The following is a 68,375-nucleotide window of genomic DNA, read 5'->3' as shown; positions in this document are numbered from 1 at the left end:
GCTGAGGCCCTAGAGCACCAGAGCGGCCCAAAGCCACATCCAACCTCTGACCAGCACACTCTCAAAGGGGTCGGCCAGATGGAGAAAAAGAGCAAACATAAGGTAGGACTGCCTGACGTCATGGCGGTCGAGCAGACTGGCCAACCACATTAGTGCTTCGAGAAAAAGGACGAAAAAAGGGTTGAGGGTACTACCTGATCCACCGTACAGACACCAACGACCTGACCAAATGCAAGGTCGTGCAGGGCATCATCGACAAGGAGCTTGGGGAACATAAACCTAGGCGCGATGACAATGGTGAGGATGGGGCCGACCCCAACCAATCGGCATTAGGATACCAGAAGGCTGACGACATGGTCCACCATATCTTTAGAGGTGCTACAGTGTATCTCCTAGCTCCTCGGCTAAGCCATTGGGGCAAATCGAGCTCCCGTCACCTTTGGCTCATTGAGTAACTTCTGGTCTGAAAATGTCCTGTTCGATGTGTAGGACTTCAGGACCACTTACAGCACAATCCTGGGGCGATTGGTGATGACCCAATTCATGGCCATTGCCCACTACGCATACCAGGTAATTAAGATCCCTGGACCGACATGGGCCATCACCGTTTTTGGCAACACAAAAATTACCCTACATTGCAACAAGAGGAGCCTCAACATGGTCGAGTTGACTCTTGAGTTGTAGCCCGAGAACACTAGGCCTAGTGGTTATCCGGTGAAGGTCCACGCCGTCACGAGTCCGAATGATCGGCTTTAGCCGGCTTCCCTAAACGACTTCGACCCATCCAAGACAGTCTAGATAGGGGCTAGCCTAGACCCTAAATAGGAACTCACACTCATCACTTTCCTCCGAGTGAACATGTATGTTTTTTCTTGAAGTCCGTCTGATATGCCCAGAGTCCCTATAGATGTGATCAAGCATAAATTGTTAGTGCGATCGGACGCGTGACTAAAGAAAAAGATGTGTCAGTTTGTGGTCGATTGAAAGGAAACACTTCATGAGGAGATCGAAAAGCTCTTGGAAGTAGGCTTCATTCGGGAGATGCAGTACCCAGAGTGGTTAGCTAACCTAGTCATAGTCCATAAACCTAATGGTAAGTGGAGGATGTGCGTCGACTTCACCGACCTCAACAAACATGCTCAAAAGATCTCTTCTCTCTCCCTCAGATTGACCAGATTGACTCAATCGCCGGTAGCGATCTGCTAAGCTTCTTAGATGCACACTTAGGGTACCATCAGATTAGCATGTATAAAGAGGATGAAGAGAAAACTGCTTTTGTAACGCCCTTCGGGTCTTTTGTTATAAACGCCTTTTAGTTTGAAGAGTGTTGGTACCTTTGAGCATAGCTTATTCTTCAACCACAGCTCGGTAGAAACATCAAGGTGTATGTGGATGATGTGGTTGTGAAGAGTAGGGCCAAGGACGACCTGGTCGCAGACCTCTAGGAAATGTTTGACAACCTTCAAAAATATTGCATGAAGCTGAACCCGAAGAAATGCACGTTCGGAGTATCATCAAAGAAGTTGCTCGGCTTCCTCGTGTCTAGCCGAGGAATAGAAGCGAACCCCAACAAGATCAGGATTGTCGACCAGATGAGATCCCCGACTAGGTTAAAGAAAGTTTAGAAACTAATAGGTTGTGTGGCAGCTTTGAGTAGGTTCGTCTCGAGGCTGGGAGAAAGGGGGTTGCCGCTCTTCAAATTTCTGAAGAAAAATGACCACTTCTAGTGGACGTCGGAGGCAGAGGCCCCTTTCCAAGATCTCAAAAGGTACCTCTCGTTGTCTCATGTACTAACTGCTCCTTGATCAGACGAGGAGCTCTTGCTCTATGTTGTAGCTGCCCCCTAGGTCGGAAGCGCTGTCCTGGTCGTTGAATGAAAAAGTTTTCAGTGATTAGTGTACTACATTAGTGAGGTCTTACATGATGCGCGATACCCACAAGCTCAGAAGCTGCTATACTCTATATTGATGGTCTCTCGCAAACTCAGACACTACTTTCAGGCCTACGAAATCAAGATAATCTCATCGCTCCCTATTAGAGACATTCTCCATAGCAGGGATGCGGCAAGAAGAACAACAAAGTGGACAATAGAGATCGGAGAGTTCGATATTCAGTTCGTCCCCCGAATGGCTATCAAGTCCCAAGCGTTGGTCGATTTTGTGGCTACGTGGTCATCCATTGAGCCCGAGCAGGATCAATGACCAGAGGTTTACGAGCACTGGACTATGCACTTTGGAGGATCGTTCACACTAAAGGGAGCGGGGGCTGGAGTTGTCTTGACTTCACCAATTGGAAACATCATCAGGTACATAGTTCAATTATGTTTTCCGGTCACTAACAATATTGCAGAATATGAAGTCCTCTTGTCTGAAATGTGAGTAACCTCCGCACTTGGGATTAAGCGCCTGCCAGTGATAGGGGACTCGCTACTGGTCGTTAACCAAGAGCAAAAGGAATTTCAATGCTTTGATCTGACGATAGGGGCATATCTTGCTGAAGTGAGAATGTTGGAGTGACGCTTTTATCGGTTTTGAAGTCAAGCATGTCCGTCATAAGGACAACTTCCTAGCCGATGAGCTGGCCCACCTAGCTTCTTCTCATGAACCTATCCTGGTGGGAGTCTTTGAAGAAAGACTCACAGGACCATCCACCGTGGTCTCGGGTCAAGGTGAAGGGGATGCTCTACATGGAAATGGAGCACCGGAGGCATCACCTTTTGAGGCAACGTCTCCTTTTGTGCGGTTGACCTCAGGTGACCATCATGTGGTCGTCTTGCTTTATTCGGGTATGACCTGGATGGATCATATATTGGACTACCTTCAGAATCAAGCAGTCCCTGATGATGATACGTCAGTAGAAAAGGTCACGTGATAAGCCCGCAGATACTCCCTAGTAGTGGGACTCCTCTACTGCAATGAGAACGATGGTTTTTTACCGAAATGCATCACTCAAGAAGAAGGGATCACAATGCTCTATGATATCCATGGAGGCATATATGATAGCCACGTTTCATACCACACACTGGTCAAAAAAGTGTCTGGCAAGGATTCTATTGGCCCACTGTCCTCCAGGATGCTTACGAGCTGTTGAAATGGTGCGAGTCATGTCAATACCATGGATAACATACCAACCTAAGCATTGCAAACCATACCACTCTCTTGGCCTTACGCTGTCTGTGAGTTGATATCATGAGGTTGTTCCCTAAAGCCCCAGGAGGTTTTGAATTCTTGTTTGTGGTAGTTAACAAATTCAATAAGTGGATTGAAGCAGAGCCTGTCAGGAAGATCACCGCCACAGCAGGGATCAAGTTCATACGGGGGTTGGTAGTGCGATTTGATAGTCCAAATTGCATAATTATAGATAACATGACTTATTTCGCTAGCAGTACTTTCTGAGACTACTACGAAGAGATCAGGACCAAGGTTTACTTTGCATTGGTGGCACACCCCCAAAACAATGGATAGGTCAAAAGGGCAAATGGGATAATACTGTAAGGGATCAAAACCCGGGTCTTCGATTGGCTTAAGAGCTATTCAAGACACTGGGTGGACGAGCTCCCCATAGTACTCTGGTCGCTGCGAACGACCCCCATTAGGGCTATGGCCGAAACTCTTTTTTTCCTGGTCTTTGGTAAAAAAGCAATGCTCCACTCTAAAATTACCATTCAATCTCCCAGAGTGGCTAGCTACTCGAATGACAACCAGGTGGCGCGACAAGAGGATGGCATTAACCTGATCAAAGAATTTCGCAATCGTACTCTAATTCAAGCAGCTCGATATCACCATAGCCTCAGACGCTATCACGACCACAAGGTGCGGGCGCGGATACTGGTCGTAGGTGACCTCGTCCTAAGCAAATCCAAAATGAGGCAGGCCGAAATAAGCTCTCCCCCAAGTGTGAGGGGCCCTACAAGGTGGTCGATGTTACCCGACCTAGTGTGATCAAGTTAGCCATGGAGGATGGCTGTGAATTGTACAACTCTTGAAACATAGCCCAGTTGAGCAAGTTCTATGTGTATGGTTACTCGAAGATGAGCCTGTTTTTCTATTTTGTACGATCTTCTGGATGAGCGTGGAACATGGCTTGTAAGTTTTTCTGATTCAAACACCAGACTCTCTATTATGCAGAATTTTCCAGAAAGGATCAGTCTCCCACCAGCTGGTAAGTTTTTCGATTCTAATGCTTGACTGCATGGTCGGTAGCTTGTTTGCCAATCAGGTGCTCGGGACCAAGAGCAGTTTAGTTATTTTCCTCTTTTGTTGTGCTGCTAGTTACTTTGCTAATTCGTTCATATGGTGAGTACCAAACCATTTGAGTGGGGATTCAAATTGCCATTCACGCAGTTTCAATGATATGGGCAGCTGGGGGGGGGGGGCAACGACCACGAAGCCACAAGCACTAAACTGGGTCAAGCGCTGGTCACCATCGAAGGAGTTGTCGTGCCAAGGATTGTCCTATGCGCCGCGAACCTAACTAGCGTGCGGTATAGAAAGCCTTGGCCCCCCTAAATGTAACAAGCATTCATAACCTACTCGCAACATGTACACAGGGAAAGTTTACATTGATGCAGGTCCTTGTATTGCAAAATAACTGTTTGGGTAATACCCGGGGGCTGTTTCTAATGGTTTTATTCAGTATCCCTAGGATTTGAATATGCCCTTCTACAGGTCAAACCGGATGGACCAAAGCAGAGACTAAGTTGCAAAAAGAAATGACCCCGTAAGGTCATGAAGCTCCTGTATAGTCTTCTGGACGCCCACAAAGCCTTCAGAGATTGCCGGAACAACGTCCAGGTCAGGGAAGTGCTCGCTGACAAAAGTGAAGGCAAGGCATGAACCATGGATTATGGTCGCAAACAAGTGGACGCTGATGTTCTCACGTAGCATCTGCTTGAGCGCACCCACCTTGTCAGGACCCATCTAATTTGTATTCGAATTAATCATTAGGACGATCATTTAATAAGATGAGAGCTAGCACATGCCCATCTCTCGACGCACCACGTGTAACACACATCTCATCATAACAATCATAACCCCCAATGATTAAACCAAATCCAATTCCGGTAGTCCCGGTGTGTGTGCTTTGGTAATTACCAAGAAAGCTATTACCAACACATACCTTTACTAACATGAATATCACACCATCATGATTAAACTAGAGTTCAAAAGATTACAAGTTGATACATTAGATATAAGATAGGGTATTAACAAGCGTAAACATACACAAATCGCAGCAGAAAACATCTAAAGAAACAAAACTGGTGGCACCATTTGCCCACAAGGCAACCGACCGGGGTTAGAGTTAGTATAACAACTGCTCACCACCACACCGCTCTTGGTGGTCAAGTTCAGCAACCCTCAAGTTGATGAAGTAGCAGTGCACTAGGTTTGGTGCATTGAACATGTTGCATGCGTCATGCAACGACTCCGTCTCACCATCCACTGGGTCGTTGCATGGGCAGATGGGCTATACGCTCCAGTGCTAACTATACAATGGTGCCCCTTCACTTTGGTTGACCTACATGCAACCTCCGCACTGCGCTGCCTCCGTGTCGAGCCTCTGCTTCGCAGCAAGGCCTCCGCGTTGCTCCCCTGGATCGGGCCTCCACATCAGCGAGGCCTCCGAGCTGAGCCTTTGGACTGGGCCTCCACATTGCGCTATGCCCCCGAATCGGGCCACCTCACCTCCGCAGCGGGGCCCATGCGTGGGGCATCCGGATGAGTTTTGGCTAGCCCCGAGGATGGCTCGTCCGCACCTTGTATCAGGTCACGTCATGCGAGACAAGCCCACCTCCGGTCTAGGTACCTCTGCCTCTCTGATTCAATTTGCAAAAAAATTGTGCGTGGTAGGTGGGTGTCAAACCCAGGACCTGGCATGGCAAGGCCTCAAGAAGGATTCCCATGACAAATAGGATTACCTCTCACTTGTGATTACTGCTATGGATATTTCCTACCTAACCCAATCTTACGTACATAACAATAGCATGCTACTAAGCACTTCTATTAGCACACACGAATTATACGCCTGCTTGTTAGCTTAACTAGTCTAGCACATTCTCACCCCAGCAGGTGGCTTTTCATAGAAAAAATAAAAAAACCTACAATGACGGCATGAGCAATTCCATCACAGTGGCACTTGCTTTGCACCTCGTAGGCTATAAGCCTCGGTCGTATGATGCACTGCCCCGACAGCCCCGTGTCAGCGAAACCCCACGATGATGGCGTGAGTAATCCCATCACAGTGGAACGGCTCTGCACCACACACCTTGAAGGCCACATGTCTCGGTCGTGTCGATCAAGAAACACTCCACACCTCAATGGCCACATGCATCGGTCACGTTGAGCAATAAACACTCCCCACCTCGAAGGCCGCAGGCCTCGATCATGTCAAGCAATAAACACTCCGCACCTTAAAGGGCATGGGTCTTGAACACGTCGAGCAATAAACACTTTGCACCTCAAAGTCCACATGCCTCAATCGTGCTGAACCCTACACTCTCCATAACTCAAAGGCCATAGGTCTCGATCGTATCCGGTCCCACATCCCCGCTGTACGAGGGCAATGTGCTACGATCGCGTTGAGACCAAGCGTCGGAGGTCATGGGCGTCACATCCTAAATTCTTAATCACGCAATTAAGCATAATCATGCTTCTTAAGCATTATGTTTAATTTTACGTAATGGTAATTCAGAACGCTAATGCACTTCATTAAAAGTCCATTGGATGAGAGAAGGAAATTCGGGAGAGACAAGAGTGGAATTCGCAGTCAAAACGAACTCCTTTCTCTAACACGTGGGCCCCACACCTCACCCACTCCCTCTCTCAAGTGGGCAGCACCCCACCTGGCCTCTCTCTCTCCTCCTCTCACTCTCAACGTCCCCACCCGAGTTGCAAGAGCAGTAGCAGCTCCCCTCCCTCCCCCTCAAGCTCACTCTCTCCTTCTCTCTCAAAATCTGACCTCAAGAGAAGGATTCGAGGTGAGTATGTGGTACCTACGTGATCACGAGCTCATAAGTTACTCATACATCTAATTCATTTTCGTTTTCCCGAAGGATTCGAGCCGATTTTGATGATTTTTGGTGATTAGGGTTGAAACGTGAAGAACACCGGAATTCTTCGTCTCCCGAGCGTTTCCTCCATTCCTCGGCGATCACCTAACTCCACAAGCATCTTAGGTAAGTCCCTTAGGCTTCCTATGGCATGAATTCGTGATTTGGGTGGTCAATTTTGAAATAGAGCAAAGTTCATGAGTTTTGAAGTTTTGGAACAAAATGAGAATTTAGATAAGATTTGAGTTGGGAATCAAGTTGCTAGATTGATGAGTGAATTCTAGACTCCATAAACTATCTTAAACATGTTCCCCTTTGGATTGGAGAGGATTGCAAATCGACTTGGCAAAGTTTTTCCCCAAAATGGAGCTTTTCTGGACAGTTCGGAAGTTCCGAACAATTTTTCGGAGGTTCCACAGTCTGGAACTTCCGTAGAAATTCGCAGATCTTCCACAAAAGTCCGGAACTTCCGTAGAAATCTGCGGAACTTCCGTAGTTACTATTCATCAGGCGGTCCAAAAGTTGTAAACTTCATAAAAAATTCTCCGTAGCTCCAAAAATTATGAAACCAATTTTGCTAGTCTCCTTATGACTTGTTCTATCTAGGAAAATTATTTCCCTGCATTATGTGGCATTTTTAGGCATTTCTTCATATGCATCTTGTGGCATACATTGTTACATTTCATTCATGCTTATCATTGCGCGTGTTACGTTTCATAGAGCACGCCGATCCGTTGATCTCGGAGGCCCAGGACGATCCTGACGCGCCCCACCTATTTGAGCCAGTGCATCAAGGCAAGCAACTAAGCATATTAATCCATCTTGTGTAATTAGATAAGTCTAAAATTGATGAAATATACTTATGTATGTATGCATATTTAGTGAGTTAGTGTCGGGTAACAATGAGTAGAACCTATGCCGATTGCATTCTTCTACTTTGAATACTTGTGTATTTACATTCCTTGTAGCTTTAAGATGTTTTCAATGTCTAGGTATGAGTTCGACTTATATGTTTAGCCATGCTTAGGTCATTCGGTAGAAGTCGAACCACGGCGCATCCTGTTGTTCGCGAGTATAGGACCTTCTTATGATTATATACACTTGTTGAGGTTGAGATGGTTGTATGAGTGGTGAGTATGAGACGAGGTGTGGGCGGTGCTAGGAGGTGTTTTGTCGTGCCCAGATGTGGAGTTCCCCTGGGTAGGTCGGTAGAGGAAACCAAACATCATAGACCGCTTTGCGCCGGTTAAGCAACGATCATCGGTGTTGTTGGTTTTAGCACTTACCTTACTCACCACATGCCGATCTAATGGTAAGGTGAGCCGAATACCTTCGCAGCTGTGGCTTTTTGAGCGTGGACATCGACGGTGTGAGCGGGCGGGCTTGTAGCGATACTAGTTTGCTCCGGGAGTAGTTCTAGTACCGCCGCACCGAGCGATGCATGATCCAAACGGTTGGAGCTGGTTGGGAAAGGTTGTCACGAGTACCCCCTTGTGTGCACTTTGGCCAGTGGCACAAGCTGAATGGTCCTCGTGTTGTGTGGGTCCAGAAGTATCCCCCTGCAGGGTGTATAAATGGTTCGAACTGCCGCGCTCTCAGTCATGAGCATACTTCTGTCCATCTGCATCGGTTGTAGATTTTTGGGTATGATTTGTGGTTCGGTATGTGGGAGATGGTGATGTTGGTTCTTGTTACTTATTGATACACATGTTGGTTACAGTTCACTTGTTTAGTTGTTAGTTGCAGGGTAGTTTTCATATGTTTTGGTTAAGTTTCAGTTGCTCACACATATGTCTAGGATGCTTAGTGCATATGTTTTACCTAACATATGGCTCATCTTTGCTAATGATCAATGCATAATCCTTGGAGTTGAGCTATGTATATGTGCTCTATATGGTTTAAGTCTTGCGAGTACCTTCGTACTCATGTCTACGCTTTCAGGTACTCCTGCTGCCGAGGAATAGGCTATTTTTGGCTATTTCGTGCCTACCGATCTTGGTGGCGGGCAAGAGTAGTGCGTCCTACTCTAAAAGTGGTATTTTTGAGACGATGCCTAAGGGCATGTGGCGTTGTTCTCTTTTGTTGTTTATAAGTTTAACTTTCCGCTGCGTAGTTCTTTTGTGGTTAGGAGTTGAGGGGTTTTGTCTCCTCCTAGCTCGTTTTTGTTGTAAATTATTGAAATCAGTTGCATGCTTAATACTTGTAATATAAATGTTTATTACTCGCTCTTTATTAAGCTATGTTGTGATGTATATGTTGGAAGGCATGTGTTCCGATCCTTGGGCACAAAACACGTGCCGGGACTATCAGAGCGGTATTCTGTTTAATCGCTGAAGTCATAATCATGTCAGTGATCGACTTAGTGATTAATTAGAATACTGTTTAGACAGTTCCTCACAATGGGCCTAGGACCAAAAAGTTCACAATCACCACCTCGGAGTTTCTAAGTTACTAAATAGTCACACCCGCCGCTTGCTTGCTAGCACCGAGCGCGAGGGAGCTAGGGGTGGTGGAATATCGACAACAAAATAGAGCACCGATAAATGAACACAGTAGAAAAACAAGTGTTTTGGTCCCTTACCAAGTCACTATCGACTCTCACCAAAGGAGTCTGGATGGCTTGCCTCCATCGACTCTCACTCTACCGCCTTTCACTCATGCTGAGGGAATCCAAACATCACACCTTCGCTGATGATGCCCTATCTCCATCGAGCCCCACCACAACGATGCTTCGGTTGGTGCGACTCCGTCAAGCTACACCACCATCACCCTCGGTATGCGACTCCATCGAGCTCTACCTCCGGAGTCATTGAGGGGGTCCCGGTGGTCTGACTCCATCGAGCCCCGCTGTAGTGATGCTTCGGCTGGTGCAACTCCATCGAGCTACACCACCGACACCCTTGGTGTGCGACTCCATCAAGCTCTACCTTCGGAGTTGCCGAGGGGATCTCGGTGCCCTGTCTCCGTTGAGCCCCATCATAACAACTATCGAGCTATGCCACCGACACCCTCGATAGGCAACTCCGTCGAGCTCGACCTCCGAAGTAGCCGAGGGGGTCCCGGTGCCCTGCCTTAGTCGAGCCCCACCCCAATGACACTTCAGGTGGTGTGACTCCATGAAGCTACGCCACCGTCACCCTCGGCGTGTGACTCCATTGAGCTCTACCTCCAAAGTCGCTTAGGGGGTCCCGGTGGCCTAAGTCCGTCGAGCTCTACCTTCAGAGTCATTGAGGGTGTCCCGGTGGCCTAACTCCATCGAGCTTTACCTCCGAAGTCACTTAGGGGGTCCAGGTGTTCTGACATCGTCGAGCCCTGCCATAGCGACGCTTTGGGTGGTGCGCTCCATCGAGCTATACCATCGACACCCTCGATGTGTGACTCCATCGAGCTCTACCTCTAGAGTTGCTAAGGGGGTCTCGGTGGCCTGACTCCTTCGAGCCCCACAGCAGCGATGCTTCGAGTGGTGCAGCTTCGTTGAGCAACGCCACCGGCACCCTTTGCGTGCCACTCCGTCAAGCTCAACCTCTGGAACCGCCAAGTCGGTCATGTGCCTTATCTTCGTCGAGCCCCATCACAATGATGCTTCGGGTGGTGCGACTCCATCGAGCTACGCCACCGTCACCCTCGGCGTGTGACTCCATCGAGCTTTACCTTTGGACTTGTTGAGGGGGTCCTGTTTCCCTATCTCCGTCGAGCCCCGCCTCACAGCGACGCTTTGGGTGGTGTGACTTCGTTGAGCCTCGTCGCCGCCACTTGCAGCCATCGCCGAGAGGGTCGTGGCGCCATGTAGCCCCTCAACTCCGCCGTTGACTTCGCCTCTGGATTGCATCACGTCCATCGAGCCTCATTGTAGCCGCTTGAGGTAGTCACCGAGGGGGTCACGGTGCCAAGCTGCCCTTTGGCACCGCCATCGACTTCATCTCCGACCACCTACACGGCGCTCCAGACCATGTCACCCTCATTGAACCTCATCACTGCCGCTTGCGGTAGCCGCTAAGAGGGTCGCGGCGCCAAGCCAACCTTTAGCAGCACCATCGACTTCATCTCCAGCCACCTACGCGGGGCTCTGGACCATGTCACCCCCATTGAACCTCGCCGCTGCCGCTTGCGATAGCCACCGAGGGGGTCGCGGCGTCAAGCCACCCTTCGACACTACCGTCGACTTCACCTCCGACCACCTATGCGGGGCTCCGGACCATGTCACCTCCGTCGAGCCTTGTTGCTGCCACTTGTGGCCACCACCAAGAGGGCCGCGGCACCATGCCATCCCTTGGCTCGGCTGTCGACTTCACCTCCGGCCACCACCATGGGCCTCTAGACCATGTCACATCTGTCGAGCCTCGTCACCGCCGCTTGCGGTAGTCACCGAGGGGGTCGTGGTGCCAAGCTGCCCTTCAGCACCGCTGTTGACTTCGCCTCCGGCCACATATGCGGGGCTCCGAACCATGTCACCTCCATCAAACTTCATCGCCGCCACTTACGGTAGCTACCGAGGGGGTCGTGACACCAAGCCGCCCTTCGAAACTACCATTGACTCCGCCTCCGGACCATGTCACCTCAGTGGAGCCTTCGGCACCGCCATTGACTTCATCTCCAGCCACCACCTCCGGGCTTCTGGCCTCGCTATCGACCTGCCGTCCGGATCTAGCCATGGTGCTCTAGATGATGTCGCCTCAGTCGAACCTCCTCACCATCTACTCCACGTCTAGCCTATGCCGCCAGGCTTCGGACGACTTTGCCTTTGCCGAGCCCCCTCCTCTGTCGGCTCCGTTTCGTGTACCTACCGCATCGCTTCAGACTGCACGCACCATCCGACCTCGCCACCACCATCTTGGCTGCTAGCGGTGGGTTCCGCCACTGGGATCATGGCATGTGACCTCAGCGAACCTTGCGGCTCTCGCTCCTAGCCAAAGGCATTTACACTGCAATGACAGAAAGCCACCTAAGATATCCTAACTTCGATGGGGCTGAAGCTAATTCTATGTGCATCCGCGAGGCCCCTCAGAACCTCAGAACTAGCATATAAGAGGGTGCTATTGGGGAAAATGCCCCAGACCATAGATACCCTGACGGTGTACGGTGGTATACAATGACGACTATAATTCTCAAAATGATATAGCCCATGTAAAAGAACAAAATGGCAAACAATAGCCTCATATGTACATAATTGTAACATAATTTTGAGAGTAGATGGTAACTTACTCTGCCGCTTCTCTCTATAAAATGAGCCCTAGGCAGAGAAGACCTTATTTTTTCCACTCATTCCCACAACTCTCTTCCTCTCTCTCTCTCCTTTTGGTTCTTGGTTCATCTCCAAGCTTGAACCCACTCCAGTGAAACGAGCTCTGGCCGTGCTCTGTATAAGGCTATTTTTCATGCCACAAAAGGAATGAAATGGCTCCTTTCTTGCCACTTGAACACATTGCAGTGTCATCTTTTCTGCAAAATGCCAGTTTCTTTTCCTGGAGCAATATGATAATGCAGCTTTGAACCTTTAGGAGTTCCGAGTGCCACACCCATCCTGCAACAGTTATCAACCGCATAAAGCTTCCATTTCTTCATACCACATTTCTCTAAAGCAGAGGTAGGGATGTCAATAAAGAACCGATCCTCCCACGAACTCATATAGGGATGGGGACAAGAAGTCGCTCATCATCCCCACTCCCCACTATATCCCCGAAATCTCTCACACACACACACACACACACACACACACACATATATATATATATATATATATATATATATATATATATATATATATATATATATATATATATACACGTTTTTCTTAGTATATAAATGTGTAAACATTACATTACGTAGAGTAAATAATAAATTACTCATATTTTTTCGTCTAACCTACAATGTTATCAATATTGTATTAATTATCCTCGTATGCATCATAAATTACTTATTTATATTATGTACATATTGTTAATATATAGAAATAATCAAATATAATTTAATTTTACATCTTCATTGAGAATCCAATCCTCGCAAAATTCCCGATGGAGATGGAAAAATTTTCCCCTAATAACTAAATAAGGATAAGGTTGAGGAAGCATTTCCGACGGGGATTGATCCATTGCCCTAATAGCCAGTCTTGTGTTTCCCACGTCAGGATAAGACCCATCTGGGGTAACAAGCACCGCTCCAGTGTATGCTAGCCCAGCAGCCTTTGCTGCACCATGATAATGGAACAGACCCCAGCTGAAATAATCTGAAACGTTAACAAATGTCCAAAATTCTTTGGAAACCACACCATTATCCAGCACACTGAAGTAAAATGTACCAGGGTTGCTAGCTTTTCTCACACGATACTTTCTGCGCCTCCAAACCAGCTTCCCTTCCAGAGTTTTGACCTGAAAAACAGGCTCATACCAAAATGAACCTTTAGCTTTCCCTCTGTAGAATAATTGGTACTGACATGGGAATTGATCATATGCTGGATTTTGTCCAGCTGCAACTCGCCAACTCCATTCGATGCTGTCTAGCCAACCAATAAACAGGTCTTCTGCAACTTCATGGCTTAGCTTTTGTTCTCTGAACATGGTTAGCGGTGTTACACTGAGTTTACTAGGTATGTCGGCATTGAGGTCCAGGCAATTTTCTTCTGCAAAACACAGAGAGAAAAGGCCTCTAGATGCGGACTTTAATATGATGCAATGCAGCGATAGTTGCAGACTTGATCAGTGGGAGAGGAGGAATTCATACACTGAAGGGCCTTCCTACAGTTAGGGTAGAACAAACAATTAAGTATTTGTGGACCACAGTTTTTTAACATAAAACTTAGGGTAGAAAGGCCTTTTGCTCTTAGATTTTTCAGCATTGCAATTGGCCTTATGTATGCATTAACCACAACAAGCAAGCAAAATCTAATGTCATCTGAATTGCGTCTTTCCCAGGCATTAGATATTGTCTTCAGAACTTCAGCTGATTCCTTTACGCCACTTGGTTTACCAATATTGGCTAGCTTGCCAAACATGTCCTGCTCTCCAGTGTATTGAACATATGTACCACCTAGCTTGTTTACTAAGGATAGAGACGACTGAAAGCAGATTACATTAGAAATTGTTAGACTATATTTAGACGTGATCACTCTCCTAATCTTCCCGGTCATTGTTTCCATAAGCTGGTTGTTAAGATATGGAAGGGTTTGGCCTATATATGTAACCTCTGGTAAATCAATCAATCATCGCGTGAATTATCTCTCGCTTTCATGGTATCAACGAGCGGTTCGCTCCTGCGACCCTCGCTTCCGCACCTCTAACAATCGCCGCCGGCCTCGTTCGTCCCTACCGCCGCCGCCCCTCTCTCTTCCGGCGTGCTCTCTCTTCTTCTCACCATAGCCTCCGCTTCCCAGGGGCCATCTCATGCCGCCGCTCTGGAAAACGCCGCCATCAAGGCGGAGCGTGCCGATCTCGCCCGTCTCCAGGCCGCCAAGGCGGACGCCACCCTCATCAACGCGGCCGAGGACGCCGTCACACGCCTGGAGGATCTCCGCGCCGCCCGGGCGCAGCTCGACGCCGACTTGAAAGCCGCCCAAGCCGCGGTCGTCCAGGCATATGCGGCGGCCCAGGCACACGCCGCCACCACTGCGCTCCATGCCCAGGCGGTGGCTATCTCCAACATCAAGGCCGCGATCCCCATCGTCCTCGATCTCGCCTTGACGAACTATACCAAGTGGAAGGCCCTGTTCCTCAACACCCTTGGTAAATATGAGCTGACCGACCACGTCTTGGTTGAAATTGATGACGACACCGCCGCCGATCCATATTGGGCGCGTATGGATTGCACTGTGAAATCCTGGATTTTCAGCATCATCACGTCGGAACTGATGGAGGTCGTTCACACCGGCACGCCGTCTGCCCGCGAGATGTGGCAGAACATTGAGGAACAATTCATCGGCAATAAGGAAACGCACGTCCTCATGCTCGACAGCCAGTTCCGTACTTTTGTACAGGGCACTCTCACCATCACCGAGTATTGCCGCAAACTCAAAAGTATGGCGGATGGCCTGGCTGATCTCGGGCACCCGGTGGAGGATCGCACCCTCGTTCTCTCCGTTCTTCGCGGTTTGAACGAGCGCTTTGAGTACATGGTGGCCCTCATCAAACGCCAGCGCCCGTTCCTGTCCTTTGTCACCGTGCGCTCCGATCTCGAGCTGGAGGAGATCAACATGCTGTCCAAGGCGCCCTCACAAGCCCTTGTCGCTGCAGCCCCTCCACGGACGACGACACCCGCAACGCCTGCTGGTGGCAGCGCCCCTTCGACTGCTGCTGCTGCTACCTCGCCTTCCGCGGCGTCTCCCTCTGGCAGCGTGGCCCACCACCTTTAACCTGATGACTGGGACGTTCCAGGTGTGGCCCGGCTACAACTCGGGCGTTCTCGGCGCTCGTCCACGCGCCCCTGGTGCCGGCGCTCCCACTGGTCATGCGCTGACTGCGCAGGGCACACACGGCGCTGCACCCGTCTTCGGTCTTCCGGGTGCGCCCCCTAGCTATGGCGCGCCAGGCGCGCCGACCCCCGGTTTTGGTGCTTGGACGCCTTCCCCGCTTGCTCCGTATTGGGATTAGCAGGCACTTGCTAATTCCTTCAGCACCATGACGCTTACTCCCCCACCGTCTAGTGAATGGTACATGGACTCTGGGGCCGATGCTCACATGAAGTCTTCGTCTGGTAACCTCTCCTCCTCTTCTCCCCCTTCATCGAATTGTCCTCCTAATATTATTGTCGGTAACGGGTCACTGTTGCCCGTTATCTCCACTGACCATACTAGTTTTTCTGCCGAGCACCCTTTATATCTTCATAATGTTCTTGTTTCTCCTAACATTATTAAAAATCTCATATCCGTTCGACAATTTACCACTGACAATTTTTGTTCTGTCGAGTTTGATCCCTTTGGCCTCTCTGTAAAGGATTTGGCAACCAGGAACGAAATCGTCCGCTGTAACAGCTCGGGGCGGCTCTACTCCTTCCATGTCCCGCCTCGTGCGCTCCTGGCTGCCACCACTCCTAGCACCCTCTGGCATCAGCGTCTTGGTCATTTAGGTGTCGAAGCTTTATCTCATTTAGTTCCATGCAATAAACGTGAGCTAGAACCCTTATGTCATGCATGCCAGCTTGGTCACCATGCACGACAACCTTTTGCTACATCCAATTCGCGTGCCATCAAGAACTTTGATTTAATACATTGTGATTTGTGGACATCACCTATGCCTAGCATTTCTGGCTATAAATATTATCTCATCATTCTTGACGACTGCTCACATTTTACATGGACTTTTCCCCTTCGGCTAAAATCAGACACCTTTCAGACCATCTCACATTTTTTTGCTTATGTTGCTACACAGTTTGGCACCACTGTAAAAACTGTCCAGTGCGACAACGGGTGAGAGTTTGACAACTTGACCTCGCGTCATTTTTTTCTCACCAAGGGCGTTACCTTGCGCATGTCATGTCCTCACACCTCACCCCAAAACGGTAAAGCCGAGCGCATTATCCGTACTTACTAACAATATCATGCGCTCTCTTATGTTTCAGGCTAGCATTCCTTCACCATATTGGGCTGAGGCGCTCAGCACAGCTACGTATCTTCTGAATTTGTACCCAACCAAAACACTGAATTTTTCCACCCCTTTTTCGCTTTATTCGGTGTCCCACCCACCTATGATCATCTCCGTGTTTTCGGGTGTAAATGCTATCGCTTTCAGAAATGTCTTTACTATTATTCATAAGCAATTGCACAGTTTCCTGACTTGTTATTGCAACATTGACTAGCATATCGCAGCATGATAACTCTTTCCTGAGGTCATCATGCTCAATCGAGTTGTCTGTGAATACAAACATTTCAAATCCCTCATCGACCCACTTCAGCCTACTAGCCTAAAAGAAACAAACCAGTCAGATGCACGCTGAAAGGCGGTAAACTGATACGGTCAAATTCTAGATATTAAAGAAGGCATATTCATAGAGAATAAACTGATATAAGCCCTTTCTCAGAAACATAAAGTTATTGCACTTAATTGTATCAAGAGAAGCAAGCAAAATACTGCAGACAGTGGCGTCAAGTTCAGAAGAATTGCATCAAATGATCAACAAGTACAGCTTAACAACAGTTGCAGTGCATACTAACACTTACGTGCGTGAACCAAGTGGTTCATAAAACAATACAATATGCTTGAGAAAAGTAGTAAATGAGGCAAAGACAACTACACATTAGCAACTTCGAAAACGAAATTATGTTCGTGTTCAGATAGTCAGACAATACTAGTTGCATATCCAAAATCGCAAGTATGGACAATCTAGCAGATAGTAACGTCCTCGTACCAACAAGACATCTTCACTTATCCAGCTATTCCAAATTAATTAACACATACAAGTCCGCCAAGCGCTACATATAATGTCCTGCAATACCGTACAAGCATTGGATAGCGTTAGAGTTCCATCCAAAAAAAAAAAGAGATAGCGTTGGAGTTGGACTGATGGGTTCAAAGCGGGGGCCTACCGTGTGGCGCATGATTTCTTCTTAGGACGTACACTTAATCGGGCTGACACTATCTTCTTCTACCACGGAGATGATGTGTACAGTCCTCACCAACGTTGTATCCTGTCCAGCGCCACCACCTCCTCGATCCCCGCGGGGGGGGGGGGCTGCGCGCGGTGGCTCAGGAGAGCACGAGCAGGCCATGCCAGAGCCACGCCCGTGGAAAGTGACGGTGCGCGACGAGGCGAGCACAGGAGACGGTCCACAGAGGCAGCGGTGGCGGGAGGGCTGGAAGAGGCGAGAGGCGGCGGAAACGGAAGCGGCAGCGGAGGCGGGGAGACCGGTCGCCATGGGAGGACGTGCCTGGGGGGACTCGAGTCCCAGGACCCTTCCCTCGGGACCAGGCTCGGTCGGGCCCTTATATGATAAAAAAGAACGGACGGGCTGGATAGTAATGCCCACACCCGCCCTCCATTAGAGCGGGGAAACCACGAGAATTCCCCAATCCGCCGCCACCAAATTCAAATCTCTTCACCAATTCCTCCCCTCCGCACCACCTGAGAGGCTGAGCGCTTGAGCCTGGGACCCAGCGATCGCCATGGCATCGGCGACGCTCTTCCTCGCCCTCCAGTGCGTGCAGTGCGCCACCCTGCAGGTGCGCGCGGCGCCGCCAAACCCCTCCTCCGCAAAACCCCATTCTGTTTGGTTAACCACTGATCTCTGATCCAGCTCTGTTTCTCGGTATCGTTTCGGTGATGTCAGGTGAAGCAGCAGCAGCAGAAGAAGAGCAGCAACAAGTGGGTGTGCGTGGTGTGCAACCAGCGCCAGTCCGTGCTCCGCGTCCACGCCCGGGGCTACCGCGCCGCTGACCTCCGCCGCTTCGTGCAGGACGCCAACATGTCCCGCGGCCGCCGCGAGTTCGCCCCTTTGGCCGAGGCGGCGGCGGCGGCCGAGGAGGAGCGGGATGAGATTCCCAGGGGGGAGAGGCGGATGGACTGGTCCGAGTACCTGGACAGTCCGAGGGAGCAGCGTGATGGCTGGGGCGGCGTAGATGGAGGTATGCTTGAAACGTGTTTTATGTAATGCCGCTGTTCATTTCAGGCGCTGGACGGTTTTGCTGAGGTTGAATATTGGATGATTGATGCTGTGCAATCAGGGTGCGATTACATGTAATGTGATTGGGGCTAGAATGAATTGGCAGAATTGCAAGCTTGTACGGTACACATTGTCGTTCAAGGCTGAATTGGGGCCTCACTAAGAAGCTGAAATTTCTGTATATCTGTAGTGGAAGCGTCTAAGGTATTGCAGTCTGAGATGCCTTGAGTTACTAGAGCAAGCCATAGATACTTGTGCCACGACTAGCATGTTGATGGCACCTTTTACAAGTTTTACAAGTTTGAGGTGTAGTTAAGGGACCTTTTGACTCTCAACATAGATCTACTAATGCTGTCAAACCATTATTCTAATACAGTTACCTCAATACTGCATCTAATTGCTTGATAGTTCATTGTTATTAGTTGTGGAGGTGGAGCCCAACAGTTTAATTGCTGCATTATGTATTCAGATGATGTTGTATAGTCTGTGCTTCTGAGAGCTGTAAGGCTTGAAATTTTGTTGTCTTCAGATTTTTGGACGTGTAATGGCCAAAATTGCAATGCATTGTCTTAACTGTTTTCTCGTCCAAATGTAGAAACAGATACAGGGATTGAAGTGACAACTGAACTGCCTCAAGAAAGGCCTAAAATTCGGCCTCCCAAAGCCCAACTGGGTGTAGCAGGAAAGAGACCCAAGCCATCAACAAATCCCACTTTATCCAAGAGGCAGCGGATTGAGCAAGTACCAAGTCCCTGGTCTGCGACTACTACTGCTGAAGGTAATACATGCAAATCCTAATCAGATTGTTACACTTGGACTTGTTCATGGCCGAATTATGAAAGTTGAAAGCATCCACACTTATTTTTGTTCAGCACAAAGATCAAAATGGAGCAAGTATTTGGACCCAATCTTCTCTGGAGAGAGAAATGGTTCGGAGAGCTCTGAGCAGCACTGGACTGAAACTGATCAATATGCCGCTACTGAAGTAGTAGTGGATGAGGAGGTACACCCTGATTTCATCTGATCCCGTATTGGATTGGAATGCGGAACACCTGTTTTGGTAGCAGGTAGTTTGATAGAGATGCAATGTGCTGTTAGATATTCTTTAGTATGACGTGATCTCCAGAGTAGATTGAGTTGAAGGAACAAAAACTGAATAGAAATTAGGATAAGCAATAAGTTGTCGAAACAATTGTTCCTTTGACGGATGCCGGGCACTTGTTAACGAAAATGATGTTTTCATCACATCTTGATATCTTGCTCTTTCCTCACCCAACTCCCATCTTTTGAGTTTCAGCTGCGTATGTATGTTCTTCACAAAAGAAAACATACATATGTATGTTGCAATGATAGCCTTATCGTAACTAGAGATCTTACAGAATGCTTCATACTAGTTTTGGTGAAACCTTTTTTTTTTTGGCTGAATAGATGAGTTCGACCACCTGTTACCTCAGTTAACAAAGTATCACATCACTCCTCCATTCGACTTCCTATAGCATGAATATGATGTGTTAACTCTAAGTTGTTGGCCAACAGTTTTTAGTTAGTTTCTTAACTGTCCTCTATGATGTTGTTAAAGTTGATTAGTCCTTTATTTGGAAACACGAGGAAAAAAAACTCTATTTCAATAGACAAATTGCTGCAGAATTCTTTATTGGAAGTATGAATATGATATTCTAACGTAGAAGATTTTGTTGGATGTATAGGAGGTTAAGCTTCTTTCATCTTTGTCTATGAATGAATGTTCCACGTCGAATTGATTTTTTCTTCACAAGAATACTCGCATTACAGACGCTTGCAATGATCAAATTTGAAATTGGTAGATTCCTGATTTTTTACCTTTTTAATAAAAAAACATGACGAAAAGGCATCATCGTACCACCTTCATGTTGATGAGATTGGAATGCACAAAACTTCAGAACCTGAAGCAACAACGAAACAAACAGAAAGATAACAGGGAAAGCGAAAACGGCAGGCAAAGTTACATCAACAGGATTGATGGGAATGAAGCGTGAAGATACATTAGTGCTAATGTAAAAATCTGTAGCTAGTCATTTTTAGCATAGCGCATGGTGCATCACCCTGAGGCAGAGCCAAATAATATTCTATCCTACTAGTCTCTAGACTAGCTCACTGAATCCGAATCAAGTGAATGAAGATGTTACTCCAGGGCAGCTAAGTTTTGCTGCAACTCGCTTAGTTAATTTGTTGCCGCACCTTTATAGCGTAGCTTATAGAAATATACAAGAATGAACAATGGATCATTATGGTAGGGCAGTGAGTGCAAGAGAAATACAAAATCGCATACTTTAGCTGACCAATTTCTGTGTTACTAAAAGAGAAAAGAAATAGCTTTATGTCTCTTTCAATCCAGTTTTATTTCCTTTTCATCATTAGCCCTCTTTTGCACCTTATAAAGTATAATCCAGAGAGATCGCACATAGTCTCCCTTACTTGGCAACACCATGCTTGTCCTGAGCCCTATCAGGGCATGAACAGAAGATAGAATGCTCGTTGCTCTTATGTCATTTTGAGCTATAGGGCCTTTGGTTAGCATGAATTCTTTAGAGCTTAGGTACACATCTGTCAAATTCCATAAGAGCAGAAGTAGTAGTAGCTTATGCACTTTGCCCCGTCGATTAGCACTGGCAAGCACAAGTTGTGCGTGTGCGTTGGCATGCTTTGAAGTGCGCCTTTAAAGCGATGAAGCGCCGGCGGGCCGTGGTATATATTCCCGTTTGATGCTGAGCAGTTGACGGCGACGTCCCAGCTGCATTTCTTCCATCGCATGTGGTAGTACCCGCCATGTCTTCATGTGCTTGTTTACAGTCTCCGCCTTTCCGGAGCAATTTGTATTTGGCCTTCTCTGTGTCATCACGCGATCCGGGTGGGTTTGGTGGTAACAGACTGACTGGAAATATCTCTGCACCATCTGAACCTCGAAAATGTCGGTTCTCTAATGTCAGAATCGCAGGGATCAGGAGACCCAGTTTGGTTGCTGCACTTTCTTGTGGTTGCTTGCATAGAATGTGAGGTGGTTGGGTTGAGTAAATTTCTATTCTGCAGCTAGAGTCACTTGACCATGTGGGCACAGCACAACGACGACAGTATAGGTCGCAGTAGATTTGTTTTTAAGCCGGTTGCAGTAGATCTTGATCGCCGTGTTGGTACCTATCTTGCGAGAGATCTGAACCGACGCAACAATTGCAAATATCTTCTGTGTCCTGCAGTTGAAATGCTGAATCTGCGGTGCGTAACCGTGCCAAAGTACACCACATAGTAACGTCATGCTAAATTGCTACTTGAATTTGATATGTCTAATTCTAAAATTTTGCTCTTCATTTTTGCTCTGAACTAAGCTCATGCCCTCGCATCCTCGTGCCCCGTACGTAACCCTCCGCTGGCCTGTCAATTTCTTTTCTTTCCCTTTTTGTTTCGACGGCCGGTTCAAGTGCTGAGGAAAATTACATACAATTGACAAAGCAAAAGGCCGCAGATATGGTAATGCGGCCTTCACTTGGTAGTGCTGTAGGGTAGACGTACGGTCAGAATCAATGGCGGGGTACAATCATGGCGCGGCGGTTGGGGCCAGATCCCGCCCTCATTATCGGCTCACCGCACAGATAACCGTGCGAATTGGGTAACCCGTATCGGTTTGCCAGTGCCAGGCGGGCAGTGGCTCAGGAAGTAAATTTTATAAAAATCTATCAACAAATATTCTTACAAAATCTTATTTATATCATATATCTCGTGATCTAATATTTAGATTAAAGATATGAGAGAAAATGGACATGTATTATCTGAGATGAGAGAATCTTTTGTAGAATAGAATTTTATAGAATTTGTTTCGGTAGCCCAAGCCGCAAGCTGGTGCCACGTCGGAGAGCCGTCGTCCCATCTGGGTTGGGTTGGTGGTTGGCCGGGTCAGGCCGGTCCAGGCCCTTCCCTTGGTTTACCTGGCCGGTGTAATTATTGGGTACGTTAATCCGTCGAGCGCTAGGCAATGGTTTGGTTGGGTAAGCTCGTTATCCTGGAGTTGCGAGCAGAACAAGGGAAAGTGAGGTGCTTCCGTTGCCGCCGCTACCTGCTCTGGGATTTTCTTTTGGGGTGGACGTGATGTTGACCGGACATGGCACTCATTATCCTGGCTGATGCTTTTTATTATCGTTAAGGCCCGTTCGCGACGAGGTGCACGCGCCACCGGCCACGCGCATTATCTCGGTGCATAGCAACATCCCTGTGCTTAACAACAGTATACTACTGCTTTGCATGTTAGAATCCTAGCAAAGTCTAGGCTTGCCTAGCCAAGCAAGGGGCCATGGATACCCTTCTGTATATATTTTGTTTGGCACAGATTTAAGATTTTTTAAGCTAATATATATCTTTTTTGTTACAACTTTCAATTTAAGATTTTTTTAAGTTAGATTTGACTAGCCCTAATAAATCTTGAACCTAAAACTATAGGTAAATTGAAAATATTTAGTTGAGTCATCTGATTTTTATTTTAATCTAAAAATAAAAATTTAAACTATTTTATTTTATTATACAAACCGCCACGTCATAAATGTTAGAGGAGTACCAAGGTCCATAATATACCGGCTTGGGTGTCTCTGTCTCCACTCTCCAGTTTCGCTTGCCCTTGCTGGCAATGGCTAAAGCCTAGCCTCGCCAAGCTAGACAGAGCTAGTTTGGTTTTTCGCTGTAGACGAAATCGGAAGACGAAGGCAGGGACAAAACTGGAACAGGATATTCTAAGCCATGCCGTAACCGTAGGCAGGTGCACAGACAGCAGTCGAAGGACTCCACGAAGCAGGTCAAATTAACCACTCGTACTCCAGCTCCTATGAGTGGTAAATCCTATCCTCTTGCAGCGCGGATTAAGATGCTAACCTAAACCCTCGAGGGGGACCACCCCCGACCCCCGCTTCTGCTCTTTTCGCACCAGCCGCACGGAGCCGCAACAAAGCATGGGCCTCGCTGACACGCGGTCCCGTGGACCGGTTCGCGCATGTACTACCTCCGAGGGGGGGACAGCTAGCTCGTCTGGAAAAGCCGAAAAGGCCACGCCTCGCAGCGTTCCCAAACGTCTTTCACTCGGCGCGCAAGTTATCTCTCCCACGGACATGTGGTCCCAGGGTTTTTTTGGCCCTACTGCTCGGTTTCACGATGGCGGGCGCGCAGCGGATGGCTGTGTGCGTTGCCGTTGCGGTGCGGGCCCCGTTCGCTGGCTCGCAGTCACTTGCTGCTGCCCCTCCGCTTTGCTCTCTCCCCACTGCCTTTTTCCGCCAGGCGCCAGCTACAGCAAAATGCCTCCGGCTCTGTCTCTCCAATGGACTGGAGGTTGGTGGCTTGAAGGGTAGGTAAGTAGGGAGTGGGGAGACGAGGAGAGGTGTTTCGCCTAGCCGCAAGTGTGCTTCCTCCTCCGGTTGTTGGCCGGGGCGCGTCGCGACGCCGCTGTTTCAGGTTTCCGAGCTGCATATTATGTTTGTGTTTGCGCTAATTACGTGCTAGATTGTGCCGTTAGCGCTTGGTTCGTGGCTTTTTGTGAAGCGGTAGCCAGATCCATGCGTGTTCCGTTCATCAGGGCTCCGTTCTCTTTGGCTGTTGGTGATTTCTTCTTATGGCTTGAGCTTTGCTTGCTCTGGTTTGTGCCTTCCTTTTTTTGCCACTGCATTTGGGTTGTGCGCTGCGGCAGCCACTCTCTCGTGGTGGGTTGGACAGCTCGTGTTTTTTTTGCGATCTTTTCAGCTTTGCATCACTTTGGAAGCTGGTACTGTTACTGATGTAAGCTTGTTAGACTACGCTCTGTTTGGCGAAATTATGGTTATTCCAGTTTGTTGTTTCTATTTTTCTTTTGGAAAAAAGAGAGCTCTGGTTGCGGTATAGTGGTATAGATCTGTATACTTATGAGCTCCTCAATTACAGGTTCCAGAATTTGCAGTGCTTGACGGTTTAGGCCTGCTACTATGGGTAAGTCACCAGCGAAGTGGATCAAGTCTGTGCTCTTGGGGAAGAAATCAACCAAATCCGGTTCTACCAACGTAAATGAGTCGGTAAGAACTTCTATAATCTGGATATGTTGTTAGGGGGTAGTCTTCCCTGAGGTTTTACAGTTGATTTGTGCGATTCTCGCTGAGAACTCCATACATGCACTGAAGTGAGCTTTTGCAATGCTACTTACTACCTTTTTTTTCTGGTCCAGCTTTGGGGTTAATGCCACTTGTTGATAACTTGAATACACACAGGCTCATCCAGTTTATATTTTCGATGAAGTAAACAGCGCTGCAAAAACTGAATTTATCATATACTAGTTGCTTACTGGATTGCACACACAAAAATTACAAACTGGCACCTTTCCTTGTAGTTTTCATTTTGATTTATCCATATTATAGCTAGGCATGTGCGCCAATCGTCCAAGACATCAACTGTTGTATCATATTTTGCTAGAAGGCTGCAATTAACAATGGATATTCAGCCGGGGAGGAGCTTGCATTTTCTGAGAATTCTCCTGTGATTTCCGAGCCAGTACTTGTTAATACCCACAAAAATGGAGCTGTTTCAGCTAATGGGAAGGCTGAACATTCCAATTTGCCAAGCGATCGGGCAGGACAACAAGATGTGCAGAACCAAAGCATTGTTGAGTCCAAAACATCAGGTCCTGGGCAACTGGGAGAAGAACAAGCCGCAGTGAAGGCACAGGCGGCCTTTCGAGGTTACCTGGTAATACTATTTTTTCATACACTGGTCCAATATTGTTCCGGCAACTTTTCTGATGCATCGCATCACTCTGCCATGTTACTCCTAACTTCAGCCATTCCTTTTATGGAATCACTCATTTATTATTATTTTTTAAAGGAAATAACAACGCGCATCCTAAATAAATTTGTGTGCTGAGTGGTGGATTTGTGCCTCATCATTAAGTAGTGGATGCAACTTTAGCACTTTGGCAGCTGTTTTTGGGAGGTTGCAAAAGCACCCGTCATAGTGTTCTAGAATCCCAATTCTATCCATATTGACAGTTTGTGCATTTGGAATCCTTCATATCCTCAAAACTAGTATTATATAAGGTTTTGTTCGTGTAATTGTAATTCAGTTGCCATTCTGCAATGTACTCTTTTCAAGTTTATTACCATAGCACAGTGCTAACGTTGCCATGGTTGTTCTGCAGGCGCGAAGGTCATTCCGTGCATTAAAAGGTATCATAAGACTTCAGGCACTGATTCGTGGGCATCTTGTAAGGAGGCAGGCTGTTTCAACCCTTCGTACAACATGGCTGATTGTGAAGTTTCAGGCTCTAGTTCGGGGAAGAAATGTTAGACTCTTTAGTTCTGACATGCAATTCAATTTGAAGTTTGGCCAACATAAATACAGGGTGAGTACAATTTGTTGAGCATGCGTTTATATTTTGTTTGCATCCTTCCTCTTGTTCCTCAGTGGTGATTGCGCTAACTAAATTATGTATTCGTCATATGGTCCTATGCAATGTTTGCTGTTTCGTATCTTTCTATGAGCAAAAAAATGACAAATGTTAGGAAATCAGCTATCAGCGGAAGCAATGGTTGGATCTATTGAGATGATGCACGCGGTCACAGACGATACCATAGGCATGATATTTGTTAACGAGGTTCAGCCGAAGCAAATATCTCCGAAGCATAATTACGGACGCTCCTCCCCAACTAGCAACATTGGCTGCTTCCCGAGGTTTCTAGCAGACTCACTACCCCCTGCGAACCTGTCGCTATGTCATCATGGTTACAAACAGCAGCCCTCCTCTCATATTTATAAGGAGGTCTGGTTATAGCAATCCTAATAGGATTCTACCTTGAGACCTACTAGAATTCCATCATATACTGCTAATACAACTCAAAGTCTTATATGTAACCAACTCCGTACAGTTATTCTACACATATACAACAACTCCATATTGGTGAATAATTTGCCACCTTGAAGCCGTCATGCGCGAACCTTCATGTACACCGAACTTGAGTTGTCGTCTTTGCCGCTCAACGAGAGCTGCTCGATGAGTTTCACTCAAATCCACGCCTTCCAGAGACAATGCTACCCCTGTAACTTCAAACCCATGACTTCACCTATAACTGAGCACATTTCTTTTCTATCAACACAGCCTCTTTAAGCGAAATCAAATTCGTCCTTAGCTTTAACACATGCCTGACTCCCTGAAGCACACAACTCCATTATAGATCTTGATTTTGATAGTACTTTACTCCAGCAGCATAGCAGCCTGCACCGTCGTATAAGTAGATACAACCAAAATCACCAAACTTCATGAAGAAAATCTACTCCATGTTTGGCGTCACATGAAAAAGCCAACTGAATCCGATATACACGCTCCCAATTGACTGCTTCTTGATATTGAGAACTTTATTATTGCTTTCCGAGTCACACATAGAAATTGCCACACAGCATTGTTCTTTCACCTGATTGTTTAGGTTACGATTTTCCGATGTCTTACACCATAACCTTCTGCAGTCCTAAACCAACTAGATTACTCCAGTTGCAAGTAGAGAACATATCTATTTCCAATTCAACCCTTGATGCATCTTCACGCCTATCAATCCACACTTCAGAAACCCATGCACACAACTTGAATCGATCCGTGCTCTTACTGATTTGGAAGCATGCAAGCCCCCTCCAATGCAAACCTACATCCTGAGCTTGTGTCATGTGTTGTCACGCAACAGAGAATAACCACTATCGGTCCTCACTCTCCTATGTCGTTGTTGTCAGTCTCTTCATCTCTGCTACTCGTAGTATAACTGACATTTCGCCACCAACCTGTCCGCCCTGCACCACGGTATGTTCACCCTCCAAGTGAACTGTTTACTAGCCTTCCCTGGAGTGTTTGCTATGTGCCCGCAAACTGTTCGGTCATCACTGTTGAACTCTTATCAGTCGCCATACGCATCACGACCAAACACCATCGACAGCCCATGCTCATCACCGAGCACCGCAACACTAGCCTGAGGTCATGCCAACCGGTCGATTGTCTCTCCTCCTTTGATAGTTGTAATATTCATCAGCGTATGTGATCTCCTATCGCGCTCCAGCACCTACGCAGCTCGTGTCTGCGACCTCCTGTAGCACTCCAACACATGTGCACCTAGTGCATGTCCGCACGACACACCTATCACTTGTACGCCAATACATCCGATCGCTCTCAAGCCCCGTCGACAACCATGTCGTACGCATATGGCGAAGTAGACCCGCTCGATCGCCGTCCGTTGTTCACCATCAACCGTCGCAAGTATCGGTTCACGAACAACCCGATTGCAATTTCCATAATCCTAGTGGACTTCCTTCCTTTGGTTGCCTCTTTCCGCGTTCTTGTTTTGTCGTTGCGCTTTTGATCCCATCGACCACGGCTGGTATTTATTTCTTTGGCCGCATCCTGCTGATCGACTCTAAATCAACCTGGCCTTGTCCTGGTCCGAGTCAAAGTCAATCAGTCGTGTACTCTTTGGACTCATGTCAGTACACGCCCCACAATAAAACCAGCCGCTTTCCCAATCATCCACGCCAGCTCCTGTCGTTTCCCACACGCGCACACGGCTGGCGATGCGGAAAAAATCCCACGCACAGCGCCCTCCACACGCCTCGCGCCAACTCAAGCGTGCCTTCCCGAGTGCCAATCCTGCGTGTTGTTTCCCACGCACCAGCCAATTGCTCCTCCCGACACATGTGAATGCACCATACCACTGCCACACCAGGCCCACCTGGCCTCCCGCGCAGCTACCTCAGGCCTCGGTAGCCTAGACCGTGCTAGGCCGAGCCGGCTACTCGCGCCTAGTTTCCCCCACGTGGGCCTCAGCTCCCACCGGCCGATCGACAACCTGAGTATCGAGTCGCTGGGTCTCCTGGCTAATGCTGAGCATCCCACATGGCCCGACGCCATGTCCCACGCGACTAGTCGTCGTGTCTCACACGCGTCCGACGCCTCTTCGGCCAGCTGACGCCCATGACCGAAGCCCACACTAACACATTCGTAGGCCGATCCGAAAGCCGACTGCACTCGTCGCGCCATCACCAGAGCTGTTGCCTGGATGTAACCTGCAACACATCAACCTCCGAAATCCACCATTATTTTCGCCATCGTCGTCGCTCTCGTACACACCTGTGCACACCACTTGTCCATGACGTCTCCGCACCGCCATTCACGTTGCACTGTTCGTACGCCTGCGTTGACCCGCCACGGTCACACGCGCCTCGCCTGCACTCATCGGCCATGGCTATGCTCCACTTTGCACTGTGTTCGTCCCGCATTGCCTGTGCGTTGCATGACGCCTTGTGGAAGCATAATCCCCGTGCCTCTGCGTGATCTTCTACGCACCACCTCTAGATTCAATCCAACCATGGCTCTGATACCACTTGTTATGAAATCAGCCATCGGCGGGAAGCAACGGATGGATCTACCGAGATGATGCACACGATCACAGACGATACCAGAGGCACGATATTTGTTAACGAGGTTCAATCGAAGTCTACATCATCAAGGCATGACTACGGACGTTCCTCCCCAACTAGCAACATTAGCCGCTTCCCAGGGTTTTCAGGAGACTCGCTGCCCCCTTGCGAACCTGTCGTTATGTCGTCATGCTTACAAACAACGGTCATCCTCTCATATTTATGAGGAGGCTTAGATACAACAATCCTACTAGATTCTACCTAGAGACATACTAGAATTCCACCCTATACCGCTAATACAACTCAAAGTCCTATACGTAACCAACTCCATACAATTATTTGATACATATCTAACAACAAAAATGTGGTGCTTGCATTTTTCAGGGTGCTAAATCGTCTGATGCATGGAAAGAGAAGTTATCTTCAAATGCGTATCTTCGAAAGGTATCTGATTTTTCTTTGAAATATTACTTGTGAATTGGCTAATTACATCCAAAACAAAACGGCCTTGCCACCTTGTTCATTCCTTTTCTAAGAAATTCATGTGAACAAACCTGTTCTGCACTCCATTTACATATTTCAAAGTTGTGCTAACTCATTTGTATATTTTGTAGCTTCTGTCTTCACCAATTAAGCTAGAACCTCTCCACTTCCAGTATGACAAGAGGGACCCCAATTCGACCTACAACTGGCTAGAGAGATGGACTATAAGCTGCATCTGGAAGCCTGTTTCCCAACCAAAAAGAGTTGTGGATGGGAAACAACAGGTAAGGAAGGCCAGTTATGCGATGGAAACCGAATCAGCCAAGTTAAAGCGCAATGTTCGGAAGTGTTCTGCCGTTACTGTTGAGAGTTTACATACAAGCATGACTGTTGAATCTGAGAAGCATACACGGAATCCAAGGAAATTCTCTAGCTCCCCTGCTGATTCAGTACCAGATAGCCAGTTATCGGAACTTGAGAAGGTTAAAAGGAGCCTTAGGAAGGTAACTAATTCCATGGCTGAAGCCTCAAAGTTATCTAGTTCCAGGGCTGATTCCTCGAAGGTATCTGATTCTATAGCTGACGCCCAAAAGGTATCTAATCCTGTGGCAGAAATCTCAAAGATACCTAGTCTCGTGAATGGGATATCTGACCATCGAGACATCCAATGTGAAAAGGCACTACAGAATACACATGAGGCTTCATTTCCTCTTGAAACTCAGAAGTGCTCTGATAATGGTCATCTATTGGAATATTCAAATATAGAGAACTTCGACTTGGTACCTGGTTTGAAAAATGATCAGGAAACTCTGCTCGATTTGGTTTCTATAGGGGAAAATGTTGATGAGTCCACTGTTGTTGCTCCAGCAGTTGAAGTTAGGCCGCTGCAGAACATTGATAATGAAGACAATGTTTTACGGGAGAAAGAGGAAGCAAGGTTCAAGGAAGAACGTCTGTCTAATGGAAGCCTTAGAACTAGCAAGAGAAAGTCTTCGTTCTCCAACAAATCAGAATATATGGAAAATGGAACGCATACTACTCCCGTGCAGCCAAGGCAGCCAAGCTATATGGCCGCAACAGAGTCCGCGAAGGCAAAATTGCGAGGACAAAATTCACCCAGGCTGGATTCTGATTCATCAGCAGAAAAGAGTGGCTTCACTCACCGCCACTCTCTTCCTTCCAGTACAAACAGTAAGTTTGAACTCACCCTGTCAAAGGTAGTGGCAGGGATGGTGTAAAAAAGTGATAGATCCGTGTTTTCATCCAATGATGCAAATGGTAAGAACTAAAAAGAAGTGCCTTTTACAGATATAAGTAAACAGACTTTGCACTCAGAGCATTAGTACATCAATTTATGCAATTCATTTAGCTATCTGCAGATATTGTCGCTATCTATAGGAAAATAAAAGGCTGACGGTATTGTTCTGTTAGTCTGAATAAACTGAATGGCATCTTTCATGTATATATATCCTTACTTTCTTGTGTAACACATTAGAGGTTTTAGGAAAGATGATGTGTACTAGCACGTTTTTAGCCATCAGCTATGTTTCGAAACAGTCTCAGTTTGAATAGTTTAGAGTTTGAAGCTCAGAAGTCTGAACTGAAAGCTTTTGCTTCTGTTTTCGATATTCCTTTTCATTTGTATTCTTTTTTTACATCTTCAGGTAGAGCAATTAAAGCTGAATGGAGGCGCTGAAGAGGCGACCAAACTTCGACTTGAATTGAGTAGTGCAATGCTCTGAATCTCTGCTGGATGTACTCTACCGCTGCTTGTCCCTTTTATTTTTCCTACGATGTAAAGGGAGATATTCTCCCTGTACTGAACAACGTTGTGATGAGTGCCTCTGGTTCAATTTTCGAGTGACATGCCTTGTGCCTTGTGTGTATAGTCACAGTTCTCTCAAGACTTTTTTCGATTTCTCCTCGAAGAAACTCTGCCTGTTTAAGCGGGCTGGTGTTAGGAGTGCAATATTCGGTAACCTCATCCAGTTGCACAGTGCTTTGATTTTCGTTCTAATGACTGATGAGTGATGACATGGGACTTCCACAGAACTGCTTGTGTCATGAAGTGTCAAATGTGGGTATACCGCCTTCCGAGTAATTTTGTGCTGACGTGGACAATAACAACCTTGCCCAATGTATCCACGTAGAACTTTCAAAACAGGTTGTTGATGTCTCCATCAGCACGTAAGTAGAATTTTTGTGCTTTAGTTAAAAAAGTAGAATTTTTGTAGGACCTTTTTGTAGGTGTAGCATTACTCATCGAGATATTACAAACCTTAGTAAGATTTTGCTTCGGACCCCATCCCGTTTCCAACAATAATTAAACTGTTCGTACGAATTTCTTGTGAAATTCACGCTGCCCAAACAAATCTGGAATGTGTTGCACATTGTTTACCGCTTTCCGACTTGCACGATTGTATCCGACCATGTGTTTATACTCTCTTCTTTTTTTTGTGTCGGGCGCGTTTCTTGATTGAGTCATCTGTCAATATGTCTGGACTGTCCGCTGCTACTTGCGAGGCCCTGTTTTTTTGAACATGTGAATTCTTCAATATTCATGTAGAAATTGGCTGAAATTCTTTCAAAATCCGGATCAGGATACTCTGCAGTAATATACATAGGTCGATATATGGGCCCGGATCCAGTATCAGCCTCTGTGCGGTACCTGGAGAGGATCCGCGTCCTCAAAATGCTGATAAAATTCTTGCATTTTGACAAAGCTCTGGACAGTAATCCCCACCCGTACATGCTAATAATTTCCGCATTGCCATTGTCCCTCCCTTCCGTGCATACCCAAGCCAACGCAACGTCGCCGTCGCCACGGCCGCGAGGCCAGCAACCGAGGCATTCGCCACGCCGCCGGCGTCCGGCCCGTGAGCCGAGCCGCGCCTCTGGCACCGCGGCATGCCTTACTGGCACATCTCCTCGCGCGCGTCGAACACCCGCGCCGGCCACTACCGCCGCTCGTCGAAACCTCCGCGGAACACCGCTCGCCGCCGCCGATGGAGCCCCGCCTCCTCCGCTCCCATTTGCCTACCGATCTCGCCTGCCTCCTCAAGACCCGGCCGTTCCACGACCTCCTATCAGACGCATCCACCTCCCGCTCCGCACGCCACCTGTTCGACGCGGTTCCCCGCCCGACCGCTGCCCTCTGCAGCACCCTCCTCTCCGCGCTCTCCAAGCTCTCGCTGCACCGAGAGCTCCTAGAGGCCTTCTCATCGCTGCACCGCAGGGGCGCCGGCGTGCCTCAAGGCTGCGTCCCACTCGTCGTCAAGTCGTGCGCACTCTCGGCAGCATCGTGCCAGGGCAGGCAGGCGCATTGTCACGCGCTTGTGCGTGGGCTGCTTGGAGATGTCTTCGTGCAGACTGCACTGGTGGATTTCTATGCCAAGAACAGGGACATGGCGTCTGCTGTGAGGGTCTTCGAGGAGATGCCAGTCAAGGACCCGATACCGATGAATTGCTTGATCACTGGGTATTCCAAGTCCGGGGATGTGGACAAAGCAAGAAGGCTGTTTGATAGTATGCTGAGGAGGACATCCGCTTCATGGAATTCGATGATCGCCTGTTATGCGCATGGTGGGGAATTCCAGGAAGCATTGAGATTGTTTGGTCGGATGTTGAGCGATGGTGCAAGTCCAAATGCTATCACTATCACAACGGTGTTCTCCATATGCGCCAAGATTGGTGATCTTGACACTGGAAAGCGAGCAAGGGCTTTGATCGGAGAGGAGGATTTGCAAAACGTGATAGTGCACACCGCTTTAATGGAGATGTATGTCAAGTGCCGTGCTATCGATGAGGCGCGTCAGGAGTTTGATCGGATGCTACAGAGGGATGTCGTGGCATGGAGCACTATGATTGCTGGTTATGCACAGAATGGAAGACCACATGAGTCTCTCGAGCTGTTCGAGAGGATGAAGGCAACCAATTGCAAGCCAAACGAAGTGACTCTTGTTGGTGTACTGTCTGCATGCGCGCAGTTGGGTTCTGATGAACTCGGAGAACAGATTGGGAATTACGTCGAGAGCCAAGGACTGCCACTTACCAGCTATCTTGGATCCGCTCTGATCGACATGTACACCAAGTGCGGGCACGTTGGCAGAGCTCGGGATGTCTTCAACAGGATGGAACAAAAGGTGGTCATCACTTGGAACTCCATTATCAGGGGCCTGGCACTGAATGGCTTCGCAGAAGACGCGATCACCTTATACAAAAAGATGGTAGCTGATGGTGTTCAGCCCAACGAGATCACCTTCGTCGCGCTACTGACTGCGTGCACACACGCCGGCCTGGTAGACCAAGGCATGGCGTTCTTCGAAGAGATGAAGAGGAAACACCATGTCTCTCCTCAAGTGGAGCACTGCGCGTGCATGGTAGACCTCCTTTGCAAATCCGGAAGGCTGTGGGAAGCCTACAAGTTCATCTGCGACACGGAGGTCGAGCCGAACGCGGTGATCTGGAGCACGATACTCAGCGCCTGCAGAGCGCACGCGGACGTCGAGCTCGCCAAGCTCGCCGCGAACAAGCTCCTGGCCCTGGAGCCTGAGAACTCGTCGATCTACGTCCTCCTGTCCAACATCTACGCCGACGCCGAGCTCTGGGGCGACGTGAGGGAGATCAGGGACCTGATGAGGAGCAAGAACGTGCAGAAGCTCTCTGCCTACAGCTGGATAGAGCTGGATGGCGAGGTGCACAGGTTCCTGGTGCAGGATACTTATCACCCGAGGTCGGCTGAGATCTACGACGTCGTCGACGGACTGGGCTCGCAGCTGGACCGCGTTGGTACTGAGCCCGACTTACTTTCAGAGGTCTGCTGATCAAATCGCCATCGAATCAATCACACGACACCCTTGGCTCAATGCAGATGCAGTTTGTACTTTCTGTAAGTGTAGAACACATCTACCGAAGCGAGGTGAAAGCTTCATGTCTCAGATGCTCATTGATCTTCTTTTCATTTTTTATTTTGAAAAGAAGAAGATATCCATTAATTTGGCTCATTATATAGCTTTGTTTGTTCTGCAATTTTTGGGCCCTAAATAATTTTAGGCCCAGCCCAGTAAAGAATTTTGCCTAGTACATGGTCTATTGTACGCAGCCCAGTTCTTCCTTCGATACAGCACGAGACGACCGGAGCACCAGATTCCTCCGCCCCCCTGAACCCGATCCAACAAACCGATGGAGCCGGTAGCTGACAAAGCCGCGGCGCCGGCGCCGGCCCCGGCAGCCGCAGCGGAGGCCAGCGATGACGCCATCCAGGAGGAGTCTCCAGCTCCGGCCCCTGCGCCGGACGGGAAGCCCGGATCGGGGGCGGCTGCCGCGCCGGAGGTGGAGGTGCAGCTGTTCCGACGGGGCCGCGGGCCGGTGGCCGTGTTCCGGTCGCAGCTGGGCGGGTGGACGCAGGACCAGCTGGAGGTGGGCGACATCCTGGAGCAGCACGGCCTCAAGTCCGTCTTCGCCTTCGACCCCGCCGCCCGCACCCGCGGCGTCGCCATCCGCTTCCATCCCCGCAACGGTCGATCCCTCCTCACCTACGCCCCCGGTTCCACCATCTTCCTCGACGGCGAGCCCAAGGTATTCTTAGAAATAGCACCCCTCAACGCCACCGCACATAAATTTATCCTCGCTTTACTTTCTCCTTGATCTAGCAATTGCTTAGCTTACCTTATTGTCTAGAAGGTTAGAATTAGGAAGTCTTATTTGATGCATTTGTCTTTTTTATGGCTTAGGATTCTTTGCTGAAACCCATCACGAAGGTGATGATTAGCGTCGCAGCAATGACTGTGGTAGCTGCCGTATTATTGAAGGAGGCTAAGATGCCGGAGTGGCTTCAGGCGTCCAGGCTTGGCACAGTGAACTTCCCACCGTGGGTGCTGGCTTGCATGATCATCGTGTTCATGAGACTCCGGAAGAGAACCAAGGATGTCATGAAGAAGTTTGGCTGGTCGTCGTGAGGTACCTTCATTTTGGGATAACAGGGAATTCGTTGAGTATACTGCAAAGCAGAGACACAAACAGTTGATGTCAAAACTCAATTTTACTCTCGAGAATTTTAGTGAATTGTAATAAGTGCAACTTATAGGCTGATGAACAACGACAAATTCGTTACAAGAATGCTATGGAAGTGTGATATAAAGTTCTGTGCTAAATTATCAGTATAGTTATCAGTGGTTTTGTGGAGCTGTTACTCCATCTCTGTTACAAATCAAAACTCAATGCTTTTGGAAAAATTAAAATATCTACTCATAGTTAGTTGTTCAAGATATTCTTAGTTGCTATTACAAAACTCATACACTTCACTTCAAGATTAGCCAGGAGTCAAGACATTATTCGTGAATCATGACGCATATTTTTCTATTAAAAGCTTCTTTAATGTTTGTATTTGTAAGCATGTCATGTGCTGTGCTGTAGCCGTGAATAAGAACCTCACAAATTTGTATCTGGATACGGAAATCAAGTCTAGCTCTGAGTTCCTGAATTTTAGCATAACCCGTTCTAAAGTTTTCTCAGGTTACAGTGTTGATGGCTAGCACGCTGTGGTTTTGACTTCTCTTTTCATTTTGTCATTAGTATATGAGAATCCTGCCAGTAAATGTAGATGTTTTTTTGTCCATGGAGAACGAATGCATCTTAAAGAGCACTTGATTTGACCTTGCGTTTTACATGTACACAATGTTACATCTTCTGTTTGTTCTTCCATTTGTATCAAGTTTTCGTGAATAAGAACAGAGTCCAAAACAGTACATATGTTTCTGTTCCTTGCTATTTAGTTGTCCTGGTTGTTTTTTTGAAGGCTGTCCTAGAATTCCTTAGCTGCTGGTAACCTCATGTCGGAGCATTATTTTACGAGGCAATGTTCCGTTGTGTTTTCTTGATGTTTCTCCAACTGATCAAACTACTGCTAAAATTTCTCATTCGTGCGTTGATACACTTCAATGTCTATAGTATCAAATCATACTATTCTTACAGAGTTGCAGGTATCGGGATCCAACTGATCTCTGCAGTGCAGGAGCGCGTCCAATCCTTATGTAGATGAAATATATTATATTCTCTATTTCGTGGTAATCCATACCCTAGGTTATTGCAACCTAAGCATTCTGTCAGGATTTCTCACTAGCTCAAAACTCAGTCTGCATTTTGCAAGGAGACCCAAAAAAAAAACGCTAGGGCATAGAGCCAGATAGATCGTCTTTTATCTGAAGTTGTCACAGATTGTCGAATTTTCGTGATTCTTATACAGCCTTAAGATGCTGTTATACTTAAGCAGATGAACCTGAGAAGTTTGGTGCGGTATTCTGATGCATCAATTTCGTTATCTATAAATGTGAATGGAAACGAATATCAAACAGAAAAAAAATCGCCAGTAATCTCTACAAGAGCACGATCCATCCTTGAAAAAAAATATCTTCACTTCGATTCCATACTTGGTGTCACCCAATCCGGACAGTGCTCCATTGACTTGATGGGGATTGGCATCTCGCCACAGGACTTGCGGATGCTTGATGCCCCATTCAGCGAAGACGAGGTTCTGGAGGTCATCAAGGGACTACCCTCCAATAAGGCCTCTGGGTCAGATGGGTTTACGGTAGATTTCTACCGTGTTGTGTGGCCAATCATAAAGACATGTATCTCTTGCCATCAACACGTTCGGTTTAGGCGACAAAAGGGATCTTAATCAACTCAATAATGCTCTCATCACCTTGCTTCCTAAGAAGGAGTCGGCCTGCTCGGCGTCTGATTGCCACCCGATTAGATATAGCATTGGCAAGCTTATCACCAAGGCTCTGGCTCTTCGGTTGGCTCCTAAGCTGGATTCTATGATCTCTAACAATCAGAACACTTTTATAGCCGGGCAATCCATACATGACAACTACAAGATGGTGCACTCCACTGCGTGTCCGCTGAAGAAATCCAAGCGGCCAAAGATCTTGTTTAAGTTGGACATCTCTAAGGTGTTTGATTCGGTTAGTTGGGCTTTCCTCTTTGAGGTTCTGCGGGCCTGGGGCTTTGATCCCCGTTGGTGCAACATGATTGAGGGCATCCTGGGATCCTCATCAACTAGTATCCTTCTAAACTCTATTTTCGGATCGGTTCTTGGCCATGCTAGAGGTTTGCGTCAAGGAGACTCTCTCTCGCCCTTCCTCTTTGTGTTGGTTATGGATACCCTTGCTCACATTTTACACAAGGCAGGCGTCGCATGCGTTGTTAATTTTGCGGGGCAAAGCTCTATCAGGCACCGCTGCTCACTCTACACGGACGACACTGTACTCTTCTTGTCGCCTACATCGGATAACATCCATGCACATCTTGTCATCCTCCATTTCTTCGGGGAGGCAACTGGCCTCAAGACAAACCTCGACAAATGCACGACGGTCCCCATCAATCGCGCCAATGAAGAGATCAACCTCATTTGTGTGATCGTCCTATGCAGTTTGTCATTTTTTCCCATTCGGTATATGGGTGTTCCGCTAACAGTCGACCGGTTGCGTAAGGGCCACTCGCAGCCGATGGTAGACATGGTGGCAATTAAGCTTCCTACTTGGCATGCCAAATTGATCTCCAAGCCTTGCCGATCCACTTCGGTCAGATCGGTGTTATCCACTACCCCGCTGCACACTCTCATTTCAATTACAACTCTACCATGGGTGATCAAAGAGACTGATAAGATTCGAAAGGCCTTCCGTTGGGCTAGAGGCAAAACCCTGTCCTGTGGTCGCACCTCCATCGCCTGGATTAAAGTGTGTAGGCCGCTGAAGTACGGGGGGCTCAGTATCTAGGACCTAAGGCTGGTTGGCCCGGCGTTGCGCCTTCGGTGGCTCTGGTGGCGGCGGTGCGATCCCGCCAAGCCTTGGGCTGCTCTACCACTGGAACATGAGCGGGTGATGGTGGCACTCTTCGATGCTTCTACCATCTTTGAGGTTGCAAATGGGAAGTCCACCTTTTCCTGGAGCGATGCATGGATTGACGGTCGTTCTATCCTTCCACTGGCTCCTGAACTTTTTAGTTGTGTCGCTAGACCAGCCGCTAAGTGCAGAACAATTTATGAGGCCTTGCGCGACCGAAGATGGATCAGGGAAATTACTGGGCATTTGTCCCTAGTGGTGATCAGTCAATACTTACAGCTCTGGGGCCACCTCGACTCTATCAGCCTGAGCTATGGGGATGATCGAATTATTTGGAAATAGACTTTTTCGAGGCAGTACTCCGCTAGATCAGCTTACCAACTGATGTTCCAAGGAAGTGTGCGGTTTGGCGGAGCTAAGGTGGTATTGAAAGCTTGGGTCCCTAGGAAGGTTAAGTTCTTCAGTTGGCTGGGGATCCTTGGTAGACTTTGGATAGCTTCTCGGAGGCGATGACATGGCTTGCAATAGGACGATTCTTGCTCGCATTGCTCTCAACTTCCGGAGACAACCGACCACCTACTCCTGCACTGCTTTGTGGCGAGGGAGGCATGGTGGCACATGTTGGGAGTTTTTCCCCCCAAGCGGAGACCGCTCTCCTTGATTGGTGGCTTGATCTTCGTCCACATGTGGCGAAGAATTCCGCAGAGGATTGGATTCCCTAATACTTCTAACTAGCTAGAGAATTTGGTTATCCCGCAATGATATTATCTTCAACAACCGCCGCATCTCTTGCGACTCGTTGGTAGCCCTCATTTAGGAGGATGACAACCGATGGTGTGACGCCGGGGCCATGCACCTTTTCATCCTCATGGTCCATTTGTGTAGTTTTGGCTCGGTCTTCTAACCGGCACTGGGTTTACGAGCTTTAGTTGTTTCCTTTCGTGTAATATAGCCAGGAACGGTTTTGTTTTTTGGGACCTTTTGCTAGGTCGTCATGGTGTAACCCCTGAACTTGTTATACTGTTCTCTCCATCTTAATACAAAGAGGCGCAGCTCTACTGCGTATTCAAGAAAAAAAAATCCTTTTAAATAGTGAAACCTATTCCTATCTCTCATAATGATCTCCCTGTTGATGACCTTAGATATCAACTTGGTATAATCATGGCAGTCCCTGCGTACTGTCAGGTTCTTCAAGATCCTAATTTCCAAGCTTTCTGGCAACGCGATCAGGCCAAAGGAAAGCGCCAGCTTCTCACTATGCAAGGAGATCACACCCTCTTTCTCCTCTTCCTCGATGTCAAACAACACCTCGTTTGTGTTTGCAGCGTACCCTTGTAGTCTCAGACTCTGGCTCATCTCTGCAAACATCATCTCGATCTCCTTGTACCTTGGGTGTGACTTGCCTCCAACGTAAAACTCATGTACCTAGCCATCAGCCTCCATGGCACTCCACCCAAGCAGCTTCTTCACTCCCTTGGCCTTCATCATGCTGCGAATCCTTCTAACGCCCTTCCAATTCTGGGATTCCACATAGATGTTAGACAACAGGACATGAGCCACATCATTTTCGGACTCGACCGCCGTAAGCTTGTCCATCGCATATTTATCCAACTTAAAATTATTGTTAATCCGATATGTGTTGAGCAGTGCTCCCCCCCCCCCCCCAACACCTTCGTGTGGTGGCTCCACATGCATGGTGTTGATGAAATTGATGGCATCGTCTAAACGCCTTGATCGACCATACAGATCAACCATGCAGCCGTAGTTGTTCAAGCCAAGGATCAACTCCATGCTTTTCCTTCATCGAGTCGAAGCATGCCATGGTTGGATCCCTGCAACCTCCATGCGCTTGAATAGCTCGACACATTATATCCCCATGCCATTCATCGCAAGGCCACTAAATGCACTGATCCAAGTGTACACATTCCTTTTGCCCATGCTCTCAAACACCTCCATGGCGGTCGCCACTGAACCGCACTTGGAATACATATCCACCAAGGCAATGCCCAATGTGACCGACACGACACCCGCATCCCATGGCTACGCACATACCAATGCACGCACTTGCCATGTTCCAATGCACCCATATGCGCATAGGCAGTGATCACAGACACAAGCGTAGCCTCCCCGACACTGACGACAACACGCATTTTGTTGAACAGGCTCAGCGCCCCCACCATCGCCGTAACACACACCACGTTCAGGCTTGCCAATCTCCGCGAATGTGGCGGCGACATCCCCGAGTACGGCGTACAAGGAGATGACACCGCTCTGCACGTGTAGGTCCATTGCGTGCCCCCGGTGGAGTGCATCCTTGCAACACTTCACCTCCAAATTTTGTTTGTGTGGGTACCAAAAACACTCATGGATTGGGTATTATCCTCCTCTTTTAGGACTAATGTCTATAGTACTCTTTTTACCCTTTCGTTATCATTTTATACAAAAAAGTTAACTTAAGTGTGTTATGTTTGAAACACGAAGGTTTATATAAACTGATCATAACCTATTTAAACAATTAAGATATGACTAATTCTGCCAAACCAGAACACTTAGATCACACAACCCGAAACTAGAAACACTAAGGTGACATTTGGTTTATGGGTTATAACTCATGGGAATAGGAAATGAGGAGGGAGGTTGTCTTTTCCCGTGTTTGGTTGAACCGAATAGGAAATGTAGAGGGTTTGAGAATAGGATAAGATGACCTTATTTCCCACCGGTTCAAACCCACCGAAGGGGGTGGGTTTCGACCGGGAAATGAGCTCTTCGCCGACTTGCGTCAGGCACTCATTGATCATAGTTAACACTCTTCGCCATGGCTGCACCTCACTTGTCTCCTGCAGCAGTTGCCCATGCCTCCCGCGACATCCACTTCTCGCAGTAGCTCCCTGCCCAAACTATCCTTTCGCGGTGGCATGCTCAAGCTTTCTAGATCAATAGGTTGCATCCAATCTTCGATCTGGAGCCCTGGATGATCGAGATTGCTACTGCATTTTGGATTTTGGTAGCCTTCTGTCATGCCTTAACTATGCTCGTCGCTGCCTCAATGCTGCTCACACTCCATATCCACCGCTCCGGTCCTACGTAGGAGCACTACAAAGTCGCCTTAGCCTGCTAATACATGATCGATATGGATTTTGGAGCTACTGCCTATTATTGCTATTTGATTTTGGGTGATAGAGAAGTATTAAAGCAAGTTGCATGATGGTAGTGTTTTGTAATCTTCTGTTGGAAAAGGCATATCCCAAATCAAGTAATCAAACATGACAAGGGATTAAAACTTCATAACTCTAACCCAAACCTACCCCATCATATCCCATCCGATTTCTTTAACCCAAACCCACCAGCTATCTAAACGCCACCTAATATGCCGGGTATTGCAACTGTGGCAGAGCAGACGAGGGAAGTAAGGGAGTAGTGGTCGGGCGGAAGCCGAAGGTCCCTAATGGCGGTGAATGCGAGGTGCGGGCGCTGTAGACGTGCAGCGTGGCGGGGCGCTGCGGGAGGATAAGGCGCGCGTAGGAGAGGTGGGCGGGCGAGAAGGAGGCAAGGAAGACGGCGGCATCGAGTTGGGTCTTGGGTCTCGTTCGTTTTCGGGGTCAGAGCCGACGGGAATGGGCTGCCATGCCGAGTGAATCCGAAGCGTTTTCTGGCCGCGCGGGCGTGGCTGTCGCTGCTTACTGCTCGCTCGCCATGCCCGTTTCTGCTACTGGCGCCGGTGGACGCGGAGCGGGCATTCAGGCGTCTGCTCGATCGGCGCACCGTGCTGGTCAGCTGGTGTGTTCTCCTGGCGCTGCGTGGTGGTCAAGGACAGCCGCTGCGCGATCATCGGCACCTGCGTCGTGTTGCCGCCCACGGGGCTCCTCGTGTTCTGGGGCGCGATTTGCCCGCGAGTACCGGCCTACCGGGCAAGTCGGCTTTACCCGACCAGTTATGCGCTTCGGTTCGAGGCGACTCGAGCTGTGCACCGTGGGAGTGTCCGGTGTGACGCGAGGTCAGAGGGTTCAAAAAAATGCCACGGTTATCGGCCAATTATCACGGTTACCGAACTTATTGGTAGTACCGATTTTATAATACGAACAGATTTTAAATTTAAATTCAAAAAATTTAAAAAATAAAAAATTCTAAAAAACTAAAGACAATTATAAGAATGTGATTTTTTTCAAAAATAATGGAGGAAGTTTAAAAAAATGAAATATACAATTCATTTATTAATTCATGTTAAGGAAAAATTTAACATGCAAACACATATTTTCTTATGTAGAGCGTATTTTAAGAGGATCTTTAAAATTGATTTCACTTTATTTAGAGTTTTATTAATTTCTCTATAATTTTTACAGTTCACAAGTATAAAGTGAATATGTTAAGAAACATCACTGTAATTAATTTTATCATGTCTACCATTATTTTTCACACATAATACATAGTATAAGTAAACTAATAAAAGTGATTTCACTAATTTTGGAGATGTGATGAGTTAGTTATGAATTAATCTAGTTGTAATACATTTACATTATTTTATGAGTTTATGCATTTTTAAAAGACATAAAATCATGTAAGAAGAATAACAAATTTAATTTCATGATTTTTTGATTAGCAAAAAGTTAACTATGTATTTAACTAGGTTTAAGAAATAAATTTTCTCACAGAAAATATTCAACTTTTTTTTATAAATATAAATACTTTTATCATGCAGATCATTTTATAAGGAAACCAATAAATTTTGTTTCACTTGATTTGAAGCTCATATGAATTAATTATTTATTTTATAAGATTGAGCTATTTTTTATTTTTTTGTTAAACTTCACTAAAATGTGAGAAAACTATTCGATAAATCGAAAAAATCGAACAGTTATTGAGAAATACGGTCAATGCAGAAAAACAGATCGATAAATCGATGAATTCGCTTGGTTATCAGTGCAATTCGATCGGTTACCGAATGTCGATTTGATCAAAAAAAATTCTAATTTTTCAAATTTAATCAAGTGAATTTTGAACAAATTCTCATCAAATTTTGAACTATTTTCACGATAGCTATAAATTTTCAGTTACAGCTGGGACCGATTTTTAGGGTCAAAGGATATTGTAAATCTTGCGCGCGGTACCAGTGTGTGCAGCCATTGAGCGCTGTCGACCTCGAATGGGGTGGCACCAGCCATGTCATCGACAGCGTGTAGAGTTGCAGCAGATGTCTTGATGCCCCGTCAGCCTTGAAACAGATGTGATGTATCTGGTGCTCAGGTGCGTTCAACTTGCTTCTTCACAAATATCCGTGTCTGTCGCCACGGCTCCTAGCTTCGATGATGTGCTCATGCACTGACGGTGCTACGGTGATTTCACTGTTTCAGAGATGTCGCAAACGGGCTCGTCAGGTGCATGAATATCCCTGTGTTTCACTGATGAAAGAACAGTGGAATCCGGCGCATTACCAGACAAGGCTCTGCAGGGCTAGCGTGTCCATTTCACATTGTAAACTGCGGCACGCTTTAGCCTGTAGATTGTTCCTTTTTTTTGTTGTGTGTACAAAACCTCCCGGAAGGGACAAGTTTACAGACGTACCGTGGTTTCAGGGAAAAAAGAGAAAGTTTACAGGCATGCAAAGAAAAGCAAGATGGTGTGGAAGGCCAAAGTAGATGCTCTCTGAATCGCAGGCTCTCTGCAAGACTAAGGTCCCATCTGATATAATTTTAGATCTAATATTTTTTAGAGCAGATCAAATTTAGTTTTAAAAAATCTTAAATCCGAAGCTATGATAGATTAAGAGTATTTAGTTAAATCATCTAATTTTTATTTTAAACTAAAATTAAAGTTTAAACCACTTTATTTAAACTCTAAATTTAGTATGTATCTCGAAGCTAAAATTGTATCAAACATACCTAAATTCGGAATGGTTACCTGCAAACTTACAAGAGCTGCCAACTACATCTCCGGGAAAACAACACTGACATAAGTCCGATAAAGTTGTTTCCTTGTCGGGTTAACTCACTTGAAGTGCATCTCTCTGAACCGAACAGAAACACTGTAGTACACACTAGCCCAAGCAGCATAGCACACACAAGTACAGTAAACATGCTATGTTATCATCCAAAACACATCATAACATCAGAATTCAGAGAACAACTGCATCATAGAAAACTGCATTTTTTTTTTATCACGGGTCCTCAAAGATTAGCCTCCGAATATTTTTAAACAAACTAATTTGTCTCCTTTTTTATGTCATCTTTTTCGATAGGACTCTTTAACGAGCATCTGAGCTGAAGGTTTGAGTTTGATCCATGCAAACAGAAGATAACATGAGGTGTGGACTGTGGCAAAGATGAAAAGAGGACAGCCTGGTGAAGAGCATAAAGAGAAGCAGTAAGCCGAAGGCCTTTGGCAAAGAAGATGCACCGTTGCCCAGGGACGGAGCTAGAAGAGGCCAACTGGTAACACATTTCAATGTAAAGGGTGCAAATATTAACTTACTATCTTATTTCCATAGCAAATACATGTGTACATAATGGTGTACATAAAGCATTAGGGGGCCATGGCTCCCCCTACCCCCCTGCTAGCTCCGTCGCGCTGCCATTTGTGGCAAAAATGCCATGGTCTCAAAGCAAGTTTCACCGAAGCACTCATTCCAGCCTTTTCCCACAATTGGAGAAACAAGACAAATGCGATGAACTGTACATGTACGCAGGGCCGAAACTATGTTGATCTAGGGTGGTGCATTGGCACCAGGATGAAGAAAAACTTTATTAGCAAACTGCTCATATCATTGATATGAATTTGTGTTATTGTTAGATGTATAATGAAGTGACACCTGAGTCATTTCGGCTCAAGCTTCACCACTGCATGTACCAAACATCTCTTCGTTGCTTCCTCCACAATTAACTTCTTTATTCTTGCCTTCTACTCATCTGCTTTGTAAGGATGGTGCATTGCAGGAACCTGAGCAATTTTTCTTTTCCTGAGAAAATGACATCAAACCTGAAAGGACAAAAACACATGCTGATGTATTAGATAGTATACTTTCAAGAAATGGACAAATGAAATGCGCTCAGCACAGCGCTTTGATTGACAAATGCAGCTGATTCAGGACTGTACGAATGGGATGTCAAGAGTCCATATGCAAAATCAATGCAAGTAAAAAACTAGGTAATTTGTGCTCAGAATCGCTCTTAGACCTTGTGGTGTTACGTTCATCTCCTAAAAGGCAGACAACCTCGCTAACCAGAACCGCTCCTCCGCACACGATCATGCTGCGCAGCCCTTGCAGCGAGGATTAACGCTCGCATACCCTCTTAACAACCTTTGGCCTGAAATTCACATGAAGTATACCCCCATACAAGACACAAACACAAGCATAGCACCTTTCTTGGGCTCTCATCCTCGCTTCATCCAAAAGAGATAACCTAAAAGGGCCGTATTTTGAGCCAATAATTATTAGGATAATGTAACTCATTGTGGATTGGCAATGCGGTATTAATTATTGGAAGAACCAGGGTGTTACATAATTACTAGCAGAATATAGCCGTTGGCCACTGGGGTGTAAACAGTGCAGATCAAACAGTCTGGAAACGAATGAGCAGATAACTAGAAAATATCATTAAAAAAATAAATTGAAGTCAGTTCTGCTTATGGCCAAGTGTGGACCACCATGCTGCTAGAAACATTTCGCTGATTATCAGTGAAATATCAACCCGACAAGCTATGCCAAAGCTTCTGTATCATTTGCTGGAATTGCCACCCAATTTCTTTTTACAAAGTCTAATTCCTCTGACCATGAACAAAAAGAGGAGAGGAAGGAAATGTTATTCTGCTTTAAACTGTTGGGGCACATGCCTTAGTCATTTTACTGCTTAACATGTTGCCTAATGTCTCATACTAAAAAAAATAGACCAACCTAGGAGGAAGTAGGTGCCTTTATATTATGAAGAAATAGATGACTCAAATTTGAATGGTCTAGGCGTACACCTACACCCTCAACCAACTGAGCCTACCTCCGTTCCTATGTCTAATACTAATAACATATCAAAACAAATGGTTGTAGAAGAGAAACACGGCCCATTAGACACGGCTTGATTTCACACTTCATTTGAGACATCTTTGACAATGATATCCGAGTTCAGACCGACAATGAGACGGATAATGTCATGAAAATGTCACCAAAGAACAGTTTCTTTGCCCTAAAAAAACAGCAAAACAGAACAGTCCCTTTTCCGCAGATCTAGCTCTAGATCACTAGAAAAATTAAAAAGTTCATGAGATATATGTCTGATTCTTGTTTGAGTCATTAACGTGACCAAATGTAGAGGTTCAATCGGTCAACAAGATAAAGGTAAGATATCAAAAGGTCATACACTTAGTAAATATTTTGTATTGCACTTTCACTATTATTATAGTTAAGCGGATAAACAAAGCACCATGGGACTTTATCAGGTTGAAAAAGATGAATCAGGGTGCGGAAAGATATTTGGTCCAAGCAATCATTTTACTTTTCTTATCTCTCCATATGAATATGATTAATTGGTTGTCATTGTTCACTCAAAGAGGAGTCCTGCACACAACGAGGTTCAGTTGTCCAGTCCAATTAATAAGAAAGAGCTAGGAATGCAACTGGCTTTAATGCAGTATGGGCAATTTGGACAATTTCAAAGGCTCTGCTAAATCTAAAACATGCATGGAAAAGTTTGCACAATACCTGGCTTCTGTCTATGTCTACATAAGACAGCTACAGTGCTCTAAAAAACCTTACAAACCCAAACTGGGCAGGACATTTGGAGTGTTCTTCAGGTCCTTCCATTATGATCTCTTCGATAACCATCTACCATGTTCTTGAAGAAACAGTGCCCTTGTATGTAGCTATGATAGTGGCCTACCTATCCATACAATGGTGGAAGTTATTCACCCCAGAGCAGTGCTCTGGGATCAACAAGTTTGTGGCAAAGTTTTCCATCCCTTTGCTCTCTTTCCAGGTCCTCTCTACAAACAACCCTTACGACATGAACCTCAAGCTCATATTCTCAGATATCCTACAGAAGTCTCTTGCCTTGCTGGGGTTTGCAGCCATCTCTAAAGCATGTTGCGTGGAGAAGTTTGATTGGCTGATTACAGGTTTTTCTTTATCAACACTGCCCAATACACTGATTGTCGGTATACCATTGCTGAAAGGAATGTATGGAGATGAAGCTGTGAAGCTGCTAAGCCAGATAGTTGCCCTACAGAGCCTAATTTGGTACACACTTCTGTTGTTTCTGTTTGAGTTTCGGGCTGCCAGAGGAATGGCTACCACAACATTATCTGAAACTACTGGTAAGAACCTGAACTCACTGCAATTTTGAAGATTGGTATTTGAATTTGCTTCTGCTCAACAGCGTGAATTACTTAAAAAACATTTACGTTTTTATTCATGTTTTGGCGAATACATGCTTTTAAATTTCAGTTCCCATGTCTCTACTTTAATCCTTCCATTTTCTCCTTTTTTGTGTTACTATCCATATAGTGCAAAATTAAACAAATTATACTCCACATTGCACTGCAGATGTTATAGATTTTATCATTTCTTTTTTTTCTTCTGTGAGAAATATATCTTAGTATTTCAAAGGAAGGAAGCAGAGTAGCCAACCAAATTTCAAGAGTCATTTGAATAAATAAAAATTCTAGGATGATCATATGGCCCAATCTTATGAAACTTCTGCCAGACGACTGTGTTGTTCCAAAGGTACTATAACTAAGCAAAGAGCACATAGCTAGTAATATCTGTCTCATGTAGAAATAAACGTTTACCAGTTAAGTGAAATACTGTTCTAGTTGCATCGGTCCTCTCTGTACCTGCAAACCATAATACGATGCAACACATGAAGCTGTCCTTCGATTTTTTTTAAACAAAAACTGGCAGGAGAGCTGCCTATTTGATTGATATAGAAGAACTTTAAAAAACAGGCGTTAGCAGGGTATAGTTACAAAAAAATATTATCCCATGTCAACTTCTCTTCTGAGGTTCTAACTTATTACTACAAAATTAGTTGAACAGTTCTTATCCCATGTCATGTTTCAAAGGTGAAGCAGAATCAGGTACTCCAGGACCCACGCAGCAAAGATATGAACAGGGCCAAGCAAAAAGAGTATCCGTAAGATGTTATAGTGCTTTTCGATTTCTGTTGGTGGTCGGTAGGAAGCTAGTGATGAATCCCAACATGTATGCAAGCCTAATCGGCCTAATCTGGGCACTGATCAGCTTCAGGTATGGACAAGAGTTTACGAATTGAGTTATGTTTGTAGTCTGAAATGCAGAAAGTTATCTTACGCAACTGCATAACATGTTCTGCAGGTGGCGAATACAGTTACCATTGATTGTCAGCAATTCCATAAGAATACTTTCAGATGGAGGGCTAGGAATGGCAATGTTCAGCCTAGGTGTGTATTACAACATCAAACCTAAAAGTGGATATGTAGATAAACTTCGCATAAACCAGTTACGTAACTATACCTTCTAATTATTTCTATTGTAGGACTTTTCACTGCTCTACAAACTAAAATAATAGCCTGTGGAGCCAAAAAGATGCTACTATCACTAGGCATCAGGTTCTTCCTAGGACCAGTCCTGATGGTGATCTCTTCCTATGCTATTGGAATGCGTGGAACTTTGCTGAAGGTGGCCATCATACAGGTACGTTCTAGTTCTTTCATTGTTTCGTACATGCTAACATTCCTCATAACCGTGTGGAAGTCAAAATAAACATGATGCTTGACCTCTCAAGATGCTTCACAGGCAGCTCTACCACAAGGAATAGTGCCATTTGTGTTTGCGAAGGAGTATAATGTGCATGCAGAGATTCTGAGCACTGCGTGAGTACATCTTAATCCTATGCTGATCTGTTAAGAAGAAGCTATGCATGGTGGACGAACTAACTGAGATCAATGTCATCTGTCAGGATAATTGTCGGCATGATGGTCGCGGTTCCTGTGGCGTTGGGTTACTACTTCGTCATTGATCATCCCAGACTCTAGCCTCCCCTATTTGCAAAAAAGATAAATTTGAATCTTTTCATTTCGCAAAACAGTAAAACTGCCATGTAAAGGATACATTCAGTCATGCTTGTGAATATTTTTGCCGGGCTGTAAATATCTGCGCGCTTGTGTATGGCCATTTCAATCCTTTGACCGGTACTGAAATGCCAAAGAGGATGCGCTGAAAATTCACCTGGCGTGCCTTGTTCCTCCCACGCATTCTGTCGAGCAGATGGTGCGCCTGCTCTTGAACCACTTCTGCCTCCAGCCTTGCACCCAGTCCTGCGCGGCATTCTGCCGAGCACCTTGCAGGCCGGCTGATATGTGAGGAAGAGCAGAGACCTGGACCAGTTTAGCATGATAACACAGTAACCACTAATCAGGAGCCTCGTGTGCATGAAGCCAAGCATGTCTGCATGTGTGTTCATCGTACCTGCACTTTGTACACTGAACGACGAATTCGTTCAGAGTTGAAGCACTCGGCATTCGGCAAGGTTGGAGGAAAAATCCATGGCCTCTTGACTCTCTTCTTTTCATTCAGGTGTAACCTTACTTGTCGGGCGTGCAAATCTGGGATGGGCACAATTTTGGGCCAGGGTGTTTCAAGGCACACTTGTATTCCAGACTTGCAGTGCGCCCTACTGCAATTTTTTTTTGAAATGCGTCCTGCTGCATTTTTAGCAGGCCAGAATTGGTTTCTAATCGTAGATTGCCAGGCAACGAAAATGTATTGGAAAGTAGGGAATTATTCCCCCAATTTTACGTGAATCAAGCTGTTTCGTATAAATTCACGGGTTTCAATTCAGGATTTCTCATTTTATTAGTTCGCATTTTATATTTGCTATCTATTTTGTCATTGATATCTGGAGTGCCGGACTAGTATGAAGCAAATACCAAAATTTGGCTTAAGAGAAAAGAGATAAAGATCCAAAAGAAAGAAAAAAATTCAGATTTTTCTGATCCCCGCAAAGAGAATTTTCAAAACCGTGTGGCAAGCGTGGCGAACGGCTACCGTTGATATAACACTAATTTTCCAAATTGGTTAGAAGAGATAGTTTTTTTAAAGCTATAGATCAATATATAGAAAATAAATTTTATAAAACTTGGTGCTGTAAAAGATTGTCATTTCTACGATAATATCTGTCCATTTACATTTTCTCTGCTTTAACTTACCTATTAAATTATAAGATAAATAATATTTTATAAAATCTTCTAGATAAAACCTATAAAATTTATTTAGTCTTCCCGTCACCAACCCTTTCTCCAAGAAAGCACGAACCGCGCGGCCTCCGGAGGGTCCAGCCCCCTTCTTGCTCTTGAAGAAAAAGACAACGAACGCCCCTTATCAAGAGATCTGGCCCGTCCATCTCACAACCGGCGCCATCCAGCGGTTCCCCCTCCCCTGCCTTTATAACATGTAGCCTCTCTTCCTCCTCCACACCGCAAAACCCCACACCACCACCGCATTACAGCATTTCTTGAATCTCCTCTCCGCCGCCGCCGCCGCCTTCTGATCCTCGGGCCGAACAGCTCCTCGCGCCATGGGTCCGGGACTCTACTCCGACATCGGCAAGAAGGCCAGGGGTCAGGACGACCTCGTGTTTCTTTTTTTCCTTTTGGTTTCCTTTTTGGGAGATTCTTGGAGGGGTTTTAGTGGCTATGGATGGTTCTTGATTTGATCTTTGCAAGGGACTGATTACTGGTTCCCTGATGTTTTTGTTGTTTGTGGGCTCGCAGATCTCCTGTACAGGGACTTCCAGACGGACCAGAAGTTTACCCTGACCACCTACGCCGCGAATGGAGCCGTGAGTATTGCTGGATTCTTCTTGCTCTTAGTGCCCTCTTTGTGGATTTCTTGGTTTGCATGCTATGGTTGCTAGTGTGGTAGTTCTTTTTTATGGTTTTGAGTCGGACTCTGAATGGTTGGGTGGGGTTTTAGGTTTGAGACGCGGTGGTTAGCGGGGTTGGGGAGGGTTTAGCTTATCCGTATGAGCAGATTGGGGTGTATGTCTCCAAAAGCAAAAGCAAAAAACAAACAGTCATCTGCAAAAATTCCACAATCTAGTGGGAATTGGCTTCTCCACATAATCCAGATTGTGACAATCCAAAGCAAAAATAAACAGGGCCTTAGTATGCTAGGGTTTGTGGTTGCTTAGATTTTGGGTTGGTTTGGAATCCTGGATATTAGAATAAGATTTAGGATCATCTGCAAATAGTTGGTGCATGATGATGTATTTTAGCTTGGTGATGTTAATCGGGGTGTTGGAAGTGTTAAGTATTTTTGGTTCCATTGGTCTGATGGATGATCAGTGCCAGAGGCTTATGTTTATATATTGTGTTTATGTATTGATGCTATCATTGTACTTTTTTGTGTCGTGCTAAAGTACTGGGTGTTCTGTAAATAAACTGAGATTTCAGTTGAACAATTCACAGTTATGATATTGTAGGTTTGAGCTTGTTTGTATGTTTGATGTTTCCATCTGTAGTTGCTGCAGGTTAACCTGTGTACTAGTTCATCGTTGGGTTAGAATAATTGTGTTTAACATATCAGATGTAGAGTGCTGATTGCAGTTTGAAGTGAATATGCAGTCACAATTTTGTTTATTTTTGTATACATCTATCTTAGTGCTTGAGCAATTCACAGTGGTAATCTCATAGGCAGTCACCCATGCATGATTATTCTTTGGGTTAGAATTATTCTGTTGATTATGCAGTCACCCATGCATGATTTTGTCTAGTTTTGCATGCATCTATCTTATCCTATAATGTCAGTTTAACTGTGACTGTTGTGCTGACAGGCTGGAAGTTATTATGTGAGTCCGTTTTACCTTTGTTCCATTATTTGTTCACCCAACCATTTGTCTTATCATGAAACACTCAAAATTATTCAATTTTCATTGGTTGAGCTTTCTACTGTGTGGAACTTCATTTTTCCACTGATGTTATAAATCTGATCATACACCTTTCCTTTCTGGAATTTCTGTCTATAGGCGATAACAGCTGCGAGCACAAAGAAAAATGAGGCTATCTTTAGTGAGATCCAGACCCAGCTGAAGCAGAAGAATGTCACAGTGGATGTGAAAGCAACTTCAGACTCTCTGGCAAGTTTCTTCTGGATTTGTCCTTGTACCACTCAAGCCTTATTATGTTGAAGTTCTCAGTTAACTGCCTGAAATTGAACCAATTGTTCTATGCAAGTGATTGATTTCTGTTTGTTTTCTTCAGCTCTTAACTACCATCACAACTGAGGATCTTGGTGCACCAGGCTTGAAAAAGATTGTAACCATTCCTTTTCCATATCAAACAGCTGGAAAGGTACACGTCTTCATCTTTTCCATCTTTTTTGATTCTCGTTAGCTCATTGAGATCTACCTTGTGGTTGCAGGCTGAAGTCCAGTACTTGCATGATTATGCTGGTATTGGTGCCAGTGTTGGCTTGAACTCAAAGCCTTTGGTTAACCTTTCTGGTGTGTTTGGCAACAAAGCTATTGCTGTTGGTGCTGATGTTGCATATGATACTGCTACTGGGAATTTCACCAAGTACAATGCTGGAGTGAGTCTCACCAATGCAGATCTCATTGCTGCTGTGATCTTGTAAGTAGTTTCTACTATGCATTTTTACCATTTGGGTGGGTAGTTTTCTGCTTTTCTCTTAAAACTTGCTTCTTTCAAACTTATAGGGAAAGTTTAATTGAATTGGTTCAAGGGCATTACTTCAATGATTATCTGCACCGTGTTATATCAATGCATGACTTTTGTGGCCATATGGTATGCAAAGTGATTAATGAATGGTTTCACTTGTCAGGAACAACAAAGGTGACAGTCTCACTGCATCCTACTACCACTTGGTGAACACGGAGAACAACACAGCTGTTGGAGCGGAACTGATCCACAGCTTCTCAAGCAATGAGAACACCGTCACCTTCGGGACACAGCATGCCCTGGACCATCTCACCACTGTAAAGGCACGCTACAACAACCATGGTGTGGCCAGTGCCCTCATCCAGCATGAGTGGAGGCCCAAGTCACTCTTCACCCTCTCGACTGAGGTCGACACCAAGGCAATCGAGAAGAGCTCCAAGGTCGGGCTGTCGCTGGTCCTTAAGCCCTGATGATGATGCCGACCCCTTTTTGGTTCTAGGATGGTATGTTTCCTTATCAGCACTCGAGGTCGAGTGATATGGCATCTCGATTCTGCAAGCTTTTCCTTCTCTAGTGTCATCCTGAGTGTTCGTAGTTGCCCCTAGCTGGTTTATATTTTGATCTGAATCAGTGAACAAGATTATCGGCGATCCAGTTCATTGGTCAATGCATAGTTTTGCTCAACTCACTCAGTGACATATTTTGTCTAAAGTTACTCTCTTTCAGTTAACCCTTTCAATGTTTTTGGTTTGAATACCCTAACTATTTGATTTGATGCGTATATGATTTATTTTTCTAGAAAAGGAGTGCCTGAAGTTTTCTAACAGAAAAGGAACGAGTGAATTCCATCTCTTGGTGCACAATGTCACGTGGAATGCCGGGTCTGCAAGAAATTGATATTCATACTTGAGCATATGTACTTTATTGCAAATGTGTATGATAGATATGATTTTACATCGCTGCAACATAGTGGAGGCATATCTGCAAAAGTGCATATAACACAGAAGCTAAATGAATGGGCAATGTACCTGCAGATAATACATAACCGGTGGGATTTGTATATATAAAATGTTATACTGTAACATATAGCATCGCGCTGGTGGAATCCTCTGTACGGCAAATGCTTCCATATACCTTTCTTGCATTCTGGCGCCATTTCCTAGCATTACGCTATTCAATCTCTCCCTCTAGCTTGTTGGGAAGGGGGGTCTAGGAATTTTTGGACTTAGTTCATATGAGAACTAAATCCAAGGAATTTGAATCGCAATCTGTGCACTATCCAACATTCTTAAGAGTTATAATATATACTTAGCTGTTACGAAAGTGGCGGCACATCAGGTCTATGATGACACTTCCCAGATTTTGTAATCCTGTCCCTCGGCAGCAACAATCCAGTTTAGGGGACCGCTTGGCTCAAAATGCTCTGGGCCAATTTTCATCGTTAACTTCTCATCGATCTCAGCCACATATAAACTCCTTTCTGCCTTCAGTATCTTGATCTGTAAGTGATGTATTATGTCACCAGCATTTCAAGCATAAGAAAATATTGCCATTGCACAATATAGAAACAAGATAACAGGATGGAGAGGATGGATTTGTTTAGTTGCATCTTCTCGACATGTTTTACCTTGCTGCGGCAATGAATTTTCTGACGACGTCTGATGGAGATAAATTTAGCAATCTCTGGTTGCAAGTGCGAAAAAATGTGATCATGGAAGACCACAGGAGTGCCAGGGTGAGTCAGGATGTAGGCATATCCTTGCAGCTCCATACCATAGGGGAATCTCCAATGACCCTGCAGACATGCTAGAAAGTGTAACGTGGACAGGCAGTAGTAAACCTTGCAGGTTTCTGAAGATTCCAGTTTTGAAGACTGCTGAATATCTAGCATTTTTTTCTTAGAATTTAGATGCACTTCAAATTTTACAAGGATTCACAAAATTAAAGACTGTAAGATTCAAGTTCAACTGGGCAGGATGAGAAACATTTATTTTAGAATTGAAACTAAGCAATACTGAATCAATAAGGATCAGCATCTAAAGTATTACTATCATTATTGAAAATAAACGCATCAGAATGATCAGGTTATTAGGCACGCAGGTCTATACATTTTGTGCTACTTCTATGCAAATACAACAAAACTACGGATATGTCCACTTGTGCATAGTGGATAATTTCTATTTGAATATAAGATACTGCATTGTACCTGAGTAGAACCAGTATCGTGATTCTCTATAAATGTGACAGCTCGTGAAGGCCACCAACCTAATACTCCAGGGGGTTTTCCTTTTTCATCAGACAAGCGCCAATACTCAGATCTTTCAAGTGCCTGTATAGCAAAAGTAAATTCCATATTACAGATGCAGGGAAAATAGTAAATGTAAGAAAGTGCACAAGGTCACACACCACTAGACTACAATAGCATTTTCCCCACAGGATGGGGAAGGCTGGTCATTCCATTTTTAGATGAGTAACGAGTTATACTCTTACCAGCAAACCACTTCACAACAGATTATCAACACTCAGCGATCCTCACACTATGGCAATATAACTATGCAAGATGCAAGCTAAAATCAACTGACACCCATGGTTTCGCATGTTGCATCTCACATAATAATTGTCAAAGCACTAAATGTTTGTAGAGAAATGTTGAAGTACCCATTGATAACGTTACATGATCCTCCTCAGAAAGAGGCAAAAAGACAAATGACATCATGGCCCAACCTAACAGGCGGGTAGTAGCCTTATAATACATACAGCATACCAGACATTGGATTGCTGGAAAATTGGTCAAGATATTTAGAGTTATCCACATCACCCATAAGCCAGAATCTAAATTCTGGTACTGCCAGGAGCCAGAAATCTTGGTGGGTACCGGGAACAAGGGACCCCAATGAGAGTGCCATTTTGAGCTGTTTTTCAAATGATGTTTTGAACTCTAATTGCTAATTAGATGTTAGTGTAAGTTTGAAACAGAAATGAAATGTCAACTGAGATTATTTTGAACTCTAATTGCTAATTACATGTTACTGGAAATTTGAAACAGAAATGAAATGTAACCTGTATCTTTTGAAACCCCTGCCCATAAGAACTATTATAAAGCTTTAAAAACTGTAAGTTGAAATCTTACAGCATGAAGTATTCCTTTAGTGGTGACATCAAATGCACCAGCAGTTCCATTTGTAGCATTTATCCAGTCGACGATTCTCTGTCTGTGGGCATCTTGATTGTAGTCCATTTCACCATAAGTGTAACTGAGGGAGTCCCAATACTCTCCTACTGCAAAGTATGGTTCACTTGCTTCCAAGTAGTCTTTGACATATCCACCCCAAAAACCACGAACGAAGTCAAGTCTCCATCCATCGTATCCAACTTCCTTTCTGCAAGCAGAACAGCTATGGATAAAACATGCAATGCTGACATTTTGCAGAATATTGTATTAACCACATTAGAATCTGAAAGGTACTGTTCCCATATTAAAGTAGCGGGAACTGGAAATATCACATGATCTGTCCTCAAAGAAAGGAAAAGATAATTTCCTACAAAATTTGCTACTCATCAAGGAACGATGTTGGCATTAGCGGGAAAAGCTCATGCAATAACTTGATTTGTTTACCTATTTCCCCTAGGGAGTGAAACCATAAGTCCCGCTAGCTGTGGTACTTTACTCAAAAAGCAAGCACGACACAATTACATAAACTTACAGGATCAATCATCCTAAAACCTATGCACCAGAGCAAGATATATATCCAGAACAGATCTCCTAGCAAAATCATTTTCCAAGGTATGTTAAACAGACGAGAATTTGCAGAGTTTCTACTTTCTGGTGCACCATTTGTCCATTCCAATAACTCGTAGGAGCTAAGCAGACTCAAGTACATATATTTTTTACCCAACCATGCCCCCCCCGCCCCCCCCCCCCCCCCAAAAAAAAAATCTGGTGGTAATCTGACGAGAATTGCAGTGTTTTTAGTGTACCATCCGTTCATTCCAATTTAGTGTAGGAGATAAGCTGAGTAAAAAAAAGAATTCCTTAAGAAAATTCCAGCTTTCAAAAGAAAGTTGATGAGGCAAGGGACAACTGGCACTCGGGTGCAAATTAGGTCCACAAACCATGCACGTACATGGAATTTATTTACTCATTTTATGGGGATGCTGCATAGGTGATGCATACAGCGACAAACAATGAAGCGTGAATAATGGCAGGAGCTTTGACCAAGAAATGACAGAATAACGGACCTCATCCAGCAAAGCCATTCTTTAAGATCATTCCTCACGAACTCTTGTGAGTGATCAATGTTCGGTGCTGCATGGAAATGATCTCCACTGCTCTTGTTTCCTCTTCCCTGCAGGGACCAGAGTTTTACCCCCAACATATAATGGGAGAATAAAATATCACATTTGCATAACTTTGGCAAAATATGTTGTACAATCTTGAATTTTCAAAGGTTGCTGAAGTTGAGTCTGTATCTTTTATTTTCCCCTTTTGGAACTAAAGTCAAGTTACTGAATTTCTTTATGCAACTAAATATGGATGTTAAAGTTGTGCATTTTGCGGCCAATACTACATGCAAGTATAAAGCTTCAACAGGCCCCGTTAGAGTTACATATTGGTGAACTGAAACTTTTAGTCCATGCGGAGGAACAAGTTGACCAAATTTATGCGTTCATCTTGCTAGAAACCATTTCTGGGCAATTAAGGACGCAGAACAGAATCATTAGAGTTCAACAAGGGAGTTCACAGGGGTTGCATCCATGATGCCTGTTCACAGGGATGCCTACAGTGTACTGTCAATTTCTTCTTAATTGTATCCATGGTGCCTGTTCACAAGTAGGCCTAATGTATTGTTCTTGGTTAATTGAGTTCATTAACCATATAGATATAATAATCATACCGGTAGTTCAATTAGCGAGTTACTCATTTCATTGGCTTACTGGTCGGACCATTGATCCACTGGTCCCACCACCAGTTTGGAAAATATAGTAAAATAATGTTGGCCAGTAGTGTGCTAGAGAAATACATCATAAGAGCCTTTATTTTCCATCCATATTCAACAGACATCCATTGCCAGGCTTGTTAGTTTGGCTGGAAGGGCACAATATTTGAACCCTTGCTCGCCCAATAACTTAATGTGCGTAGGGAGTAGACTCGGTCTAGTGTTCGTTCAGTGTGAAACCAGCAGGTTCAACTGTGTTGTCATTGGCTTAAAGCAATTTATTAGCATGAACGGTCAGTTTTCCTAAACAATTTTAGCCCACGGTCGAATTTTTTAAATGTTTCATGGAGAATCATATCCTAAGTCTTATAGATAAATACATTTCGGAAGAAAAGGCCTTACCTGGAAATGTGGATCATCAGCGACAACCGCTCGATCATCCCAATTAATACGCCCACCAAAAATATTCCAGACACCATTTTGGTTCTGAAACTGAGCACACCTGTGATTTAGAACAGCATCACCAAGAACCTTGATGCCAGCTTCATGAAAAATCTTCACAAGCTCCTTCAACTCATCCATGGTCCCATATCTGAAACATTGCTTTATAATGTTAATGCGTGAGCTTGCATGATGGGTTCATAAACATATACTGTTTAAGAAAATGATTTTCTAAGTCTCACATTTATCCTTCTGAAGATCATTGGCTTTTATGCAAGGTAAACAGCAAAATAAGAAGCTTTATAAGGTCAGACAAAGTCAGGTAAATTGAGCAATAGATGTCTGGACCAAGTAAACTGAGGATAGTTTATTACTCCTGACTGCAAACGATAGCTTTGTCATGCTTCTACACAGAAAATTAGTAGAAAAACCTTCAGAATTCTACACACCATTGAATCACAATGTTTACAATCTACAAAGTCTCACACTACAATGCCCAAAGGTAGTCTAGGGCTCTAGGCAAGCAGATAAAAATGTATGGTCCATCAATGATCTGCAACATCAGTTATCTAAGTACTCCATATCTCCCTCCCAGCTATTTCATCAGAAGGAATGTTCTCTATGGTGATGCAATATAACTACATTTCTACATCAGTTGATCTAATAAGAACATGCAATATTTTCTGTTGTAGACGCTTTTGTCGGACAGACTTACAGGAGATGGCACCGGGGGAATTCAGCACAGATCGTTGGAATGGGCCAAGCTACTTCATCAGGAGGTTAGAGAATCAGTTAGAGATAGAGTTTGTTAAGTTTAAGTTAGTTCAGTTAGCTTCATTAGTTGGAGATAGGATTTGTTAGTCGGTTTTAGAGATAAGATCATTGGTTTATCTGTAAACGCTAGCACTATTTAAAGGCTATATGAGTCGGTATAAGCAAGCATGAATAAAACATAAGTCCATCTAATAGCTGCTCAGAGCCTCTGATCAAGAGGGCGAGTACGCCTCATCCCCCAGCCATATCACTTTCCTAGTTCTTTCATCAAGAAGGGATGTTGCTGATAAGTTTGTCAGTTACTTGGCAATAACCATGCTTATTCTTTTTTTGTGAGCAAAATCATAAATAGCTCAGCTCTTTGCATGATGACACTCATGTTTGCCAAACTTCTAGCCAGAATGAATAAAGAATAATTCCCAGGGACAATATCATGGCAGTGTTTGCACTTCTCTCAAGATGAAAAAAAGTTTCTCATATTTAGTACGAATAGAGTGGTCCAATAGTCATAAGTTCTAATTTGAGCACCAGTCAAGTTCTGAAAAGGCATTATAGGATAAAGCATTAACAACTTAAAGATCATAGCTTAAGGATGATTGCTAGCATCTACAATTTGCATGTTGCACAAAATTGTACTAGGGCATGCAACATGTGAGTTTTGTTAGTTCAATTTAATCAGGCTCAAAATAAGATATGGTGGCTCTAGGTATCCAGTATAAGAGGCCTCAAAGGAGGTACTATCATATAGAACATAAACAGATGAGGACCACAGTACTATATTTATCAAATCTTCAAGGAATAATTTTGCATGGAAGAATATACCTGGAATTTAGATTATATAAATCCCTTGGCATGTATCCTTCAGGTGATACAGAATCAGTAGGTGGTGGTGACCAAATAATGGTAAAACCCAGGGATGACAACTCCTTGGCCTTTTTACCAAGCTCAACATACCATTTTCCTGACTTATGAGATTCCCAGTTAAATCCTTGGCATAATATTTCAAAGCCAGATCCAGTGCCAGAACAAGCTGGCTTCACGCTTGTTGGGTCATCGTGGTAAACAGACTCCTCTACAGTATCAATTGTGGGGCTCCTAAAAATGCTATACGCTTCTGCTGCTAGCCTTTCAATTTCTTGCAGGATATCTTCTTGCAGTACTTTATTCTTAGCTCTCTGACCTCTTTTAGATGATAGGCCAGCCACCAGATTTCTTATATCGTTGATTAAACCATCTTCTTGTGAAGACTTATCAACTTTCTGTGCCTCAACCTTATCAGTATCTTGGGCACTTCTGCGCTGTTCCACTCTTGTAAGAGGAATGCAGAAATCGGATCCATTCTCCAGATTTCTCAACCAAGTATACTCATCAAGTTTGAGCACGAAAGACAGACCAGAATACTCTGCATCTAGTAAGAATGATATAGAGTTGCCTGTTCCATCAGCTTTTTGCTGCAGCATCAGATAAGATGTGTGATGAGGAATGCTTCACTGATTTCACAACGCTAAAGTCATAATCACCAAGAAGAAATATATAAATGCTCAATCAAATGGAGAAGTAACAAGAAAGGCATTTTTTGGCAGCACCAGCAGAGCATATGTCAAAGAACAGAGAGGAGACTTGCATGTGCATTGAGATGTACTTCAAAGTGAAAAGATGACAACTTGTAAGTAGTTGGTCCTCACTTGACTAACCAGAAAACATCATCCTAAAAAGAAGGCAACCTCATGGATAACAGAGTTCAGACACAAAAACAGAGAATTTCACAAACGGCAAACTTTAAATTTTTTGTAATTTAAAGTTTCTGAAGTTCCTTCAAATTTCAAAGAACTGAACTTGTGTTGTAGATTTTTCCTGGTGAAAGGGGCACAATACAGAACTAACCATATTAACATGGGAATGATATCACAGTTCACAGGACAAAGTATGTGTTATGGGCTGGGCCTTGGGCCTGTTTGGCAGTGCACAGCAAGGAAGCAGCAGCAGCACCACATGCCAGGAAAGCCAGGAGATAGGATCATTAGTTGCCTTCGAGTCCACTGTTCGCCTAAACGGGCTATACGGTCATGTACGCGGCGTGTAAACGCTACACGATGGCCTGCTGTGTTCTCCTAAACGGCCGTGTAGCCTGATTAATCACCGTGTAGCCTGATTAATCGGCCATGTAAGTCCGACTATTAGCTAAACGATGGTTGACCGCCCGTGTAGCGTTTACCGTGTAGGAAAACATTGTTCGAGTCTAAGTCATGATTAGATAAGATTGTCAGCAATTTTGGTTAGTTAGGATTGGATTAGATTTGTTAGTGGAGTCCTGGTCGGCTGTATAATGCCTACCCATGTCAGGTCAATGGGCAAGAAAGAAGAAACCTAAAGAGCAGTTAGAGCCTCCGTGAGGAGGGCAACTAGCTGGTTTCTTCCTGCTATCCCATCTACCCTGGCCAATCCATATCAGTATAAATCTAAGGAACAAAAATTCTTTTAAGAAAATGTTTAAGGCAAAACACAAGCTTGTGGAAAAGGGCATAATAATAAACTCGCCTTTACATTTCAGTTTCTCAAATTCTCATGGTACTTTAGAAAACTTATAATTCATGCACTTTAAAATTATCAAATTTGAAAATGGGATAGAACGGTGAAGTCCATCCGAACCCTCCAATGAGGAAATAAGGAGAGTTTTCTGTTGTGGGCATCCAGAATCATAGTTACCACTTTAATCTATGGTGGTGGTGGTGGTGGTGGTGACTTCTAGTTCATATAACTTGGAAGTGCAAATGGTATGGTTTCGAATTATGAGAGTACAGTTGGAATCATAAAATCCAGAAATGCAAGCGAGCCTCATGTAATCCTACTTCAAAACTCCTTTGCTTGTTAATTATTACAGGGCACAGATGGCTAGTACATTCCATCTATTTTTTAAAAAATTAATACAATTCAATTTCATCCAGTTTGGCCTTCCAACAGCTAAATTTTATCTCATACCTGTAGCAATGTCTGAAGAGCTTTCTGTCGGAAGATTCTCGTTGTTGGTGGATGTGGTTCTGGCGGGATCTCCCATGCCATGGTATTGTCTTTGTGAACTCCCCAATGGATGATAACTTCTCCAGGAATATCAGTGTCGAATTCCACAAGCCTTTTATGTGTTTCGTTATGTTTCCTCACAGTAACAGTTACAATGTTCTGAACGTACTCTGATTTTAAGATAGGGTATTCCTCATACAACCCTGAAATTAGTTTTCCACTCAAACATGTATCACCAGGTACAGTTTCCTGTGGCTGAGCACTAGATCCTTCATGTTCCTTAAACTCATGCTCCAAAGCTCCTAAGAAATCAGACATTCAATATGTTAGATAACTTTTCTAGACGCCCAAAAAGACTATAATTCTCAACTTTTAAAAGCCGATAGCAATGTACTTCCATGAGACTGCTACAGCAACGCATAAGTTCTAGTCTTTTAGACACGGGCATATGTAATCAAGACAGTAGCTTAGAGGAACAAACCAGGCCATAGGTGTAGACAACATTAGTTTCCAGGCAAAAGAAAAAAAAAGAACAATACGGAATAACAAAACATTCGTGTTGGAATTTTTTTTACAACAGTTCCTTGCAATTATGAATTTATGATTGCTCAAAGGAGGAATTCATCGGTTTGTGGCTTTGTGCTACTGGAAATCCATAGCTTGTATGTTCATGTTCTATAAACCTAGAGAAGAATTAGATGCTATAACATGGAGTGCATTTTGTGCATCTGTGATGAAAGATACTTCGATTCAATACTGTTGCTTTGAAAATAGTAAAGGTTGTAGAATAGAGCAGACCGTCAATGCAGTATTAGTCGTTCAGAGATAACTAATGGGCATTCAAAATATCCTGTAAACTAGCTTAAAGTTCCAAAGCAAAAACAAGGACTCCCTCTTTTTTTATGAAAACAAGTACTCCCTCTGATTGAAATTAGAAGTTGTTTTAGGATTCTTGTTGGTCAATTTTTTTAGCTTTGATCATCAATTTATATAAAAAAAATATCTAGATTGAAAACATATGATCCAAAAGAAAGCAATAGTCATTGAAATTCATAATAACCTGGCCAGATACCAATATCTTGTTTTGCTTGTAATGGAACTCCACCATCAAAGGATCCATATAAGGGTATTCTGAAATCCCTGCCCTTATGTTGAAACCATGCACCTGTTTCCTCTTCCTAGCAAAGCAACAATAAATTGAGACATTAAAATTGAAAGCTGAATAAACAACCCTTAATAAAAGCTAAAAGAGACAAAGGAACACATAGGATTTAAAATAACAAATGAATCTATCAAAATATTCCGCTCAGATGAGTCATGTGTTTGGTATTGCCTTTTGTGTGCAGATAATCATTTTCCCAGAAAACTAGAGCACGTGAACAATAATTTCCAGCTTAGGTGAGTTCAGCTACTGTTTCAATTGGCATCGCCTAGAGTACAAGAGTCAACACAACGTCATTGAGAAAATAGCATCCGAACCTTTAGGACAAAATTGATAGCCGCAATCTGAGTGTTCTTATCTAATTTGATTTGCACTTCATAAAGCGTCCTCCCTTCCGAATTGGGTACAATCTCCAATAGTGTTTCAATTGCATAGTCCTGGAAATTTCAAATATTGTCCAGCAATTGGAAAGCTGAATGAGTACAATTAATGGCTAAAGGATAAATAAGAAAGCGGTGAGCCTTTTGACAATCTCAGATATCAACAAAAATTGGAGGTTCCTGGCATGTTTGTATCACATTGACACACACATGCCAACGACAATAGCTGCGACCTATTTTGAATGCTTGAACAGTGAACACAAGAGTGGACCAACCTTGATTGGAACTGAACCGGGTGGTCTCATTTCTGAAGGAGGCTGATCCCATTCTCTGCATATCCATGGATAACAGATGATAAGATGAAATTGTTCATTGAACATTTTTGGTCCAAGGAGACAGGATCTGAAGGTGGCAAATGAAGTAAAAATAAAGTAACTAGTTGTTTCTTTTCCTTTTCTAGGAAAAAGAGCACAAAGGCCTTATTTTTTAAGCTTGAATACATACAAAAGGAACGAAAGAAATGACAAATCTTAATAAATACGACACGACAAATTTTTTCTTTAACCAAATGATAGAAAATCAGGATATCAAGACTACTCCGACGGAGTCGAAGTCAAGGAAACATAGCAACCAGTAACCTAAAATCGCTTAATCAGATTATGAAAAGTTCTCCTTCCAGTTTTCCTACATGCTATAAAGCGGCTTAGATGCTATTCAATTTCCAAATAAAAAACATGAAATCTAAGGCATTTAAGATTGGTTCACTTACGAACAACCAAAACATCTCCAACACCAGACACCTTTCTGATCAAAACCTTTTAAAAAAAGTTTTGCGCCCTCCGGGTGCCATACTTCCAACTGCACACTAGCATGTTAATATATTTTTTTAGTGAATGTGTTCACGACTTCCCCTAAATGAACGCGTACCCAGATTACAAGTTGCATGGTCTACCATTTCACAACTTTCCAAACGTTTAACCTGAAGTTATATAGATCACAAGTCAAATCTCACTGAAATGGGCATGCCTGCAGGTCTGACCCCATCTGTTACTCTTAATAATGCATAAATCGTTGTCCGTGATCCATCAACACAAGGACGCATCCACATTCAGGAAAAGAAATTGAGCAACAGAAGAGAAAGATATTACCTTCCATGCTCACCATCGTAAGAGACTCCCCAGTGCAGCACCCATTTCCCCTCCACATCGCATCCGACCACGATCTTGCACTTGCCGTCCCCATCCGGCTCCGCGTCCACCCTCACCCACGCCTTCCCTTCCACCTGCGTTCACCACAAAACCCATCATCACAATCCCCACAACCAAAAAACACACCATTTTAGCAGAGATCACACAGCGATAGCACAGCAAGTTACAGTTTGGCATCGGCGCAAGGGGAACTTCTCGGAAAACACCGCTCCGGCGTCCTCGTCGGCACCAGCCACCGGCGTCTCCGCCGCGCTGGCTCGGGCCACGACGCGGCCGCCGAGCCTCACGCGTCCGTGCGTGGCGCGGCACCGCCCGGCCCGCGGCCGCGCAGCCACCAGGAAGGCGGCCCCGAGCAGCCCGCCCCACGCCGGCCGTGCAGCCCGCGGGATCGCCGGAATGCAGCAGCTACCCACCGACATGGCGCCCCTCTCTCTCTCTCTGTCTGAGACTCGGCGTGCGTGCTAGTGTTGTGTGGGAAGGAACGGATGGAAGGGGAAGGGGAAGGGGGGCGGGGTGGGGGGAAGCGAAGCGAAATGGTTCGGAAAAGGTGCGAGATATCCACGGGCCGGATTACGTGGCAGGAAAGGCAAATGAAGTGAGGCCCCTCGCGGGGAGGATTGTTTAGCGGGCCCACGCGTCAGGTGCGATAGCGAAGGCGAAGGCCGGTGGGGGGGGGGGGGGTCCCCAGGTCGCTGAAGCTATTTTGGGATCCCGGGGCCCTCGGTTAGCGGTAATTAATTGACGCACCGAGAAGGCTGAAGGGTGTGGGGAAGACAGAAAGGGGCGCGCCACGTAAGCGCGGAGATAGCGCTGATGCCACGTGTCCTAAACGGACAGCTCGGGTTTCGGGAAGGATGCTGTTATGAAACAACCTTTTATCATCAGCCGACTGCCTCGTAGTTATCTATGATCTCTGGGTAATAGACGTTTGTTTAGGAGTATCTCTGTGAATAGATATGAATAAAATTGTTCGTCATATATAAATATCGGTATCTATTAATAAAAAAATCAACTGTTGAATCTATTCTTGTTTCTCTTTCTTTACATCCAATCTAGTTCAAATACGTCATTAGCACGCTCTGCACTAAGTGACAGCAGAGAAGAAGAATAGAGGCGCGAAGGTCTTCATTGATCTTGGGTGAGCGCCATGGCGAATTTGAACATATCTCCCATGGCTCTGACGACTGCCCTCCTTTGTGTTATGCGCCAAGAATGTTGTCACCGCCCGAACCACTACACGTGTCGTCGTGGTCTTCACTTCGCCCAGGGTCGCGGTCGTTGTTGTCACCGCTTCCTCCACGGTTGTGGTCACCATGGTGCTCCCTCCATGGTTGCGATCGTCGTGGTCCTCGCCTGCTTTGTCATCCTCGGGCTGACGCACGCGGTGTCCTCAACCCGATGTCGCCTCCGTGCGCCCTCGGCTTTTGCCCCGCCCATAGTTTCACGTCGTTCACCTTCAACTCGATCGTGAGCACCTCTGACCCGTTGCCACTGCAGGTGGATGTCCTCGCTGATGTTGACTCAAAGCACCCATCCCTGATGCTCGTGCCGATCGCCCCGATAAGGCCAAGCTGCCTAGGCCGCATCGCGCGCCATGGTGGTGCACTACTTCAGCAACGACACCCTGATGGGCACCCTGACGGCACATGGCTCTGACTTCGATGTTAACCTAGGTGGCACCATGGCGGCTCGCTGTGGGGTTCCTCCGTACTACAACAACGTGGTCGCCAAATCTTCTCACGCTGACACTATGGCCGCCCCTAGTGCGCCACCCTTGACTTTGGCTCGCCGCACTCTCCGTCACTTTCGCAACAGCAGCGACGAACCGTTGTCCTAGTCTCCGCCTGAGATCTTGGACCTCAAGGATCATAGGCCTCCGCATTAAGGCTCCCACCAATGGCGGCAGTGGCAACCCAACCTCCTCCTCCGACGGGGAGGAGTACAAGCTGCGGTGGCTAGGGCAGGGAAACCTAACCCTCATTGTCGCCCCGTCCCCTTATATTCGTTGTGCTTGCCCCCTACCTAGGCTGGCTAAAAGGCCGACACAACCCAAGCCTAAGTTTCCTCGGCCTACCTTCCCTAGTGCCAAGCTCGCACCAGTCGCATGAGCCTAAAGGCCATATGGGCTCTAGCTCAAGTTGTCTTGGCCCCCCTTGTGCCAACGTCCTCACCCGAGTCTAAGGCTATTTTGCATAAGACCCCCTAGGTTTCTAACATATTGCAAGATGGTCCAAATAAATAGTAATATCTAGTACTTTTCATATTTAGGCCCTCGATGTTTACTGTGATTGTGCACTGTGTTATTTACTATTGTAACTTCACATTCCAGACCCAGATTTTTTTTCTGGAAATTTGTAATGTTCTATGTGTTTGCTCTAATGCAATCCCTATAACATGCATCTCTATTATTGACTTTGTTAATTTTTGCAATTAACTTTATTTATTGTGTTTTACATTTTGAATTCACCTTAATTAAGTCAAATATGCTCACACGCCTAAAGTACTTGATTCAAGCAGAATTACATGCAAAATCATTAAAATTATTATCTCCTTTAATATTGAGATAACACAAGGCAGTTGAACCAAGTCATCTACTACACATTTGCATATTATGTGTGAGGAACGGTGATGTCCTAAGAGAAGGGTGAATTTAGGACACTTAGAAACTAATGGCTCTAAAAAACTTCATAAGATAAATCTATGTCAAATTCTATCTAAATATACTCTAGATTTATCTAGTATGTCTACTCTACCGCTCAAAAATGTTGTAACCTACTCTAGTAAGGTAAATTGTAAGAATGTAAATACGAAAACGTAAATAAGGTAGAGAGAAAAACTCGACACAAGGGATTTTTATCCCATAGTATCGATAGCATGAATGTCACCCCTAGTCTATGTTGTAGCTCTATCAAGGATATATTCCCTGTCGGCACCTAATCATGACTCTTAAGCCACCAAACCACCAAGACAAGGCCTTAAACCGGATGAGCCACCAAGCTACCAAGGTATGGTCTCACAACTAGCCTCTTTTCTGGTCACTTGCCGCCATGATCACTATGGAGCTTGAGCCACCAAGATAAAGGTCTCTGAGTCCCCGTACACGTGTTTTAACACCGCTCCACGCCAAGTCGGAGGGTCAACAAGCTTGAGCCACCAAGGCCCAATATACCGATGAGTCAATAAGACTCCAATGTGATGGCGTACCTCTTGGTACAAGTTAGGATCACTTCTTGATCCCTTCTTCAAGCTGCAGCACCTAGCTACAACTCATTCTAGGTCTATAAGCACTAAACAATTTCTAATCTTATGCTTAATCATATTGGATAATCACTTTAAACACTTCGGTAGCTTGAATATCTTCTCAAGTGTGTATGAGCTTCCTCTAAACTCCAGCAGCATGTCACACCTTCAAATGACTGAGTGGAGGGGTATTTATAG

The 68,375-nt window shown here is 45.3% G+C and overlaps 8 protein-coding genes, 1 long non-coding RNA gene and 2 pseudogenes across 16 annotated transcripts; 6 read left to right on the top strand and 5 right to left on the bottom strand.

Moving 5' to 3' along the window:
- Positions 1–13,002: 13,002 nt before the first annotated feature.
- On the bottom strand, positions 13,003–14,171 carry LOC133884871 (violaxanthin de-epoxidase, chloroplastic-like; annotated as a pseudogene).
- Positions 14,172–17,263: 3,092 nt separating this feature from the next.
- LOC133919362 (uncharacterized) lies at positions 17,264–17,663 on the bottom strand. The gene is made up of 2 exons (XR_009909921.1): positions 17,559–17,663; positions 17,264–17,458 (listed from the first exon to the last, which is right to left on the bottom strand). It is a non-coding gene; the product is annotated as an uncharacterized LOC133919362 (long non-coding RNA).
- A 66-nt stretch (positions 17,664–17,729) lies between these two features.
- LOC133919346 (uncharacterized) lies at positions 17,730–19,903 on the top strand. Of its 2 annotated transcripts, none has more exons than XM_062363731.1 (4): positions 17,730–18,192; positions 18,300–18,594; positions 19,234–19,410; positions 19,505–19,903. In XM_062363731.1, the coding sequence occupies exons 1-4, from the start codon at positions 18,136–18,138 to the stop codon at positions 19,654–19,656; spliced, it is 681 nt and encodes a 226-aa protein (XP_062219715.1). In that variant the 5' UTR covers positions 17,730–18,135; the 3' UTR covers positions 19,657–19,903. The 2 variants fall into 2 exon arrangements, with proteins under 2 accessions (XP_062219715.1, XP_062219706.1); XM_062363722.1 differs by having other exon boundaries at positions 17,734–18,192; positions 19,228–19,410.
- A 3,980-nt stretch (positions 19,904–23,883) lies between these two features.
- Positions 23,884–31,403, top strand: LOC133919321 (protein IQ-DOMAIN 31-like). 4 transcript variants are annotated; one of them, XM_062363709.1, is made up of 7 exons: positions 23,884–24,095; positions 24,558–24,685; positions 25,083–25,352; positions 25,801–26,004; positions 29,439–29,498; positions 29,669–30,728; positions 31,202–31,403. In XM_062363709.1, exons 2-7 carry the CDS (start codon positions 24,599–24,601, stop codon positions 31,231–31,233), a joined length of 1,713 nt encoding a protein of 570 aa, XP_062219693.1. In that variant the 5' UTR covers positions 23,884–24,095; positions 24,558–24,598; the 3' UTR covers positions 31,234–31,403. The 4 variants fall into 4 exon arrangements, with proteins under 4 accessions (XP_062219693.1, XP_062219679.1, XP_062219672.1 ...); XM_062363703.1 differs by having other exon boundaries at positions 23,885–24,095; positions 25,080–25,352; XM_062363695.1 differs by lacking the exon at positions 31,202–31,403 and having other exon boundaries at positions 29,669–31,195.
- A 742-nt stretch (positions 31,404–32,145) lies between these two features.
- On the top strand, positions 32,146–34,384 carry LOC133919302 (pentatricopeptide repeat-containing protein At1g08070, chloroplastic-like). The gene has a single exon (XM_062363671.1). It carries the CDS (start codon positions 32,543–32,545, stop codon positions 34,358–34,360), a length of 1,818 nt encoding a protein of 605 aa, XP_062219655.1. The 5' UTR covers positions 32,146–32,542; the 3' UTR covers positions 34,361–34,384.
- A 334-nt stretch (positions 34,385–34,718) lies between these two features.
- On the top strand, positions 34,719–35,727 carry LOC133919312 (uncharacterized). The gene is made up of 2 exons (XM_062363678.1): positions 34,719–35,114; positions 35,270–35,727. Exons 1-2 carry the CDS (start codon positions 34,719–34,721, stop codon positions 35,492–35,494), a joined length of 621 nt encoding a protein of 206 aa, XP_062219662.1. The 3' UTR covers positions 35,495–35,727.
- On the bottom strand, positions 35,502–42,212 carry LOC133884864 (putative pentatricopeptide repeat-containing protein At5g40405; annotated as a pseudogene).
- A 2,505-nt stretch (positions 42,213–44,717) lies between these two features.
- On the bottom strand, positions 44,718–49,981 carry LOC133919280 (uncharacterized). 3 transcript variants are annotated; one of them, XR_009909912.1, is made up of 5 exons: positions 49,809–49,981; positions 49,569–49,717; positions 48,152–48,196; positions 45,186–45,352; positions 44,718–45,080 (listed from the first exon to the last, which is right to left on the bottom strand). XR_009909912.1 is itself a non-coding variant. In XM_062363636.1 (4 exons), exons 1-4 carry the CDS (start codon positions 49,910–49,912, stop codon positions 45,279–45,281), a joined length of 372 nt encoding a protein of 123 aa, XP_062219620.1. In that variant the 5' UTR covers positions 49,913–49,981; the 3' UTR covers positions 44,718–45,278. The 3 variants fall into 3 exon arrangements, 2 of the variants coding, with proteins under 2 accessions (XP_062219620.1, XP_062219631.1); XM_062363636.1 differs by having other exon boundaries at positions 44,718–45,352; XM_062363647.1 differs by lacking the exon at positions 48,152–48,196 and having other exon boundaries at positions 44,718–45,352.
- On the top strand, positions 47,130–49,477 carry LOC133919294 (probable auxin efflux carrier component 8). Its single transcript, XM_062363660.1, has 6 exons — positions 47,130–47,677; positions 48,425–48,608; positions 48,696–48,781; positions 48,877–49,034; positions 49,137–49,213; positions 49,300–49,477. Exons 1-6 carry the CDS (start codon positions 47,170–47,172, stop codon positions 49,373–49,375), a joined length of 1,089 nt encoding a protein of 362 aa, XP_062219644.1. The 5' UTR covers positions 47,130–47,169; the 3' UTR covers positions 49,376–49,477.
- A 783-nt stretch (positions 49,982–50,764) lies between the features above and the next one.
- LOC133919265 (mitochondrial outer membrane protein porin 4-like) lies at positions 50,765–53,954 on the top strand. 2 transcript variants are annotated; one of them, XM_062363625.1, is made up of 7 exons: positions 50,765–50,959; positions 51,113–51,180; positions 52,366–52,476; positions 52,601–52,690; positions 52,761–52,969; positions 53,181–53,520; positions 53,817–53,954. In XM_062363625.1, exons 1-6 carry the CDS (start codon positions 50,917–50,919, stop codon positions 53,485–53,487), a joined length of 828 nt encoding a protein of 275 aa, XP_062219609.1. In that variant the 5' UTR covers positions 50,765–50,916; the 3' UTR covers positions 53,488–53,520; positions 53,817–53,954. The 2 variants fall into 2 exon arrangements, with proteins under 2 accessions (XP_062219609.1, XP_062219600.1); XM_062363616.1 differs by lacking the exon at positions 53,817–53,954 and having other exon boundaries at positions 50,767–50,959; positions 53,181–53,705.
- A 271-nt stretch (positions 53,955–54,225) lies between these two features.
- Positions 54,226–65,442, bottom strand: LOC133919255 (alpha-amylase 3, chloroplastic-like). Its single transcript, XM_062363607.1, has 13 exons — positions 65,105–65,442; positions 64,878–65,011; positions 64,005–64,059; positions 63,667–63,786; positions 63,248–63,365; positions 62,149–62,489; positions 59,992–60,620; positions 58,357–58,546; positions 57,257–57,363; positions 56,148–56,397; positions 55,224–55,346; positions 54,645–54,812; positions 54,226–54,516 (listed from the first exon to the last, which is right to left on the bottom strand). Exons 1-13 carry the CDS (start codon positions 65,354–65,356, stop codon positions 54,358–54,360), a joined length of 2,646 nt encoding a protein of 881 aa, XP_062219591.1. The 5' UTR covers positions 65,357–65,442; the 3' UTR covers positions 54,226–54,357.
- Between the last annotated feature and the right edge of the window lie 2,933 nt (positions 65,443–68,375).

This window comes from Phragmites australis, chromosome 1 (genome assembly GCF_958298935.1).
Source record: "Phragmites australis chromosome 1, lpPhrAust1.1, whole genome shotgun sequence".
NCBI classification, from domain to species: domain Eukaryota; kingdom Viridiplantae; phylum Streptophyta; class Magnoliopsida; order Poales; family Poaceae; genus Phragmites; species Phragmites australis.
This window is presented reverse-complemented; position numbering and strand designations above follow the sequence as displayed.

Coding starts and splice junctions, on each gene's coding strand:
- LOC133919265 (XM_062363625.1), top strand. CDS start 50,917: ATGGGTCCGGGACTCTACTCCGACATCGGCAAGAAGGCCAGGG. Junction 51,181..52,365: donor CCTACGCCGCGAATGGAGCC/GTGAGTATTGCT, acceptor TTCTGTCTATAG/GCGATAACAGCTGCGAGCAC. Junction 52,477..52,600: donor AAGCAACTTCAGACTCTCTG/GCAAGTTTCTTC, acceptor TGTTTTCTTCAG/CTCTTAACTACCATCACAAC.
- LOC133919312 (XM_062363678.1), top strand. CDS start 34,719: ATGGAGCCGGTAGCTGACAAAGCCGCGGCGCCGGCGCCGGCCCCGGCA. Junction 35,115..35,269: donor TCCTCGACGGCGAGCCCAAG/GTATTCTTAGAA, acceptor TTTATGGCTTAG/GATTCTTTGCTGAAACCCAT.
- LOC133919280 (XM_062363636.1), bottom strand. CDS start 49,912: ATGAAAAGAAGAGAGTCAAGAGGCCATGGATTTTTCCTCCAACCTTGC. Junction 49,718..49,808: donor GTTCAGTGTACAAAGTGCAG/GTACGATGAACA, acceptor AAACTGGTCCAG/GTCTCTGCTCTTCCTCACAT. Junction 45,353..48,151: donor AACAGTATTTCACTTAACTG/GTAAACGTTTAT, acceptor TTGTCCTTTCAG/GTTTGATGTCATTTTCTCAG.
- LOC133919346 (XM_062363722.1), top strand. CDS start 18,136: ATGGCATCGGCGACGCTCTTCCTCGCCCTCCAGTGCGTGCAGTGCGCC. Junction 18,193..18,299: donor TGCAGTGCGCCACCCTGCAG/GTGCGCGCGGCG, acceptor CGGTGATGTCAG/GTGAAGCAGCAGCAGCAGAA. Junction 18,595..19,227: donor CTGGGGCGGCGTAGATGGAG/GTATGCTTGAAA, acceptor GTCCAAATGTAG/AAACAGATACAGGGATTGAA.
- LOC133919302 (XM_062363671.1), top strand. CDS start 32,543: ATGGAGCCCCGCCTCCTCCGCTCCCATTTGCCTACCGATCTCGCCTGC.
- LOC133919255 (XM_062363607.1), bottom strand. CDS start 65,356: ATGTCGGTGGGTAGCTGCTGCATTCCGGCGATCCCGCGGGCTGCACGG. Junction 64,060..64,877: donor TACGATGGTGAGCATGGAAG/GTAATATCTTTC, acceptor ATGGATATGCAG/AGAATGGGATCAGCCTCCTT. Junction 63,787..64,004: donor CCGGTTCAGTTCCAATCAAG/GTTGGTCCACTC, acceptor TGAAATTTCCAG/GACTATGCAATTGAAACACT.
- LOC133919321 (XM_062363688.1), top strand. CDS start 24,599: ATGGGTAAGTCACCAGCGAAGTGGATCAAGTCTGTGCTCTTGGGGAAG. Junction 24,686..25,079: donor CTACCAACGTAAATGAGTCG/GTAAGAACTTCT, acceptor ATATTTTGCTAG/AAGGCTGCAATTAACAATGG. Junction 25,353..25,800: donor CGGCCTTTCGAGGTTACCTG/GTAATACTATTT, acceptor GTTGTTCTGCAG/GCGCGAAGGTCATTCCGTGC.
- LOC133919294 (XM_062363660.1), top strand. CDS start 47,170: ATGATCTCTTCGATAACCATCTACCATGTTCTTGAAGAAACAGTGCCC. Junction 47,678..48,424: donor AACATTATCTGAAACTACTG/GTAAGAACCTGA, acceptor CATGTTTCAAAG/GTGAAGCAGAATCAGGTACT. Junction 48,782..48,876: donor AATGGCAATGTTCAGCCTAG/GTGTGTATTACA, acceptor TTTCTATTGTAG/GACTTTTCACTGCTCTACAA.